Source organism: Lepidochelys kempii, chromosome 5, assembly GCF_965140265.1.
Source record: "Lepidochelys kempii isolate rLepKem1 chromosome 5, rLepKem1.hap2, whole genome shotgun sequence".
In the NCBI taxonomy this organism is placed as follows: Eukaryota; Metazoa; Chordata; order Testudines; family Cheloniidae; genus Lepidochelys; species Lepidochelys kempii.
Window position 1 is genome coordinate 95,171,200 of NC_133260.1, and position 72,089 is coordinate 95,243,288.

Genomic DNA, 72,089 nt, shown 5'->3' on the forward strand with positions numbered 1-72,089 from the left:
ACATAATAGTGAATTCAAAAGCCTCCACCCATCACTGCCTGGTCCTGTCCCCACCTGACACCACCTTGCACACTACCAGACAAGGAGCCACCAAGGAGCAGGCCTCTGTATCAAAAGGGTTTCATAAACCCTGACTTTCCTTTGAGCAACAGAACCACACTGGTTTCACCTTAGAAAATTCTCCAAAGCTGTGGAGGAACTCCTTCCTAAACATCAAGAACAGTGATTCTTGAGCAGTATGGGTGTTATATGTACTATAATAGTTATTGATTCATACACACATATAGAAATCCAGGCACTTAAAGTCACATTCACACAAGGCCAATTTTAAAAGAAAAATCTCCCCTAAAATTTAGAATTTTCACATGGCTCATATGCTACCTCCTTACCATCTTGTTGAGAATTCCAGTGGAAACTAATCACCAGTTTCTTTTATTTGCCATTTATAAACAACAAAATAAACCAAACCTCCCCAATCTGCAGGAGGGGCTGCAGACAGACAGTCACCACACACATTTTCTTTGGGCTTGTCTACACTTTGGAAGTGGATTAAGCTAAACCAGAAAAGGGCACTTTTATTCCAGAATAAGAGTATCCACTTTTCCAGAATAGCTATTCCAATTTAAAATCACACCCCTGTATTATTCCAGATTAATTTCCATGTGTAGATTTCCTCAGATCCAAAATGTATGGTCACATATGCACAAAAGTCAGCGTAATTTCCAACTACTCGTATAAAAATGGCCTGTTAATACCCTGCTGTTATTTCCTATTTAAATAGATTGTAAATTCCTCAGGGCAGAGACAGTCTGTTTATTCTCTGTATGTACAGTGCTTTGAACAAAAGGGTCTGGATCTACGATTGGGGTCCCTAGGTGCTTCCATAATCAAAATATATAATAATAATTTCCCTGTATATTCTGTGTACCTGTTTACATTCTGTGTCTTCCTGTGACTGGTTCTTTGAAAGACAAATAAACTGTCATTTAACATATACACAACACATAAATACTTCCTTGAAGTCAGGCCTGAGGTGCATTGATGTCACTGTGTCTCGGTGGGTGAAGGAGGTGGAAGAAACATGCACGGACTTTGCTTCTGCTGTGCTAATTCTCTTTCTGGAGATAAACCAAGGACTCCAGGACTGTCAAATCAGCCCCATGAACACTAAATCCACTTCAAAAATTCCAAAAAGAAAGGATAGAAAAGAGCTGGAGGTTAGACAAAAGAAAGGAAAAGGAAAGCTTAAAAGAGATGAAGGGGATGGGAAAGTAAGTGTGAGGGGGGGGAAAGGAGGAATACAGATCTGAGCACATGTGGAAGAAAAATGAAGAATTGGAGAGGATGGAAAGAAGAAAAATAGATGGATTTAGTGTAGCAAGGCTTAGCTATTAAATGTTATAGCTTGATAAATTCCCAAAAGTGCAAAAAGCTGTTTATGTGTATATAGCACTTTAAAAGTCACAAAAGGAAATAGGAAATGAATTCAATGCACTTGCTTTCTGTGTTGCACTTTTTTAAGAGCAGATAAATGCCGCTAACAGAGCTCTTTGCAGTGTTTCAAAATGAATAAATAAAACCATACCTCCCAACTTTTTTATTATGATGTCTGTCTCTGACTTTTTAAATGCTTTCCTTAAAAATGTTTTCACGCTTCTTTTTCCCTGAACATTTTACAGTTTTGCCTTCTTAAATTTCACTGGAGACCAGCAAATCAAGTTGAATCTTGCTGATTTGATAGCTGCTTTTACATGGCCCAGCAGAAGGCAATGTGTTAGTATCAGTCTTGCTGGGAGGAGAGTTTATTAGCAAACCCTCCCCTGCTTTATTGGCAAGGAGACGTGATCAGAAGGAATGCCGAGGAAGCTGTCTGTAGGTGGCTGGAGGAAGATGTAAGGTGCCACTTTGCCTTCTTCAATCATGACCTTCACTCACATGACAACAAAAAACAAAACCAGGTCTTTGACACAATATAATTAGGACCCTAGCATTTCACCAGGTCGGGGAGAGAGACAAAAGAATAATACTTGTTTTGCAGCCCCAGTAATTAGTCCTGGAGGATTTCTCCAACTGCTACTGTTGGCAAGCAAAGCTCAGGAAAAAAGCCACCACTCTTGCTATACATGCCGACTGTGGAGTCTGCTTCCTGCTTGAAATTCAAATGAGCACTGCTCTGACCTTTACTGTCACATTTTTTATTTCATAGACAGTTTACAAGGCCTCTCCACCATGCAGGTCATGTTTTAGTTTAAACAGAAATATTCTCGTAGGTGTTAGATGCTAGTTAATGATTACACTGAAATCATTCTAATTAGGTTCTGTTGTTACATGCTGCCCTTTGGGGGCTGCTTCTGTTGTCACATAAAGTATTTTGTAGAAAAATAATTGGTCTGAGGTCTTTTCCCTTTTTTTCATTTTTACATTATTGATCTTTTCTGTACTTGATGATCCAGAATACAGTGCATACCAGTTAGTTACAGCCCCTCCTCACCACCCCACAATTCCATGTGCAGAGAACAGCTAAGGGGATTTTAAATTTGCGTGATGTGCGTGGGATTTATTAACTGTGGTTTGGGGAGGGAAATGTTCATTGTGTCCTTTACTGAACACACTCTCCTGCCTTCTCCCTAAGGAAAGTGGCTCACTGCATGTGGAGACTAGCAGACAACGGAGGAGGCATTCTGTCTCCTCCAGTGGAGGAATGACTTGGAGGAAGGAAAGTAAGAGGGACTCTTTAGCCTACTGATGATTTGATAGACTAGCTTCACTTTGTGAGAGAGCATGAAGCAAGCAGATTATAAAGAAAGTGTTGGTTGGTGGAATAGGTTCCCATTTGACTTCTTAAATTTGGTGGAAGAGACTTTCTATCAAGTGTTTGAATTCTAGAACTGGATTCTAACTTCTTGTCATGTAGACTGTCTTCTACTGAAACATGAAAAATGACAGTAATTTTTTTCTGTGTTTAGAATATAGCTTGTATATTTTTAGAAATGACTGATCATGCCTCAAGTTTTTGGGTGCCCAACTTGAGACATCTAGAAGGGGCCTGATTTGCAGAAGTGCTGAGCACCTTTAGGGTGCCACAAGATTTGCACCCTAAACTGTGAGGCACCTGAAATCGAGAGTCAGTTTTGAAAATGTAGGTAATCTATTTTGAGAATGTAGATCCCAATGTCTATGTTTTAAGCTACACATGCTACATAAAATGCACACTACCATCCCATGCTATCTAGGTGAGTTTGTAGCAGAGTGTGTGGTTTCAGTGGTATGGGAAAAGCAGTGTTTATTTACTTATAGTAAGAGCAGATGCTTTTTCCCCCCCAGTAGTCCAAAATGCAGCATACCACATTTAACCCACAGAAATCAGCTCTAATATGAGAGGTCAGTGTTACACTAAAGAAAGTGGGAACAAAGTGCAGCAAATATCAGCTCAGTATGCATCCATAGAATCCTACCAAAGTTACAGTCCATTTTGGTCAATTTCACAGTCATAGGATTTTTTAAATCGTAACTTCCATTATTTCAGCTATTTAAATCTGAAATTTCACGCTGTTGTAATTGTAGGGGTCCTGACCCAAAAAGGAGTCATGGAGGAGAGACGGGGCAGGTTTCAAGGTTATTGTAGGGGGGTTGCTTTACTGCTACCCTTACTTCTGTGCTGCTGCTGGCAGCAGTACTGCCTTCAGAGCTGGGCAGCTGCAGAGCAGAGGCTGCTGGCTGGGAGCCAGCTCTGAAGGCAGAGCCCCAGCCAGCAGCAGCGCAGAAGTAAGGATGGCATGGTATGGTGTTACCACCCTCACTTCTGCACTGCTGCCTGCAGAACTGGGCCCTCAGGCAGCAGCCACCACTGTCTGGCCACCCAGCTGTGAAGGCAGCAGCGCAGAAGTAAGGATGGCATGATATGGTATTGCCACCCTTACTTCTGCGCTGCTGCCGGTAGAACGCTGCTTTCAAAGCTGGAGGTCCAGCCTACAGCTGCCGGCTCTCCGGCCACTCAGCTCTGAAGGCAGCACAGAAGTAAGAGTGGCAATACTGCAACTCCCCTAAAATAAACTTGCAACCTCACCCTCCCCCCCCCCCCACCGCAACTCTCTTTTCAGAGTGATAAACCAATTTGATAAACACTGGTCTCCCCCTGTGAAATCTAGTCTTTTTTGTACTTTTACCCTATTTTATACAGATTTCACAGGGGGAGACCAGATTTCATGGTCCATGATGCATTTTTCATAGCCATGAATTTGGTAGGGCCCATACAAATATAGAATAATATGGGATATTGGGACCAAAGTTTTGCATTCAGTTACAAAGATTAATGTATGGCTTCTTAAAATTTTCCAGCTGATATAGTTATTTTATGTGGACTTAAATATATAAAGCAATTGCATTAATATTTCTAACCATGGTTTATATAGTGGCATGGTGTTGTGCTCTTTTATACCAGCTGCAGCAGATCTGACCCATTTCTGTCAGTTGTTGAAGTTTGTCTTTATAAGTGTATTTATTAATATTCCTTGTTTTATATGCAATAACCATAAGAAACATATTGCCAGTTTTGAGAACAATCCACCACAGACACAGTTCCCAACAGTTGCTAACTCAAAATGGAACTTCAAACAGTTGAAATGTAAAACCATAAAGGCTGTTATTAGATTCTGTGTTGTCAATACAAAACTGGTACACCCTGCAAGTACTAAGTGTTCCCCCAGGAAATATGGATGCCACAGTGCCACCTCTATTGAATGTGTCTCATATATGAGGGGCAAGACCAGTACTTTACTGCTGCCATGGGCATAACTCACTTTTTAAATGCTGCTTCCTAAGGGAGAAAGGATTCAGCCTTGATGACAACTCATTTTTAGAAGTAATTATTGGTCAAGGCCCCATTGTGCTAGGTGCTGCACAGACATATAAATGGGAAATCCCTCTCCCAAAAGGCTTACTTTCATAACAGGAAGAGCAGGATACACACTTCAGGCTCATGACAGAATGACTCTCAAAATTTGAGGTGTGTCTTGCTCTCTTTGCTATCTGATTGGGTGTAACTTGGATACTTTGAGTTGGATTATCAGACCTGCACAAAGAGGGAAGCCTCCATGCATGGATCTCCTTGGCCTGAACAGAAGCAGGTTGAAATTCTATCTCTGCTGTCTCAGCACTCCAAGGGAGGCACTACATATGGAAGGCTCTCATATGGGAAAGGGTAGACTTAAAATGGTGCCGCTGAGCTGAAGCCAGGGGACAGGTGTGCTATGAAAACTGTCCCTCTAGAAATAATTGCAGCTGCCTAACCAGGGGGCTGGAACAATTTGCATAGTGGAGCTGCTGAGAGCCATTGACCCAAACTATAAACCCTGTATATAATGGAAAGCACTTCAAGCCGGGGGTGTGACAGCACCCACAGTTTCAGCACCAATTTCACTAACTGTCCATAATTTTCAGATTACTCCATTCATCATTCTTCATTTTAGTAACTCAGAAAGTTTGAAACATCTACTTAGAATCTTTTGTAGATAGGCAAAAAAAATACCCATCTGAAGGGACTTTTATTTCTCCAAGGGGTTAATTTTATTAGGTAGATCAGCCTATGTTCTATCTACAGCATATCCTGAAACAATAATAGAAAAGATTTATGTCAAAAGTGGTATTAAGTATTCAGAGGCTGGAAAGTGGGGGTAAAGTGAGGCTTCCATCTATTCACAGTGATTTTCTCTCTCTCTCCTTTTTTGCAATTTTTTTTCCCTTGGATGTGCAAAATATGATCTGTCTACACCAGGCTTTTGGTAGGTATTACTGCATCGCCCAGCGGTGTGGATTTTCCACACTCCTGGACGACGTAGTTATACTGACGTAAGTCTCTAGTGTAGACAAAGCATAACTCAATGAAGCCGGTGGAGTTATTTCCGATATACACCTCCGTAGGAGACAGTAGAATTGGCCCATCAACTACAACTCTCTGCCTGGCTGCCACTACAGCCCTACAGCCTCAGCACTACATTGCTAACACTTTTATCACTACCTAAATGAAGTATCAATAATTAAATTCCCACTTATAAAAACAGGAAATTATTCATGCCATCAGCACTCAACCTCAATAACAGAAGTAAACCTAACTATCTCATTAACCAATTTCATTGTGTGCAAACAGAACTGCCCATTGTTGACAATAAATATTTGATAAGTGAGGCAACAGGAAGGATAAACCAAGGATGTATAGTGTGGCTGCTTTATAGCTGCCACAAGAATTAACCCAGATGGCTACGGTTTACCCGGCTAATACCTCAACTTATTTTTTTTTCATTTTAACAGGAAACTGATTTCAGTCGGGTCAGATATAAACCATCTGTTCTCTCCCTCTTTGTTTATGGTATTAAGTCAAGTTTAAAACCCCAAGTCCTATCAAATCCTACTAGTTCCCGTGAGCTTTCTAAATTAGCAACCAAATGATAACTGGAGACCAATTAATAATTTAAAATAATATTTGCTAATTAATAATACTGGAATGTACTATAATTTTACCCAAGTTCAGGACAAGCAGTTGCTGATTTTATTATAACACTCAGTCTTCATGAAGTGAAGTTTTAATGTGTACCAGCGAAATCCAGCCCACCCATTCTAACAGAAAAGAAAAGAGTTTGGTTTAATATAGCACCTTTCATACTCCGTATCTGTCACAGCACTTCACAAAGCAATTAGCTATGTTAGAAACCACAGCAGCTGTTAGTGTGATTGGTCATCTTCAGGACTCAAGAGGACTCTGCCCTTCTTTGAAAAATGTCACAAGTTCTATAACTTCCACCTGGACATTCCCCAAGATTTCAGTTTAACATCTGACCCAAGTGACAGCAACTCTAACAATATACCACACCTTATTACTGGACTAGAATCGTCTGGGTCCGTCCACTAGTTTTAATGTTATATAAGAAATGATACCTGACAGGGTGGGCATCCATCAGTAAATGTATGTACTCTTTGAGCCCTACTCTTCCTCCGCAGAAGAAGAGTTGATGTCAATACAAGTTATTTGTTTTGTGTGCATGGAGAATCAGGCTACCTGGGGGAACTACAGCATTGCCATAGGTATAAAATGATGGTGCATGGGTCATTGCTGGTCTGTGGAACACTTGCTGGTGATGTGTAAGATAGCTAGCAGTTCACATGAAACTGGCTCCATCCCATGTTTTCAGCGGCTTCAAAAAGCATCCAGGTGCCGAAACCTGGACATCTGTAGAAGCAGCTGGAAATAAGGAGGAGAAGCTAGCCTAGTTGCAACTTCCAGTGTCCAATGGTACTTAACAAGAGGAGGAAAGGAAACATAAGCTGCCCTCAGGAACCAGAGACCAGTATTTTTTTCTATACAAGCAACTGCTGTGGTTGCCAATGGGATGGCACAATGAGGATGTTGGATATTACCACAGGTGGCCCACAGAATTGTGAGAGAGACAGGAAATGATCCACAAGACACACTTTCTGTTAAAGTGTGGTCCACTGTCTGAAATGTCTGAGAATCCCTATATTAATATACCCTGGGTGGGGGGGGTGTACTGGTTCACAAACACATGCTCTGGACTATGTTATTGTGCTGATTAAGTTGTTTACTGAAACAGCAAACCAAATATTTAAATGTAATTCATTTATGAAATATTCATGTGTCTAAAAAATTCCATTATAAAATAGTAAATAAAATAAAAACAAATTATTAAATTCAAATAAAGTAGCAAATGATAAAGAGAAAAAGGATGCATACACAGGACAAGTTCTGGTTGTCTCTACATAACTGTGTGAGGGAGGGAGAAAGAAGAGCACATGGGGTTCTTCCCTACCACACTTGTGTCTTGACACACAACTGCACAAAGAGTAAACCATAATCCAAGTGATTGTGCTTCTTGAGCATCACAATGCTTGATACTCACAAGAGACTGTTGCTCGGTAGGACACGGTATTTGTAGCCATTACTCTACTCTTGTGCAGTCTCAGCCCAGCACTGGGTAGGGAGCATTTTGAAAAAGGAGGCGTGGGAGCCACTCCTAGACATACTTCTTTTAGCACTACCCTGGAGGCCCTCCGTGTGCCTCAGCATTGTGCAGGAAGAATGCTTCCAGTCGTTGTGACTGGAGTGTGCACCTCTGAACCTAACCCCACTACAGCAATTGCTTTGATTGTCACAGCCTGTGTACGTATATATAGAAAAATATAGATGGCATGGACACTTGTGCCTGAGAGTGTTTAAATTCCCATTTTTAACACCCCTCTCTCCTTTCCTCTCTGCCTCTTTCTGGTCCCACTTCCCTCAGCTCATTAATGGGAGTTACTTCTTTGAAGTTCCTCTTGAAGCTTAACCAAAGGGAATAAGACCTGGTGAAGCCCATTTACGCCATTGCTTCTGAGAAACGAGGAAGAAGACAGAGTGCAAAAGAAAAGAGAGAGGAGGAATCTGACTGTTGTAAAAGCTGTATAGTCTTGCATATGCATTGGAAGACAATTACAAGGTCTGAAAGTAAAGGATGGGTGAACTCATTCTGTCTAATTTCAAACCCACTCAAATACCAAATGTTTGATATTTAGAATTATGTTTGTACATTACTGGGTTCACATTCCAGCTGTGAATAAATGATCAGAGAAAAAGAGACGGAACAAATCCTATGGAAAAGTTGGATGGAAACTGGAGCAGGAATCAGTGAGAAAAACACATGCAGAGAGATGGAGAAAAATGGGACAGAGATCAGGAGAGAGAAATTCTAATGAAAATAAACAAGTAAGGCTATATAATATATACAGACTCTCAGCTTGTGGCAACCTAGCTTTTGGGGGAGATTCTCCTATACTTAATACACACTGTAGCACTGGGTTCTCTTTAGCTAGAAAGATATTTTCAATTAAATGGGTTTAATTACTAGAGAACGATGATGAACAACGATCCTGATGCTTCGATACAAGCAGGTGTAATTATTACAGCATGAGGAGTCATGTTCAAGTCAGTGGACAATACTCAGGATAATACACAGGATGGCTGGTAGTAAATACTTGCATAGTCAGGCTCTAATGTTGCAAATCTTGTATACCCTGTGAATGGTGGGAAAGATTCCCAAAACTATTAGTTCCATGAGTTTCATCCAAACTTAGTGGAAAGCTTCTTAAGCCAATCAGGGTTCAGGTTTTATCTAGCCTATTTTAAAATGCTGTTTGGTACAGGTATTTGGCTCCTGCATGTTTTATGATGTAGTGTGCACTTTGAAAAAAGAAAATGGAATTGTGAGAGTGAAAAGTTGCTCTGTTACTCACAGCAAAGCCAACACCAGACAAGTCAGGATGCTCTTGTAAATGTCTAAAATAACATTTCTATTTAAGTTTCTGTGTGAATCTGAAGTGTTACTAAAGAACATGGATGACTTTAAAACCTTGTGTATGATTTGAACTCATGGCCTTCTGGTTCAGAAGCAAGAACAAGCCATGCCAGAATAATTATACAGTGTATAACTCACCTCATTCACTATGAGCCATATGCGTGACCTAGCAATTGAACTGTTAAAATCCCGAAGTCAAGTGTACACCTACTTAAATTCAGCTAATAAGTGGAACAGTGAACAAAGCTGGTACTTCAGTACCAATTCTGACAAATGTCACTACAAGCATCTGTTAGACCTGCATTTTTTTTTGGACCAATGTTGTTTTATAATTAGTAAAGCTGGGCAAATCATTCAAAATAAATATTTTTCATGAACGTGTGAGAAAGAGAAATAACTTTTCTAAAATGTGAAATTCTCTGTCTAAATATTTTACAGTCATGGAGATGCCCCAAAAGTCGACAAGCTCCACCAGAGCCTCCAATCAGCTACAGTGCACCTTCAGAACTTTGGCTTCTGATGAGAAATGGAGGGAAAGCTTACATTTATTACATTGGTCAATATGAAACAGAAGAAATAGCTAAAGTAAATAAGAGTAATTTCTGTTGAGATGTGGACATTAATGTGTAACAGACATTAATGTAGTTTGCAGTACAGTGGCAGCTGATCACTGACTGGATCATCAAGATTCTTTTCACTACCTCAGACAATCAGAGATAGGCATATTCATACAAGTGCAAAATTTTCTGTGCTTCTATTGGTTTACTGATAGTTTTTGGAAGAAAAACTTATTTACTTCTATGAATTCATTATGGGGGGGTGTATTCATTTTATAGATGATTTTTTATAAGAGAATAATAATCTGATTGGTTGGGTAGATTCCATTTGCTATAATATGAATTCATGACATTACAGGTGAAAAATTATCTCTACCATTGTCTCATCTACATCAGCCAGAGCACTTCCTTCAGCATGTTAAGCACCCACAGCTGGATTGGGGTGGATTTCAACTCCCCAACCATCCACCCACCCTTAGAATTTATACTAATTAAATTAATATTACCAAAAATGAATAGCAAAAAATGAATCAGTGATCTTGAGAATAGATCCCTGATACTTTCAGATATCTTGAACTCATATCAGTATCTACATGGGTAAATATGGATTAGTCCCATGAGAAAGGCTTTGCAGATGCAGCCATTTATAGGCCAAAAAATGCAATTTTTGGACATTTTGACAAAATGTAGAATAAATAGTACCTTATTCTCATAATGTAGAATCAGGTTTCCTGTGTGAATACTTGGGATTATAAATTCAAAATTAATTTTGAGGCTATCCTATCATATTTGTATAAAATACATTTTCTGTGAACATTCCTCCCAGCAAACGTGTTCACTAGAATATTTGTGAAAAGGGAATACAAATAAAGGTAGTGATCACAGTCTAACTGAATTTATTTAAAAAGTCAAAAAAAATTCACTGGCATTTTTTCAGTATTCACCCATCAGATAACGTTTAGTTTCATATTAAATGGAAATCTCAAAAGAAAGTCAAATCCCAACAATCAATTTAACAAATAACATTTTCCCGTTGCTTTATTTCTTCCAATTGTTTTCAGCTCTTACAATATGTGGACTATTGTTAGCAACTTCAATTTAGCACTAATTTTTTTATGCTGAAGTCTGTCCTTCCCACCACACAAATGTGCATCTCATCTTCTTCTTTCTTTGGTAAATTGAATGCAGTGGAATAGTGCATTCTGTCTCTGGTGAAATCAGATTTTCTGCCCTATGGGGATAGCACAGCCAGATTTAATTTCATATCCTGATATTTTTGCAATCATGCATAGACTTCTTTAGACAAGTGAGAATGAAATGCCTTTTTGACAAGTCTCAGCGTGTCCCAGGCAAGGACACATACAGTTTTATGAGAGAGTGTCCAAGCCTATTGTACATCTGGATGATGTGACTAAATCAGACATCAAAGTGATGAATCTCAAATGTAACTGGATATGCAACTGCTACACTTCATAGTGTTTCCCTTGGTTATTTTCCATTTTGACTAAATTCTGTGGCACAATTTAATTCAATACGTGTCTCTAGAAGTGAAGTCAATATTTCTTTATCTTTCTAAAATGCAAATGTATAATGAAGCTAAAGGGAATTCTATCACCTCAGGTGAAAAAGAATCTTTTGCATCTTAAGGACCACATTCCCATGTCAGTTAAGTGTCTTACAAGTCCACCTACACATCTGAGCCTCTAGTGCAGTGTAAATGAAAGAACTGCCTAAGTCTCATTCCAACAGTGTGAGAAAATTATATTCTTCCCTTTTCTCCTTCCATCTGAGAAACTAATTGCATTTTGTGCTTTGTGCAGGCTGGAGAGAAATACACATCCTACTAAAACAGTGAGACGATTTTAAAAGGGGTGTGAGTTGACCAAACAAGAAAGTTACATTACAATATTTTTTTTCCAAATATGTAAACATTTGGGGTTTTTTTTATCAGAATGCAAGCTTTTCTACTAAAATCAAACTGCAGTGCAATCATTTAGATTGACTAGTTAGAGCTATCCAAGTGTTGAGATTCTGAAGATAATTCTCAGTTCAAACACTCTTGGATTTGATCTGGCTCAGAAAATCTATGTGCCCTTTTCCCTGCACAGTTACTCCATGTGGATCTGCAGAACTTTTCTTCCCCAAGCATAATGTAACATTAGAATTAATAAAAGTATTAATAAAAATCAGAAATAAAAATAACAAAAAGCCAGCATTTTAAATAATCATTGTCATCTGATGAACTCATACAACAGGAAAACTGCTTCTAAGTTAGAGTACATGGAAAGAAATGACTGCTAAACAATCTGTGGACCTTTACCCTTTACATGAAAAGTCCCACTGAAGTCAATGGAAAATCTCCCAATGACTTCACTAGGCTTTGGATCAGACCGAATAAAGGTTGTGGGATCAAGCACACAGCTAGGAAGCAGAATAATAATAATAAATAATAATAATACCTAGCTCTCATATAGCGCTAAAGCTTCTAAATACCAGCACCAAGCAGAACAGAAAATGCCTACATATCTGCCATATTTTGTTTTAAGAAAAATCCAGAAATAACACACACTCAGAGAGGCAGACTGAAGAGTCACAGACATCCGCAGGATAGGCCAATGTACATCAGAGTACCATATCTAACCCTTCTGTGTTTTTCCTGCTAGGAATGTAGTGTATGCACAGCTCAGTACTTGGTAGCTGGGGTCATTTAACAAAATTATCTGCCATTAGGAAAACAGAAACAAAGATACGGTTCTGCTGGAATTTTTTTTCTGTGCTGAAAATTAAAACTGGCACTCTGTCACAAATAAAAGAAAGCATGGCATTATAACTGAAATACTTCCAGGTGTTCACGTGTGGCATGCAGAAAATCACACAAGACATTCTAAATACAACACTGCCTTCCTTTCGCACCCCATGCTACCAATGACTACAGTGGGAGCTTTGCATGTGTAGGGAATGTAGAATCAGACCCTTTGTGGTCTCTATTAAAATATGTGATCTCTCTGCCACTCATCAAAGAGGGCTCTTATCCATCAAGTCTCCTGCTTCTCCTTGTAATAGACTCTGTATTGGACTGTGAGGCATTTTGGGCTTGATGGGTCAGAATCTCTGTAATGTATGGCTCCCAGCTGAGGGTAATGGGGTAGGGGGAGAGCTGCTGTGAGGCATTAAAGTGTCCCTTGGCACAAAAAGTTGATGCCCAATTAGGTTTAGAAAAAGTGACAAAGAGTTGATGCCCAATTAGGTTTAGATAAAGCTCTTCTCTGTAAACCTCAATTACCTGTGATGCCTTATGACATTCAGCGTTTACAAAGTATAATTACACAATAGTGTCTGACATTTAATGTCTATAGATAATTTAAAAGACTTCTACTTCAAAAGGGCTGCTCATGAGCAACAGTAATCACTTCAATTAGCTTGGCACCATTACAATGTAACAAGACCATTTGACTGCCTATTAGAACAAGCCAAGCTCTTCAAGTGTGTTAATTTAGCAGTCATTGCTAATTTCTGGGCTTTGCTACATTTGCATAGGAAAACATAGCCCTGTTAGCCAGAAAGGGATTTTCATTCCTGTAGCAACTTCCTATTCTTAGTAAGTTTTTTATGATGTTATTGTTTTCAACCAGAAACATATTTCAAACAATGAACTATAGTGAGTAAAATGCTCTTGCTTCACCTCCATTTCATCTATGTATTTTAGTTCTCCAGGATCTGTGTCCAAGCTATTAATACAGCTTTTGAACTTAATGCACCTGACAAAATATATAATTGTTTAAAAGACGTTCTCCATTCTACCCAGTTTTCTGTGGTGCAAGACCAAAAAGCATGGCAAAAGTAGCTTTTAGCCACCTTTGAGCTTGCCCATGAGTTGCCTGACTTTCCCACAGAAATTAGAGCAGATTTAGGGTGGCCAAGGGGTCGCTGTGGGAGCTGAGAATGATGGAACAGAGCAGCGCCCCAGCCATTCCCTATCCTCCAGACCACACCAAATATGCAATGGGCTGCTCTGTAACACCCAGGAAACCCTCTTACACTAGGAGAGTTCCATATGGCCCAGTTACACTAGCCTAATAAGCTCTTTTATACTACTGGAGCAGCATAAAAGGGACAAAGTTGAAAGAAGAATCAGCTCCAAGGCTTTTTTTCCTCTTAGTCACTGAAGAGATCATTATTATGTGCTGGATATATTATATCCTATATTAAGTTGACGATCTTAGTCCAGTTCCTAGAGAGCAGGTATCCACAAAACAAAATAAAGCAAGTAAATAAACCTACTATTACATGTGGGCCCTTTGTCAGCAATCTCAGCAGAGAAGCTGTAAACTGCATGGGAATATAAACTGAACTGTCCTCTTATATCTTAAAACTATTAAAATGCTGAGACACATTGATGAGGTAGAATGTGGAATTCTGCCACTAACTCTGGTGTGGCTGAAAAGAAACTTTAGTTTGTAGTGTTATCAGTCTGGCAGTTTCTACCAGTACTAATTTTTTAACCATTAAAAAAATTACACAGTTTAGTTTGTTTTATAGTCTGCACATATGATGTCTCAAATGCCTGCTAATTCTACAAAACTGGTAAAGAATATATAATGAAATGTCATGAAGCAAACATCTATAAGAGAAAGGACTGACAAATATACAGAACCAGATCTGTTCTTTTTTTCAATAACTTGCTCCTATGGGTAACGGTAGCAGAAAATCACCGAGAACAATTTTATGTTGTATGATACCTTCCAAAACCATTTTTTCTGCTTCTTAGGTAGTCTAATAAATACACCCTTTTTCTGTGGAAATAGCACATCTCTTTCCCCTTTCACTCAGTTCTTTAAATCAGTGACTGGACAAAAGATATTCAAAGATAAGCAACTAAAATTACCTAAATTGGGCTAGAATTCTTGCATTCTTATGAGATTTCTGGAACTTCCTGCCTCCAGTCAATAAGCACCTTTAAAAATATGTATTTACCTTTCTAATACCAGGTGAGGTAATAGCAGAGGGGGAGATTTTCAAAGATGCAAATTGACGTTAGACCCCAACTTTTATAGACTTACAATGCAATGTTGATACCAAAGTGTCCTTTGTGCATTTGTATATTGCTCCCAGAATCTGGAGGTAATCTATAGTTAAAAAGGGAAATACCATCAGTAACTTTAATATTTACCTAATGGGAATTGCAGTTGCTCAGAATGTCTCAGGACCTGGACTTACATCATATCATTAATAGCTATTTAGCAACCCTGAGGCCTATTACAGCCCTTTGTTCTGCTTTAGATCTGTAAGGAGACCATGAAACTGCCTTTAAAGGTTATCTGGGGATTCTGTCAGCATGGAAGCAATCCTCTATTAGCATAAAGCTGGAGTAGTGGCACTTTGCCACTCCACATTTCACCATCTATAGTGGGATTCATGGCCAAGGGAAGAAGGACCACAGCCAGATCTCTGTGTTCTAATGATCTTTGAACAGCCCTGTGGAGCTACAAGCAGCCACACACAATTTAAAGCAGTTCTCACACTACTGTAAGTTTCATCGGATACCCAGCCAGCCCCAAAGAGCTACTTTACCCTCCCTCCTTCTCCAGTCCTGCACTGAATGTATCTTGCGTGAACTGGAGGACCTAGCCTGGAGAACCCAAGACAATCAAGGTCGCTGAGAAATTTTGTAGAAAATGTTTTCTCTCTCTCCCTCCCTCTCTGCCTTTTTTTCAAAAAAGTCATATAGCAAATATGAAAAAACACTGAAAAGATCATTAGTTCCATTTTACTTTTCCTGGCAACTGTCAAAGCAATATCTGTTTTTTAATTCATGAAAAATTGAGACAAAAAGGAAGGTTACATGGACAGGAAACAAGACCAGTAGGTGTCGAAGGAAAAAAAAAAACATCAGCATAAAACTGGTTCATCAGCAAAACTTTTATGAGAAAAAGGGCACTTGACGTATTTGTTCAATATTGGAAATCTTCTTTAATTTACTTACTACAAACTTGCATCTTTTATAAGAGACAAGTCTCATCAGGAATGCATTACGAATTCCTTTATTGCCCTTCTGGTGTCTATTTCCACTTATTGCCTTACAGTAAACTGAGAGGTCTATCATTGCTCTTTTCAACACAATTTTCACAGATTCATATGTTCATCTCAGGGTCATGCTCATTCCAGTGCCCTAAGATCATTTATTTGCTGTGGAGTTTTTTTGTTTTGTTTTTAATTTTGAACTCTGTATGTACATGGCCAGAATCTAACCTCATGTTTGGAAGCTGATAAGAATACTTCCTTCTTCTGTAGTACTTTCCAACCAAGCACTCCAAAACACTCTGCTAACTTTGATTAATTTAATGTGTGAGGTAGCTATTATTAGTCCTTCTTTATAACTGGGGAAACTGAGGTACAGAGGTTGAGTGGCTTGTCCGAGGCCACGCAGAAAGCCTGTGACAGGTCCACAACTGTGTAACCTTGTGCTTTCTTGAATAAAATGGAATATATCTTGTTAAATCTTTGTCCACATGAAGGTTTATTATCTTCCAGTTAACTCCTACAGTTTACCCAACAAGCTTTCAGGAACACTAAACTGAGAGCTGTGATAGGATCCCTGAGGTACAACCTGGCACTGGGGTACCACTGTGCCACCTTAACACTCCAGACTGGGCTCTCTCACACAATGCTTTGCTACTGACAAGCAGCAAACCTCTCCAGGCCCTGTTAGTACAACAGCATATGGAGTCCTACACCCAGCTAAATTGCATGAATGCTCTGAGCCACTCACAAATCACACAGAGAAAGGCACCAGCATATCTCCCAAGCCCCCAGCCTTGCATCCCAGAACTGTACCATCTTGCCCTGGTCAGAAGCCTAATCAGTGTAAGCATGGGCGACGGGTGAACCACTGGCTGGGGGAAGCTAGCCACTGGTCAGCTCTGCCCCGCCCCCCACACCCAAGGACCCGCTCCCATTCCCCCACCATTGCCCCCTCTCCCCGCGGCTGCCAGCCCCCACACATCCAGCTCCAGAGTGTCAGGTGGGCAGTGCTCAGCCCCTCTCCCCAGCCCCCGAGCACAGGGCGGGCAGGCAGTGTATGCCCCCCTGCAGCCCACAATATAGGATGGGTAGCTCCAGTGCCTCCAGCTCCCACCCCCAGTGCCGGGCGGCGCAACCCTAGCGTCCGGAGCCTCCCACTACTGGGTAGCCTCAACCACCCCAAGTCCCAGCAGTTCTAGCCCCAGCACCAACATGCTGCTTCCCTGAAGAGGAGCAGGCAGCAGCCTGACTGGGCTGGGACCAAGCAGGGAAGGGCACGCAGAGCTTCAGGGATGAGCAAGGGCGGGGCCACACCAGGCTGTTTGGGTAGGCACAGCCTCCCCCAGCCTGTGCGACATGCCACCCATAAGTATAAGTTCATTACCCAGTCCACAAACACCCCTCAGAAATAAAAGGTAGGCATGCAGTCTAAATCTTAAACCTTATTAGACTATGCAGTATTTGGATCAAGCAGTTTTTATTACCTCACTGGTTGTTGCAGTTAAATTACAGTCCTTAATACATGGACTTTCCCTTTAAGCCTGGGACCAGTCTCCTCAGTTCAGGTCTTTGGCTTCCCAGCATCTTGCTGCTTTCAATATAGGTGGGGGAGAAGAAAGGTGGCCTCTTGATGCCACTGTCCCTTATTTTATACTGTTGTCCATGTCACTGGAAAGAAACTACCCAAGGCATGCCTGGTGGGCCTTGCTGAGTCACAGGTTTGAGCAATAATTGTAAATCCCTGGTTTACAACTCCCCTGCTGCTTAATGGTCGTTTAATGATCCAGGGTGTGGATCACCTCGTTTGTTGTCACTGGAGAACAAGCAGTGAACAACTCCCAGACTTACAACATATTTCAATAACAACCATACTGCAAAATCTCATAATTTCATACACACTAACGACATACATATTTTGATAGAACCATAGGTTTAAGCAGATAATGACCTTTCATATTATATCTTATATGGCCTGCTTTGTACGAAATATCACAACCATATATGAATGATGAATATAGGGGTTACGGGGTGCTACTTTGGGGTACAGTGAGTCACAAGTACCATATTCTGTCCTTTTGTACACTCAGGCTGGTCTACACTACGAGTTTATTTGATTTAGCAGCGTTACATTGAATTAACCCTGCATCCATCCACACAATGAAGCCATATTTTTTTACATAAAGGGCTCTGAAAACAGATTTCTGTACTCCTCTACAATCAGGGGATTAACACTGAAATTGACATCACCGTTTTGAATTAGGGTTATTGTGGACGCAATTCGAAGGTATTGGCCTCCGGGAGCTATCCCACTGTGCACCATTGTGACCACTCTGAACAGCACTCTGAACTTGGATGCACTGGCCAGGTATACAGGAAAAGCCCCGGGAACTTTTGAATCTCATTTCCTGTTTGGCCAGGCGAGCTCATCAGCACAGGTAACCATGCAGTCCCAGAATTGAAAAAGAGCTCCAGCATGGACCGAACGGGAGGTACTGGATCTGATTGCTGTATGGGGAGAGGAATCCGTGCTATCAGAACTACGTTCCAAAAGACAAAATGCCAAAACATTTCAAAAAATCTCAGAGGCCATGAGGGACAGAGGCTACATCAGGGACGCAACACAGTGTCGCGTGAAACTTAAGGAGCTCAGACAAGCGTACCAGAAAACCAAAGAATCAAACGGATGCTCCGGGACAGAGCCCCAGACATGCCGCTTTTACGCTTAGCTGCATGCAATTCTAGGGGTGGCCGCCACCACTACCCCACCCCTGTCTGTGGACTCTGATGATGGAGTACTCTCTGCCATGGCTGAGGATTTTGCAGATGGGGAAGATGAGGAGGAGGAGGAGGACGAGCTTGAGGAGAGCACACAGCACACCATTCTCCCCGACAGCCAGGATCTTTTTATCACCCTAAATGAAATACCCTCCCAACCCAACCAAGCCTGAGAAGGGATCTCTGGTGAGTGTACCTTTTTAAATATAATACAAGTTATAAAAGCAAGCATTTTTTAATGATTAAGTAGCCCTGAGGACTTGGGATACATTCGTGGCCAGTACTGCTACTGGAAAAGTCTGTTAATGTGTCTGGAGATGGAGCGGAAATCCTCCAGGGACATCTCCATGAAGCTGTTCTGGACGTACTCCCAAAGCCTTTTCAAAAGGTTTCTGGGGAGGGCAGCCTTATTCTGTCCTCCATGGTAGGACACTTTACCACGGCAGGCAAGCAGCACGTAGTCTGGAATCATTGCATAACAAAGCATGGCAGCATATGGTCCCGGTGTTTGTTGGCATTCAAGTAACATCCATTCTTTATCTCTCTGTGTTATCCTCAGGAGAGTGATATCATTCATGGTAACCTGGTTGAGATAGGGGAATTTAATTAAGGGGACATCCAGAGGTGGCCGTTCCTACTTGGCTGTTTGCCTGTGCCTGAAAAGAAATCCTCCCCGCAGTTAGCCACACGGTGGGGAAGGAGAGGGAGGGCATTGGCACTGAGCTGTTCGCATTTGGCTAGCAGGGATCTTCCCTGATACCAGCCACGCGATGGGGGCAGGGGTAAAGCAATCATCCCAGAGAATTGGATTGGGGGGCTGGGTTAGTTTGGTTTCTGCTGCTGCACGTTAACAGGAAAACTGCAGCATTAAATGGCCAACTCAACATGCTTTGCTTGGTATGGGAGAGAAGGGCGCTGCTGTTATGAAGGTTGCAGAAGCCGAAAGACTACGGCTTACCATGGCCGCCTGCAAGCCAAATTCTGTTCTGTTCATGCGCGATGAAATGTTCTCTGAGCTCATGCAGTCGTCCGGCACTGACAGAGCTCAGCAGAATGTGTGGAGGGCACAACAGCAGAGTACAGTGAAGTGGCTGAGGAACGTGAGGAGAGGTGGTGGCCAGAAGATCAGAGGAGGCATGAGAAAATGCTGGGGCTACTGCGGGATCAACAGGACATGCTCTGGCGTCTAGTGGAGGTTCATTAACAGCAGCAGGAGCACAGACTGCTGCTGCAGCCCCTGTTTAAGCATCCTCCCTCCTCCCCAAGTTCCATAGCCTCCTCACCCAGATGCCCAAGAACGTGGTGGGGGGAGACTCCGGGCACCCAACCACTCCACCCCAGTGGACAGCCCAAGCAACAGAAGGCTGTCATTCAAGAAGTTTTAAAGTAGCCTTTTCCTTCCCTCCTACCCTCCTCCCACACCCCACCCAGGCTACCTTGTGAATTATCTCCCTATTTTTATAATCAGTTAATAAAGAATACATGTTTTTTAAATGATAGTGACTTTATTTCCTTTGCAAGCAAGCTGTGATCGAAGAGGGGCGAGCAGGTGGCTTACAGGGAATTTAGAGACAACCAAGGGGACAGGTTTTCATCAAGGAGAAACAAACAGAAGTGTCACACAGTACCCTGGCCAGTCATGAAACTGGTTTTCAAAGCTTCTCTGATGCGTTGTGCTCTTCTAATCGCCCTGGTGTCTGTCTGCGCGTATTCAGTGGCCAGGCGATTTCCATCAACCTCCCACCCGCCCTCTTACTCTCACAGAGATTGTGGAGCACACAGCAAGCACCAATAACAATGGGAATATTGGTTTCGCTGAGGTCAGACCGAGTCAGTAAACTGCACCAGCGACCCTTTAAACGTCCAAATGCACCCACTACCATCATTCTGCACTTGCTCAGCCTATAGTTGAACAGCTGCTGACTACTGTCCAGGCTGCCTGTGTACGGCTTCATGAGCCATGGCATGAAGGGGTAGGCTGGGTCCCCAAGGATAACTATAGGCATTTCAACATCCTCAACATGGCCTGGAAAGTAAATCCCTTCCTGCAGCCGTTTAAACAGACCAGAGTTCCTGAAGACACGAACGTCATGGCCTTTCCCGGCCATCCCAAGTTGATGTTGGTGAAACGTTCCTTGTGATCTACCAGTGCTTGCAGCACCATTGAAAAGTACCTCTTTCGGTTTATGTACTGGCTGCCTTGGTGGTCCGGTCCCAAGATAGGGATATGCATTCCATCTATAGTGCCACCACAGTTAGGGAATCCCATTGCAGCAAAGCCATCTAGTATGACCTGTAAATTTCCTAGAGTCACTACCTTTGATAGCAGCAGCTCAATGATTGCGTTGGCTACTTGCATCACAGCAACCCCCACAGTAGATTTGCCCACTCCAAATTGATTACTGACTGACCAGTAGCTGTCTGGCATTGCAAGCTTCCACAGGGCTATTGCCACTCGCTTGTGAACTGTGAGGGCTGCTCTCATCTTGGTATTCTTGCACTTCAGGGCAGGGGAAAGCAAGTCACAAAGTTCCATAAACGTGCCCTTACGCATGCAAAAGTTTCGGAGCCACTGGGAATCGTCTCAACACTATGCAGTCCCACCACTCTGTGCTTGTTTCCCAGGGCAAAAATCGGCGTTCCACGGCATGAGTCTGCCCCAGTAACACCATGATCTCCAAATTGCTGGGGACTGCGGAATTAGAGAATTCTGTGTCCATGTCCTCATCACCATGCTGCCGTCACCTCCTCGCCTGGTTTCTCAGGTGCTGGTTCTGCATAAACTGCACGATAATGCACAAGGTGTTTACAATAGTCATAACTGCTGAGGCAAGCTGAACGGGCTCCATGCTTGCTGTGCTACAGCGTCTGCTCGGGCAATCCAGGGAAAAGGGCGCGAAACGATTGTCTGCCGTTGCTCTGACAGAGAGAGGGGCGACTGACAACATGGCTTACAGGGTTGGTTTACAGGGAATTAAAATCAACAAAGGGGGTGGCTTTGCATCAATGAGAAACAGAATGGCCCCCTCAAGGATAGAACTCAAAACCCTGGGTTTACAGGCCGTTGATTTTATGGAGGGAGGGGGGAGAAAATGAATACAAAACAAATCTAGTCTATTTCTTGTTTTGAGCCACTTCATCTATCTTTATACATCTTGCTGGCAGCAGACTGTGCAGTATGACTGCTGGCCATCATCATGTCCTGGGTGCTCGGCAGAAGACGATGCAGTATGACTGCTGGCCATTGTCGTCTCCTGGCTGCTCATTAAAAGACAGTGCAGCGGGACAGCTGGCAGGACTGAATTGCCATGAGACGAAACTTAAAAGGGTAATGACCTGGCTGAGTCACTCCCATGTTTGCCCAGGCGCCCATGACCTCACTGAGGTGGGTTAAAAGAGCACCCTGGACTACGTCGACGATGGCTACCAGTCATACTGCACTGTCTGCTGCCAAAAGGCAATGAGCGGCTGCTGTGTAGCAAGGCAGTACCACATCTGCCAACACCCAGGAGACATACGGTGACAGTGAGCTGAGCAGGCTCCATGCTTGCCGTGGTATGGCGTCTGCTCGGGTAACCCAGGAAAAAAGGCGTGAAACAATTGTCTGCCGTTACTTTCACGGAGGGAGGGAGGGAAAGGGAGCCTGACGATATGTACCCAGAACCACCCGCGACAATGTTTTTGCCCCATCACACATTGGGATTTCTACCCAGAATTCAAATGGGTGGGGGAGACTGCGGGAACTGTGGCACTGTGTTGCCACCCACAGTGCAACGCTCCGGAAGTTGACGGTTGCCTCGGTACTGTGGACACACTCTGCCGACTACATGCACTTAGAGCATTTGTGTGGGGATACACACAATCAACTGTATAAAAACACTTTCTACAAAACCGAATTCTAGAAATTCAACCTAATTTCGTAGTATAGACATGGCCTCAGACAACTCCCACTGAGATTAGTGGGAGTTACACATTCATAGATTGTTTAAGGACTGTTTAAGGACAAGGAGTAATGGTCTCAAGTTGCAGTGGTGGAGGTTTAGGTTGGATATTAGGAAAAACTTTTTCACTAGGAGGGTGGTGAAACACTGGAATGCGTTACCTAGGGAGGTGGTAGAATCTCCTTCCTTAGAGATTTTTAAGGTCAGGCTTGACAAAGCCCTGGCTGGGATGATTTAAGTAGGGATTGGTCCTGCTTTGAGCAGGGGGTTGGACTAGATGACCTCCTGAGGTCCCTTCCAACCCTGATATTCTCTGATTCTATGACTCTATACAAAATTGGCTGTTAGTGTGTAGACACCTCCAGTTGCTGACATAACCTCCATTCACTTTAGTGGAGAGTATCCCAGTCTCTCTAGGCACAATGGGGTATTTGCCAATTGCCTCAAATACTTTCAAAAACGTACAGCAAACTGGAAAAGGTGCTTTGTACACAGACTATTTTTACTATATCTTCCCTTTATAAAGGTATTTCCCTTTAACCGTCAGTGTGCCTAAGCCCCCTCATTCCTCTTGTGTGTGCATGTACACTAAAACCTCACACATTCCCGCAAAGGATGAAAGGCATAATGCCCTGAGAATGGGGTTTTCTCTACATTCATGTTTGCCCCTTCAATCCTCAGCCACTGCTGTATTTCCCACAGTGAGCCTCCAAATTTTCTCAACAAAAAACGGTAACCACTGACAGTGGTTGTGTATGAGAAACTGCTGAGCACACTGCTGAGCTCCATTTGCTATGTAATTGCTAAACTAGTGGGATCTAAACCACCACTTGGCTAAGCATTTTGGGACAACTGGATTTGGTCACACAGATTTCCAGAGGAAACAAATTTAGGTGTGCCAGTTTCTTTGCTGGGATAAAGCCAGCTATCCCACTAGGCTCCCCAGCCGGCAACATAGCCTCCTTTTCTCCTGAATCCTCTCCTGTGAGGCTTCCTCCCACCATCCCAGTATATATTACTTTAAATCTGCTCATACTTTGACATCCAATAGTATTCCCTCCCTCTCCGTAACTCTTCAGGATCTGCCCTCCTCGATCTCTACCAAAATCTCCTCTTCTCCACTCATTCTGTCTTCCAGAAACCCTCTTTTGTCCTCACTATTCCCCCAGAGAAATTCCTTTCTGCTCACTTTCCCTCAGAACCCCTCCCACCTCACCAAGCCCTTCAGCTGCCCGAACCTATCACAAATAAGAGGGCTAGGCCCAGGGCCATCGTGGACAAGAGTCTATTTTCTTCCATAATCTGCCTGTGCATGTGGGAGTGGAGGTGATGCGACACATTTTTAATTCTCCCTCCCCACGAAGAGAGGCAGTCAGTGACTCTCATTTTTCTTTCTCTCTTTCTTTCCTCCCACCTCCAGCCTTTGTTGGATCTGGGTAGGTAATTAGAACTTCAGTGATGCCAATTCCCGTCTTTCCCCACCACAACAGTATGGAGGAGGAAGCAATCTTAAGATGACTTAGGAGCTACATACATGCCACCTAGCACTCCCTGTCTGTACAGCATGAGCAGATGTTACATCCGCTTCTTTTGCACAACTGATCAGCCGCTGGCAAACATCGTAACAGTGGTGGGGGCCCTGAGTCACAAAGGAAATGTTGATGTGAAGTACAGAGCAGCACTCCTCGTGTTCAGTACCCATTTCATCACCCTCTCAGTACAAAAAGTCCAAACTAAATGACTGCAAAAATTGCTAATTGTTACGCAACCCGCCCCCACACACATATACCCTGGTAATAGTCAGTGCTAATTTACTGGCTCCCAGTCTGTTACAGTCTTTCAGCATCAGGGTGAAGTGAAGAGCTATCTCAATCTCGCCTGCAGGGTTGTTTTGATCAGCCAGAACTTGATCTACACTGACAAGGCAGTAGTGAGCAAATGTCAGAGCATTTTTTATCAGAACTCCACCACACCTTAGGAGTGCTTCCTACATGTCTAGGGGTGAAAGGGGGAAAAAACAACACATAATATAAAATGCATTACTCTGATTTCTCACCCAGCTTCATACCAAACACCTGGATATACTGTTATATTACTCAAAATTATGTGTTCTCTCCCCACCAAAAAAGAAAAGAAAAAAAAAAGGCTAAAAGCCACTGTTTGTATGCGTCAGACTACACTAATTGCTGCCACTCCTCTTAAGAAAAAAGAAAGAGTCGAGCAATGAATAAAATATAGATGACGGGAATCAATTTAATTTAATCACCATAAGTATGTTGTAAAATCACTTCATCACTTCATGTTGGATGAAATATTCAATGGTTTTCCCAGCCCTCTCCTGTTCTTTCATCTAAGGAGACATAGAGTATCTTTGTCAGCAGAGGCAGCTGCTCTGGGGGTGAGATGAGACCTGCCATCTGTCCAGATTTGATCAGCTCATCTCTGATTCGGGTGAACATGTCCTGATCAAACAGCAGGGGAAATGAAAAATAAATGCTCTGATTTTATACCAAACAACCCAGGAACCACATTTTAGGAGGAAGGCCTTGATGAAACAGAGGTGGGAACAAAACTGAGTGGAAATATTTTACAGTCAGGAAGAGTACCATAAAACTAAACCATCCACTACAAGTTCATGCAATTTCAGTGGCAAAATTGATATTATTTGAAAAAATGAGCTGTTTACTTACATGGCTGGTGGAAAGGATTTGATAGCTGAGGAAACCTAACTGTCTCATTAGTGTTCCCATCCAGGTTTCCCTCCAAAACTGAGCATTCTGTTGCAAGAGGGAAAGTCTGTCCTGAGCAGCCTTCATTATGCCAAAGAGTTCCAGTCTGTCCTCACTTTCCTGTTCCTACCCATGTACTCTAACATAACAGCCTCTCTGGATACGGAAATGGTATATCTATGTAGGCATCTAAAACACAAACACAGCAGGAGAGGATTCACACAGTTGTGTCATGTTGAAAGAAGCTAGGTATCACAGTGGGTTAATGCACTTGCCTTTTGCTATGGGAGAATAGTTAGGAATCACAGAATGCTACTTTCTTCTAACAGTGAACAAGAAATAGAATAAAGTATATTTATAAAACAATATTATCCCTAATGCTGCTTTCACTCAGGATCAGCTTGTCTGTTAAGCCTTTGCATAAAAACTCACTCAGCCTCATTCCTGCTTCAGATTTTAAGAACCAATTCACATATCCTCACACCATTCAACTCCAAAGCCTTGGATTCAAATTTTGGCTTGGGTCACAAGTAAAAATGAGCTTAATAGATTCCTCTTAGTCCTCGATGGGCATTTGTCCATATCAGACAGTTGGTGGTCCCTGTTTGAGAAAGCTGCAGACAGTTGTTTAATATACGAGGGAAAGGCGCTCAGATATGAAGGAGATGGTACAGTACACCAGGATTAAATCCAATGAAATAGAAATAACTGTATTTTTCAGGTCAAGAATGAGGTACGCTGGCAGAACTGTGTGAAGAAGCTTAGACTCATAGACCTTAAGACCAGAATGGACCATTCTGACCTCTGTCACATCACAGGCCACAGAACTTCACCCTCTAATAGGTCAAAAATCTCTGGCTGGGTTACTGAAGTCCTCCAGTCTTGATGTAAAGATATCAAGCTACAGAGAACCCATAATTTACTCTGGTTCAAACCAGCAAGAGGCCCATGTCCCATGCTGCAGAGGAAGGTGAAATCAGAAATAATTATTATTATTACTATTACGAATAAATAATAGCTCTGCTTGAGCCGTACACTTTTTATGCCTTCCAATTAGAGTATACGAACATATTTGGGACCTTACAGGTACTGTCCAACATTGGCACCAGTGTGCCGTACCACCATGACCAGGGCTCCAGTAAGGGTGACCAGACAGCAAGTGTGAAAAATCAGGGCAGGAAATGGAGCTAATAGGCACCTATATAAGACAAAGCCCCAAATCAGGATGTCTGGTCACCCTAACTGTGCCTGCTACCATCATGCCTTATGGAACTCCCTGGTACACAGAGGGCATGTAGCTGCTGTGTGTGCAGTGTCTACCTAGGATGTTACACCAGTATAAGCCAAGGTGTAAATTTAAATTGATATAATGATAATGGTATAACCCTCTGTGTAGACACATAGCGAAACTGACCAGCATAGAATATTCCATATTCTGGAATAGCTCGCCAGATGAACACTCTATTCCTGAATAAAAGTGACTTTATTCTCAGATAATTACTCTGCTCACAAAGTGGCGTAATTATTCTGCAATGAAAGTGACTTTTATTCTGGAATAGTGTCCACATAGCAAACTATCGCAGAATAGCTATCAGAGAATAACTTATTCTGCAATAGCTATACTAGTCAATTTCCCTGTGTAGATAAAGCTTAATTCTCCTATATAAGGGTCTTTTTTTTTAATTAATAGCTATTTTTCTTCGGAAGAGGTTTAAGCTAAACTGAAAAAGGCCCTCTGATACTGGAGTAAGTTTGTTCACAGCGGGAGCTATACAGCATAACTATCAGTTTACCAGTATAATTGTTAAAACTTTCCCATGTAGATAAGCCCTCAAGGATCTGTATCCAGCAGCTGGATGCAGCGGAGAATTTGAACGAAAAGGGTAAATGCGTAAATTTTGTTAAACAAAATATCCTGTTCATGAACTATGTTTTGAATTTTAAAGAAGAGCTCTAGTAATTATAATCACTGTTTTCTATATATAGAAAACTGGCCTATATGGAAATAACACATAGAATTTTCATATTCTAGTTTCCTAAAGATATAGGCCCAAATCCTAAGTTTTGCTATTTTGTTTAATCATACCTGAATGGTTGCACCCATAAAGCCCTTGACTGTTCAGGTCTGAAACTACCCATTCTTTACTCATGGCCTTCTGTCTTTGAATCCAGAGTTTAAAAGACTTCATATCTGCCTGAAACTGATAATTTGTTTTCTGTTTATTATGGGGAAACCACACACATACAGAGAGAGAGAGAGAGAGAGAACAGCCATTCCCTACCTTCTAGAATAGGAAACCCTCTGTCTCCAAGAAATTGGTTTCCTGGCATCAGAGAAGCAAAATTTTCAAAGGTCAATACTCTTAAAATGTTCTTTAATGGCACCTGTAGCTTAGAGGAAATTACCTCCTGTAGAAGAAAAAAACACTTATACAAGAAGTAGTAATCTTCATTAGTGATGAACAGCACTGTCAGAAAATTAAAACCAGAACAGCTCAATACCAGCAGCAGCAGAGTAGTATGAGGCCAATGACCTGTTACAATCCTTTGAACATTGACCCATTCTGACAAACACATTCTGGGTTGCCAGATAATTTACTAAGGTGAAAGGCAAAAAGTGTCTTTACCAAACGTTATAGCAAGCAACATTACCAGCTCTGTTGAACGGTCAGGAAATTAACATGCACACTTGCCAACCTTATGTGAAGAAATCTGCTGCCTGTCAGCTTGCATTCTTGTACATGGGAGGGAGCAGCTGGGGCAGCTGCTGGTACACACTGTATGACAGCACCCTCTCTAGAGGCCTGATATTATTACAACCTGCACCTCTCCTCATGTTGAATTAACTTGTTCTGACTGTGTGACAGTTCTGATGACTACACACTCTGATGCAAGTAGCCTGGGTCACATGCTGCTGCATGCATGGATTGTCACTAACTGTGCCACTAAAACCAGACAAAACCTTGTCAAGGGAGATAAACTCCTCTAGAGAGAAAGGTAAGTGACTCAACTCATAGCACAGCTTGTGAGGATTTTGTTCAGTTCAAGGACAGTATCCACTGACAGGAGAACTGGATGTAGTCAGGAAGACACACACACACAGACAGAGAGAGAGAGAGAGAGGTGCCAGAGCAAAAGCAGAAAGGCTGTCAGGGGCTCACTGTCAACATTTTCACAATAAAGAGACCAAGAAAATAAACCTTCCAATACCCCTCTGCAACTATCTGACAAAAAATATGCCCTCACTGTAAAAAGACAGCTGCATTCTGGTTCAGAAATTAAGCTGATTCACATAGGTTTCTACAGACAGATGTTCTATTGCCATTCCCACTTGCTGGAGTTCAACCAGCCCCAGTCCTACCAGACACCACCATTCCTGGCAGTGGCTGGATTCCTGTCAAACCCAAGTAAGACAAATGTTGAATGTAACTGTTTTTGTTCTCCAGACAGAGGGATGAATCTATTTTCCTATTTAAACAGAAATATCTGTCATAGCTAAGGATGGAGGCAATATAACATGGCAATCAAGGTTATAGTAAGTGCCCTTGTTGGAAAAGTTTTATATTTTGTTCCTAGAAAACATACTTGGCCCAGATTCCTCAGTATGCTCTGGCTGCTTTGCACTGCTCCAGTGATGCTGAACAGCTCTTAACCCAGTTTAAATAGCTTGGCCATACCCTATTTAACATTTTTATTAAAGACCTGAAAATACATAAAATCATCACTCATAACGTTTTCAGATGAGACAAAAATTGGGGGAGTGGTAAATAATGAAGAGGACAGGTCACTGCTACAGAGTGATCTGAATGACTTGGTAATCTGGGCACAAGCAAACAATATGCATTATAATGTGGCTAAATGTAAAGGTACACATCTAGGACAAAGAAGGTAGGCTGTAATTACAGGATGGGAAACTCTATCCTGGCAAACAGTGACTCTGAAAAAAATTGGGTATTGTGGAAAATGAGCTCCCATTGTGACACTATGGCCAAAGGGCTAATGCAATCCTGGGATTCATAAGAACAGGGTAATCTGGAGTAAAATAGAGTGGTTTTTTACAGCTGTATTTGGCACTGGTGAGACTGCAGCTGAAATACTGTGTCCAGTTGTGGTGTCCACAATTCAAGAAGGATGTTGATAAACTGGGGAGAGTTCAAAGAACAGCCATGAGAATTATTAAAGGATCAGAAAACACCTTGTAGTGATAAACTCAAGGAGCAAAGGAACAAAAAGAAGGTTAAGGGTTGACTTGATTACAGCCTATAAGTACCTACATAGGGAAAAAATATTTAATAATGGGCTCTTCAGTCTAGCAGAGAAAGGCATAACACAATCCAATGGCTGGAAATTGAAGCTACACAAATTCAGACACAAAATAAGGCATAAATTTTTAATAGTGAAAGTAATTAACCGTTGGAACAATTTACCAAGTTTCGGGTGGATTCGCCATCACTGACAATTTTTACATTTAGATTGGATGTTTTTCTAAAAGATCTGCTGCAGGAATTATTTTGGGGAAGTCGTGTGGCCTGTGCTATGCAGAGGGTCATGATGGTCTTGGCCTTGGAATCTATGAATCTTAACTGTCCAGGTAAACTGAGCTTAGTGCTGTTCTGTGTTATTGGAGCAGTGCAAAGCAGTCGCACTGTACCTGTGAATCTGGCCCACTGAATATATTGATAGTATAGTGGGGGTGGGTAGAAGGTGAAGATCTTTGAGAATGTTGGGCAAAATCTTTTGCTTTTCTGAAATATTTTGATGAACTGCAGGAATAAAAGTCATAGGACTGGAAGGGAACTTCTGGGTCATCAGGTCCAGTCCCTTGCTACCCCATCATATACACCCATAAATTTATCAAGCTCCATCTTAAAACTACTTATGTTGTTTGCCCCTACAGTGGGAGGCTACTCCAAAACCTCACCTGTCTCGTGTGGTTAGAAACCTTCTTCTAATTTCTAGACTACATTTATTTATGTCCAATTTATACCTACTTGTTCTTGTGCCAACAGTGTCCCTTAGCTTAAACAGCTCTTCACACTCTCTGGTGTTTACACCATTATATACACCGTGGGACACCTGGCATTGGCCACTGTTGTAAGACAGGATATTGGGCTAAATGGACCTTTGGTCTGACTCAGTATGGCCGTTCTTATGTTCTTATATTTATAGAGAGTAGTCATGAACCCTCTCAGCTTTCCTTTTGCTCGGCTAACCACACCACACTCTTTAAGGTCAGATCTACACCATAAACTTACATCGGTATAACTACATCACTCAGCATAGTGAAAAAGCTACACCCCTGAGCAACGCAATTATACCAACCTAAGCCCTAGTGTAAACAGCACTATGTTGATGGGAGGGTTTCTCACGTTGACATAGCAGCTGCCTCTTGTGGAGATGGATTAACTACGCCAGCGGGAGAAGTCCTCCCGTCAGTGCAGTAATATCTTCATAAAGAGTTACAGCAACACAGCTGCACCACTGCTGCGTTTTAAGCGTAGACCAGCCCTTAGTCTCATCTTGTAAGATGGGCTTTTCATTCCCATGATCATTGATGTAACCCTTGGCAGGGGTGGTTCAAGAGTATCCCAAGAGGAGGTGAAGTCTATTAGGCCTTGCTTTCATTACAAAAAAAGATGTGTTTTAACACCTGCTAGCTGACATGTTAAAATCCTACTATAAACAAGGCAAGTTGCAATTTTAACACATGTTGGCTGATCAAGATAAACCTTGGGCTCTCCCTTGTGGTTCTGTGAATGTTTTAACTATAGAAATGTTAGGGACTACATAGCACAGAGAACTGGTTATGGGACATTAATCCTTTTATATCTAGGTTTCCAGCTCAAATCCCTCCTAGGTGAGTAGTGATCAAAAGCCACTGTAATCCAATGGCCTTTTGTGTTTTTTTCCTCATGTGAAATCAGTCTTAGTCCAAAAACAGCATAGTACAATTGGCACTTATTAGCACACCTTTTGGCAATCCCAAGTAATAAGTCAAGGGCCGAATGAGTCAAAAGTAGTGTCTTCAAGTCACTTTTGGCAGACTAGTATGGGGAGGTTGCTTTGCTTCTGTCCATGCTGTACCTTTTATGTGGACTTTAGAAACAGAAGGCTTCAGTTTCCATTAGGTCATGTTTCAAACGCTTTACCTTTTCAATAAGAGAAAAGCAAGCTGTGGCTGAACAAACAAAAAACCTCTTTCTGTCTAGGGTTGAGACTTGGAAGATAACAGATTTGGTATCTGAAACTTTGTATTCCTGTCACATCACTGTGTGACATATCTTTTTCTTAGCTGGTACCCTTTTTAAACTTTAAAGATAAGCAACCCAAACGTTCATTTTTTTCCTACACTGTCATCTAACAAAGCTAAAGCATTGCCAAGATAATAATCTGCTTTTTAGTAGAAATGGCCCTAAACCAACTCTCTACATCCACACATCCCTAAACTTCAAAGAAGTTTCCCCAATCACTTCCCCATTCCGGAGCAGGGACTTGAACCTAGGTGTTCTATACTAGCGACTTAACTGCTGGGCTATAGGGTATTGGAGGGAGGCGGGCTTTCTCACGATCTGTTGTTGAAGTTATGCCAATTTGTATTCACTAATTAAATATTCAATGGGCCAGAGAGGGAGAATGACTCTAGTAACTGGTGGTTAGGGCTCTCACCTGTGAGGAGTGCGGGGACACCTGGACTCTAGTCCCTGCTTCAATGAAGATTTAATTATTTATACAAAGTGGAACAGCTTCAACAGGAGAGAATGAGAGACCCACCCGAGAACAGACAATAGTGTGGTGGTTAGATGTGTACCTGGGATATATACAAGAGCTGCATTGGAGTCCTTGCTCCAAAGAGGGGGTTTAAACCTCAGTTTCCCACATCCCAGCTTAGTACACTACCTATTAGATAAAAAAGTACACAACACCACTCCCACCCCGACTCAGAACCTTCTCTCGGTTCTGTGAATGGCGCCTCAGTCCCATTGTGAATCCAGCTCAAAAAGCAAAACATTTCATTTTAAAAAGTCAACATTTCTTTTTCCTTTTTAAAAAAACTTTTTTTTTCCAAAATCAATATGCATTTGTGAAATGTTTCCATCAAAATGAATCTGCATTGGGGAATGCAGGGGGAATGTCTCAGACAAAAAAGTTTGCCCAGCTCTATTTGTGGCCGACCCTGTTTGTGGACCTATTAGAGATTTGTATGTTCCCAAGGGAATATATACAAATTTTAATTCCCAGCAAACTATCTGACTTAGTGATGTGATCATCATGCTGTTTTTCCCATCAGGTCTGTCACATAAGGAAAGCAGAACCTGCCAGTAGCACACTCCATTTTGGTCAGCTATCATCATCCTTTTATACTAAAATTTCCACTATCATTTTGGAAAAACAGGGCTATATCTGCTCTCAGATACAAGTAAAGCTGATGGGATGTGTGCATATCTAACTTGGAGCAAAATTTGGCCTACAGTATGGTTGATGTATGGTTGAAACAGTTATCACTACTTTTGGTGTCAATAATTTATTGCTTTAAAGACAATTACAAGTAAACTCGGTACCTCTGATCTTTTCTAGCACTAAGTTAATACGTGAGTGGTCTGTGGGAGGGCTTTTAAATGTAGTCTAGTCTCTCTAGCAGGAAGACTAGCTCACAGATCCATCCATCTTTTACATTTTTGCTGACTGGGATTTGAGAAATTGCTCCCTGCTGCCCTTCAGATTCAGAAATGACTTCTGATTTTAACTTCTCAGTGGAACAGCATCCCTGCCAGTGAGCAATGATCAATCCTATTATAATCATGATAATTTAGCTTCCAGCAGTCAATACAAGATTTAATTATTGTACAGCCATCATGTATAATGCTGATATTATGATATAGCTCCATAATATGTTCTCTGAACCATGATTATCCCCCTACATTGATTTTCAGACAAAATTATACTGCTTGCTTTTTTGCATTTGCAACTTTGGACACTATTGTTGAATGAAGCAGTTGAAAATTGTAGTGGTTATAGTGAATGAGCTGAGATCTCAAGTATTATTTGTTAGCCTTATAACAGAGAGAGTTCTGAGGGACTGATCATCAAGGTGCAATGTATTTTGACTCAAGAAAAGCTTTACAAATCCATTTCAAGAAGGAGGTAGTAACCTAAATAAAGAGAAACAAAGAAAGGAAGAGTCATAGGGGTTATTGTCAATGGGCATTCCTACAACTAATAGTAATAATCCAGGAACAAATCAAATATTATTTTTATTGTCAGTATATATCTTTTTCACTTTACCAGTGCTTATTTGTGCCAGAGTTTATCAGGACTGAGCCCCAGCACCTCTAGGCTTGGCAGTTCATAGCCCCAGCACCTCTGGGCTTGCTGCATCAGTTATGAATGGAAAAATGTAAAAAATGTAAAAAAATTGCTTGAGCCCTGGCACCTAATTGCTTGAGCCCAGCACCTCTTTCATTACAAATTAAGCAGTGCACATTTTCCTATACTTCCCTGCCATTTTTCTTCCATCCTGTTCTGGAAGGGATCACTTCTGGGACTGAGAAAGTGGACCACTCTCCGTGTCTGTATAATCCTTAGCCTTTCAGCTGACCCTGCTACATGGTTGCCAAATAATGTCACTTGTGATCACAGCCTTGTGATCTGGACACTTGTCCATTAGGACCTAAACGGAGATCATCAATTCATTTCAGATAGGACAGTTAATGACTATTGAATACTATACACCAGAGCTATCTCTGAACTGGCAACCCAGAGCTGAAACAATCTATATCCTATTGTCACTTCCTTAAAATCCCACCTCCCTCTTAGCTCCTCACTTTTACTCTGCATGCCAAATAAGATATCTAGGACCCGAGTTGTTTTTTAAAGTCAGATATACAGATGCATGTGCATTTGTGAGCCTTATCTGTACACAATAACTGTAACTGCACAAAGAAGAAAGGTAAATGTACATGGAAATAGGCATAATTTTCCATTGAACCTGGATTTGCACATCCAGCCACAGTAATTACATATACAAATTTGCCACATAATGCTTGCCAAATTTCTGTAAAATCTGGCCCTTGCTGAACTGATCCCGGATCGCTGTTAATACCATGTTATGGGTCTTTACTGTAAAATGATAGAATGCGAATACACTAAATAACAGGAACCTAGATCTTACCATCCGCTCACATAGAAGGAAGTCTACAAGAGTAGATGCTCTCCAGAAGGAGGAGGAGTTGGGGTTTGTTAGTTGTCCTCCACTTAGTTCAGGGATCTTTATATGGAAATTCCAAATGGAGTTAATGCTGCTTGAAGAATAAGCTCCTAAAGAATCCCTTCCACAGCTACTGCTGAACAGCAGCCTAAAGATACACCCAATAGAAGTACAGTTCCTGAAGGGGGAAACTGGGGCTAGTTGAACAGTCATCTCTGCAAGGTAAAGAGTTGTCCCTGCCTCTGCTGATGGAACATTTCTACCTAGTGAGGCCCTGATTCCTTTGTCCCTGCAACTCTTCAGCTGATCCTGAACAAGGCATCATTTGCTATAGGGGAGAGAGGCAGCTTCCACCCCTCCCCGACTTTGGTTTTTCTCCTTCAATCTTTTCATGATTCTATATTATATTAGGTCTATTATGTCTTCCACTTTTTGCCCTCTGCTCCCCCTACTTTTCAGGATATAATATAATCACAGATAGTGTTCTATATGCTGACACAACTTTCCCCCCGCCACACACACTCCAGAATTATTCTGAAATTATGCCCTGCCCCCAAACCTTCCAACATGAAGGGATGATTCCCTGGCACACTCTAAGAGGATACAGAGTAACAGCCGTGTTAGTCTGTATTCGCAAAAAGAAAAGGAGGACTTGTGGCACCTTAGAGACTAACCAATTTATTTGAGCATAAGCTTTCGTGAGCTACAGCTCACAGTGAAAGCTTATGCTCAAATAAATTGGTTAGTCTCTAAGGTGCCACAAGTACTCCTTTTCTTTCTAAGAGGATCCTCACTGAGGTTTCTGGCTACTCTGCTTCCACTAGCTGTTTTATTTCATTAGAGGGCGATGTAGCCCAGGGTTGTTTTTTCTTGTTATCTCACTGTTCGTCCAACAAGGCCCTCTGTTAACCTGCAAACTGCTGGCAGGGGGCCCACAGCTGAGGTACTTTCATGGTCATCCATTTTAAATATATTTACTGTACATAATGTGCATACTGTAATTTACAGCATCTGTGCTAAAATCCACATTAACCTAATCAATGCTGCTTGTAATTCACATTCAAGTGCATTTTGTAATTATGTTTTGCAGCATGTGGTTTTATGATCATACACTATAAAACAATTAGCAACCCTATAAAAATAATACTTTTGACATTTTTACTCACAGCTAAAGACTCCTACAACATCCGCGTTTTACTGGATTACATTACATACTTAAATATTTCAGGGTTCCCAGCAGTACATCTGAATCCAAAAAACTGCTGTAATTTAATTATGCTTATTAATGAATTCTGTAGACTTTTATCAATCCAAAGCTTTATAATGACCTTTTGAATGTGAAAGCTTCCTTTGTACAGATTAATCTGGTTCAGAATCTGGACTCAATAAGTCTCAGTAAATCAGTCTGAAAAAAATTATGCAAATTTAAAATCAATAAAGGAGGGTCTTTTTTTTAAAATAAGTATTTGCTAGATTGTTAAATGTTAGTGTAAAGAATTCCTGGCAGGAATTATGTAAATCAACTTTACAAAAAAGTCAAACTGCTCTATAAAAAGACTATAATGCTAGACTGAACTGAATTTCTGTTTTCCTGTTGGATTCCCAGAGCTTTGACTTCTCTACAAGTAATGGTGCAATCTCAGTGAAATAAATGCATGAACAACTCCAGTTTGTCATTTTAGTTTGTGTTTGTGAAATCGGACTTTTGCTATCTCTCACCAAAATGAGGAAGGAAAAAAATCTAACAACAAAACACATACGCACATACTCCCCCAAAACAAGGATCTATGTCACTATTTCCTGTACACTGATATTATAGGGTATTCAATTCACTGCCACTTTGAGATATGGGGTAGGAAAAGGTTTGCTAACAAATGTCAGTATATCTTGTACACATAGTAGATAGAATAGGTATCAAGATTTCTGCTCTTTTTCATAGTAATGGATCACATATTTTCAGAACCTTACATTGTCTTTGCTTTTTAGGAGCTATATATCATCGAAGGAAGCAGACAAAGTCCCATCCTCCTGGGTTTTCACCCACACTCAGGCAATGCATAAAGTATCCATGTTTCTTTCCAGTCTGTTCTTTACTTTGAAGATGAAGAGAACAAAATGCAAAATGAATATGTCAGTATTTTTCTTTCTTTTAAGGTGAGAGGTGTATGCATGTGAGTGTATGTGGAAATTTAAGTAATTTAAGTTGCATGTATTTCATATTGTCGGTTGGCAAGAAGAATGTTTCATGCTTACATTAGCAACTAGCTGATTCCCAACATTATTTCTATGACATTCTCTCTCTTTTTTTTTTCAAATAGCTTATCTGATAATGTTATAACCATTTCCTGTTGCATACAGGCTGAGAAAGCTTTCTCAAGCCCCAAAGTGCCAATCAATAATAGTAAGTCTTAGTGATTCATAAAAATAAGACTGTCATCATGATTGTTCAATTATTGCTGTGTCTGTAGAAAGATTCTTCAAGAACTGGAGGTTTCTTCACTAATATTTATAATCTACATTGAATGGTGCTAATGAATGAGTGGGTGTGCATTAGACTGAAATGCAGTGGTATTTGATTTATACTGAGTCCAGGTCTGATTGCTAACATTACGTCCATTAAAGTATCTCTTAGATCTGTATACAATAGAGCTTAAACATAACCGTTTACTTAGCTTTTCATTATTGGTTGAATATTTGTCTTTATTACATCATCCTGTGAATAATTTGACTTACGATAGTTTAAAAACAAATCTTCAGTAAAATTACACTTTTAAAAAGCCAGTAACTTCCATTTTCTCAATATATGCACAGACAAAAGATCAGTTCATTCTAAAAATGAAAAAAAGTTCGAACTGTTCGACTCTAGTTTACAAAACTAAGACACTCGCAGACAAAATACATATTTCAACTTGGAAAAAAACAGTCTGCATGCACAAAAACAAGACACTATATTTGTCTAAACTGTCACGTTTTGAATGTGTCCAAGGGGAAAATTAGTTTCTAGAGCTCAAAAATGCTTTTCCTTGAAGAAGCCCATAAGGTAAAAGTGTAAACAGGAACAACAGAAGTTGAGAAGACTTAGGGGGAAACCATCAAGACCCATCTAAGATCAAGCATTTCACAGCAATTCTGCAAAGGCCATGGAGCATTAATGAGCTGACTACACCATTAAGCTGACTACACCATGCTCCTTTAATCTACAAGAGTTTTCCATTCACAATACATGCAATGCCAGCCAAGAGCTGCCATGTCAATTTGCAGTATATTTCTGATGCTTCCCCCTACACGATACCAATTTTATTTGAAGACTTCAGCCCTGAATTGGCCTTTGTTCTGGTCCATATTTGGATTGTACTTTATTTCTGATGGTGATATTTCAATCAATCTTTTGTGTCTGACTGTAATATAGAATCCATATTACCATAGGAATCCAGAACGTGCCATTTGGTTTATGTGTAACCATTACCCCATAGGCACATAACAGAAAAAGCTGTTCCTCTTGATTCTCATAGCCTGTCATATATCTTTATGTGGACTACATTGGGGTCAGATTCTCAGCCCTGCTATGACCCCTTTGCACCATTCCAGTGGTGTAAAGTGGCCATAAAGCCACCTTAACCAGCCTCCTGAGGATTCCCTCTGGTAGGTGAAATCCCAAGGCAGTGCAGGGCCATCATAGTTACAGTGTGGGGAAGCTCCCATGCACTTCAGCACCTGCCTGCTGAAATAGTCAATAGGCAGCCAGAGCCACTTAAAGCAGTTATTCTCCAGTTGCGCTCATGGGCAGGATCTGAGTCACAATGTTTCCCAGGCTACTCCAGAAGATTATCTTATTCACCACCCTTGCACAGAGTGTGCCTAAATACACAATATAGCCCCTAATGTATATGCTGCTATATATAATAGTTAAGCAACGTATAATGCAATAATATAATTCCTTTCTGAGGTACGGGAAATATCACAGTACATGAGATTGGAGGTCATATGACCAGAACATTAGTATGGAGGGTTTTTTCATCTTATTAAATCCACATACCCAACAGGTTCAAAGCACATGAACAAAATTTTCAACACAATAAACAACTCCTTAAAAATATCAGAATAAATGGACTTCCTTCTTCTAAATAACTGATGTTTCCTTATGATATTGCTGAGTATTTATTAATTTTTTAGTAACAGGACTGTTATAATAACTGTGTAATAAACACAGTTCAATCTATTCCTATACAACTCTGCCAGCACCCTTGCAATCTGGACCTCCAAACTCCACCACCTCCTCCCCGGCTCCATCTAACAGAAGTTGGGCCAAAGAACATGGTCATTTGGTGATGGGTACATTATAGACTACAATAAGAACCTAAATATGTTTTCTCTTCATAAACTTATGCCAAGATTTGAACCCAGTTCTCCAGAGGTGGTAGTCTAGTTTATTGACCTGAAACACTTCTCCGATGCTTAAGAAATTTCTCTTTAAATGATCTGACTGACCCTGATTTGGCATCATATAAAAGGGCTGTGATAAGACTTTCTATGTTAACTGCTACGTTATGGGAATTTTTGTAATCTATTGTTATTATTTATTAGTTATTAATTAAATTATTAATTTATTATTATTATTCATTTGGGCAAAGTGCTGTTTTCTTTGGGGGTGCGAGGGAAGGGGTTGAATCTCCTTCCCTGGCTGGAATGGGCTGTAGTGGCTCCCAGAACTGGAAGGCATATAAAATTCACAAGCAACACAGAATCTTTACTTCAAGCAGAAGAGACTACTTTCAGATGAATGCTGCTTCCAGACAGAACGACTGCAATCTGTCTCTTTGATAAGAGTCCAAATTGTACAAAATGCTGTGGCCTCTGCTTAGTGGCAATTTAGCAACTAGACAGCATGATAAGAACTGAATGTAGATCACCAAAGATCAGCTTTGGTCACACAAACTGTATGCCTTAAATTCCAAATATGTCCTGAAATCCCATTAAAGTTATAGACACTGAAAAAATGCTGAGGCCTACCTGTATGTTCATTTGTTTCCTATGTACCCATCACACCGAAGTTACACAAACACTTAATAATCTTAAAATCAATATAACTTAGGTGTAGCGAGTGCAAAATCATTCTGTTTTTCTGCATGTTCTGGTTTTGATGCAAAACCTAACAGTAAAATCTGAAAAATTCAGATTGTTAATATGTTCCAGGGCCGATAGTAATTGAAAATTCTTGTCAAATGAGCTAAATCCAGTTTGCAGTGGACACATGTCCACATCACACAAATAGCATGATAGATGGCAATAGGTGGCACCCTAGTTGGCCATCTAAAAAGAGAAGCCAAGGCACAATGGACATTTGAGAATAATGGATGAGATTATATGCTTTTAGAAGCTCAGCACAGAACTGGCCGGGTTTTTAAAGCCATCTTTATGCCCTTCTGGTCCTGGGCTGCTCAACGGGCTGGACCAGCCTCTGAAGTCATTTAAATGACCCTGGTAGCCTCTCTAACTTATGGCAGCCTCCTAGGACTGCCCTATGGGCGATAACACTGCCTGAAATCTGAGGCACAGTGCCTATGCCCAAGGAATCTGACCTGAGCCACCACCAGGGGTTTTCAAACATGTTTACCCACTCCAGCCTTTTGACACAACGTAAAGGGGCGAGAGTGGGAATGAGGATGTCATCCAGTGTGAGTCACGTTGGTAGAGCTGTACTGAGAAGTTTGTACGGCTGGTGTCTTTGCTGTACCTGTTCTGTAATTAAAGAAATTCAGCACTGAGGAATCTGACACTTTTCACAAACACTAAAAAAAATCCAAAACACGGCAAATGTGAGTAAGGAAAAGAATTTGGAATAAATCCACCCCAAACATCTCCCATTACCCTCAGCTGAGGCTCTATAAAATGTTAATTCTCTCTCTTTCATTTGCAGATTTGACTGTTATAAGAACACAACATTTTGGCAAACAACATGTTGATAACAATACCACTTTTAAATCTTTGGTTTGATGATGTAAGGAATTTAATTGCTTAATTTGATGTTTCTGCCACAAGTTACATAAAGCTTTTCAGTACTTTTGCCTATAGAATTGATAAATTCTCGTATATTTTTTGTTTCAAGCAAGGAGGCAATCATTGCATGGCATGAAAAAATAGTGTGTATTGCTGCAAAATGATTGGGGAAAGCACATCCTAGCCAAATCTTTACACACTAAGAAGATTCATTTAATCTCATTACTAGCAATAATTAGCACCCCTGCACATGGAACCTGAATTATCCTCTCACCCTCACAGGTAGTTCCTTGGAAGAAGGCTCAGGCAGTGTGGGCAACTTGCTCCATCACGGTCTTTTTTTTATGTTTTTAAAGAAATCAATTATTTCAGTCTCCAAGGCTTTAAACAGACTAACATCTTCCATGTGAAAATTCACTGAGAATAAAACATTGTTAAAAAAAAAAGTTTATACCTTCAGTAGAAGGCTTGTGTCCCTCCAACCAATAATTACATCTTCCTATATCATGACTGTCCCCATTGACACGGTATCTGATTACTAGAGACATTTTGCTACAAGTTTCACTATTGACCTGCTTAGGGAAATGTACTTGGCCTGACTGTGCTAATCAGCAGTTGTAAATGTACCACTCACTCGATGTAGTAGTGTTTCTAGAAAAGATAGTTTAGTGGCATAGGTGAGAAATCAGGGGGCCTGCTATATTTTAGAGGTTTTACTTGCAAGCAAACAAACAAACAAAAAGAATTTCAGCACAAGTAAAGAAATAGATATATAGCATACTGTAACCCTTTATTAAATGTATATGCTCTAGCCAAGCACATATTGATCTGCTTAAGCCTTGACCCAATTTTCAATGAAGACAATAAGAGTTTGACTTCAGTGGTAGTTGGAGCAGGACTTTAATTTTTTTTCAATTGCAAAAGAAAATATTTGGGGCCTGCAGTGAATAAAGATAAATTTCTGGTTTTATATTAACTGGAATTCATGTCACAACAAATTATCATGGGCCAGATCCTCAGCTGGTACAACTTCATATACTACCATTGACTTCAATGGAGCTATGCCAATATATGCCTCCTGAAGATCTGGACACTCATCTTTAACTAGGATTTCTTACCTCAAAATTGAGGACATTATTAGAATGACTGAAGAAAAGAAACAACAGATAAGCAAACATTAAGAAAACTAAGATACACGCTAGAAGGTCAGTCTTCAGTGATTAAGATGGTTATTTTAGCTTAATAACCATTAATAAATCTTCATTTTTGTAAAAAGAGGGAATGTTTAATTTGTACAGTAGTTACACCTCTACGTCTGAACAGGACAAAATTGGTGATTCATTTATTAAGTTCTAATCAAACTTAGAGGACAAACCAGAGTTACAGAAATAAATGAGCTGACAATACACGTTTATCATGTTAAAAAGAAGCCTGACTTCCAGAACAATTTCAGTAATATACTTTTCCTATTCATTTATTGTTATTCTACAGAATGCTTTAAAACAAATAGAAGTACCCATCTTTGCCTAGAGATACCGCTATGTGCTTAAAACAGGAGATAATTGTAATATCCCAAATACCATTTAAGGTAATCATTGAAAACATTAACTTTTTAATGATTAATTTATATTGCACTGTGCTGAAGTTATATTGCCACTATATAGCTTGCTGGGAAAAGAAAGGTATTTAATTATTTGTGTTCCCTCCGTACTTGGGATTTACTTCAATATTATTATTTCCAAAATACAAATGTCTAAAAGTGCTGTTTCTGGGAATGATATTGTAGAATGGGTAAAATATTGGGAATGACATACTAGTTACATATTAATAGATTGCAAGGTCATTTATTAACTGTACATCATCTGGGTGAAGTAACACATGACGGTGGCTCTGGAGCTATTATGGCATATAAGGAGATTAATATATTAGTTGTTCATGCCCAAAGGAAGTCCTCTTTACTCCATTTTAAGAATTGTTATATTACTCCCCAATATATGATTTGGGTTTTATGCTTGGTTTGGGGAATGACTTCAAAACAGGAATGTTTACATTTCATGATGTTTCAAAATTAGGCATTGTGTGCCTTGAGATGTATGGATGTTGGGCATGTAATTTTACAAGAAATAGGCAAAAGATATCTCAAAAATCTTAGGTCGTCATATTCACTGTCATTTTGTTTTCAGCAATATGTTTTATCAGTGTTTTATAACTTATTCTTTAATAATTTCTTTCCCTGTATAGTAATTCTTCCTTTTGTAAGTGCTGTCCTTACTTATTCCTTTAATAATTTAGTAAGCTGCCCACTAGATCTGGATAAATATTGATGAAAGTTGTCCATGAGTATTCTCTCAGAGTTATAAACAAATTAGATCTGAGTCCACACTCCTTTTGTGTTTGCTTTCTATGTACCGTCAAACAAAAAGGCCTTGTCCTCATCGCAGTTACACCAATTTTACATGGGGATAATTTTATTGGCAATGGATTTAATGTACGTTAACATATAATGACAGGTTTAAGAGTAGCAGCCGTGTTAGTCTGTATTCGCAAAAAGAAAAGGAGTACTAGTGGCACCTTAGAGACCAACTAATTTATTTGAGCATAAGCTTTCGAGAGCTACAGCTCACTTCATCCGATGCATTCAGTGGAAAATACAGTGAGGAGATTTATATACACACAGAACATGAAAAAATGGGTGTTATCATACACATTGTAACCAGAGTGATCACTTAAGATGAGCTATTACCAGCAGGAGAGTGGGGGGGGGGGGAGAAAACCTTTTGTAGTGATAATCAAGGTGGGCCATTTCCAGCAGTTAACAGGAACGTCTGAGGAACGGTGGGGGGTGGGCAGGGGAATAAACATGGGGAAATAGTTTTACTTTGTGTAATGACTCATCCACTCCCAGTCTCTATTCAAGCCTAAGTTAATTGTATCCAGTCTGATAGTGTGGCTGATGTGATTAGTCCCTATGATGGTGTCCCCTGAATAGATATGTGGACACAGTTGGCAACGGGCTTTGTTGCAAGGATAGGTTCCTGGGTTAGCGATTCTGTTGTGTGGTATGTGTTTGCTGGTGAGTATTTGCTTCAGGTTGGGGAGCTGTCTGTAGGCAAGGACTGGCCTGTCTCCCAAGATTTGTGAGAGTGATGGGTGGTCCTTCAGGATAGGTTCTAGATCCTTGATGATGCGCTGGAGAGGTTTTAGTTGGGGGCTGAAGGTGATGGCTAGTGGCGTTCTGTTATTTTCTTTGTTGGGCCCATCCTGTAGTAGGTGACTTCTGGGAACTCTTCTGGCTCTGTCAATCTGTTTCTTCACTTCAGCAGGTTGCTATTGTAGTTGTAGCTGTAGTTGCAACAAAGCCCATTGCCAACTGTGTCCACATATCTATTCAGGGGACACCATCATAGGGCCTAATCACATCAGCCACACTATCAGAGGCTCATTCACCTGCACATCCACCAATGTGATATATGCCATCATGTGCCAGCAATGCCCCTCTGCCATGTACATTGGTCAAACTGGACAGTCTCTACGTAAAAGAATAAATGGACACAAATCAGATGTCAAGAATTATAACATTCATAAACCAGCCAGAGAACACTTCAATCTCTCTGGTCACTCGATTACAGACCAAAAGGTTGCAATATTACAACAAAAAGACTTCAAAAACAGATTCCAATGAGAGATTGCTGAATTGGAATTAATTTGCAAACTGGATACAATTAACGTAGGCTTGAAGAGAGACTGGGAGTGGATGGGTCATTACACAAAGTAAAACTATTTCCCCATGTTTATTTCCCCCACCCCCCACCATTCCTCAGACGTTCCTGTTAACTGCTGGAAATGGCCCACCTTATCACTACAAAAGGTTTTCTTCCCCATTTCCCCCCACCCCCCGGCTCTCCTGCTGGTAATAGCTTATCTTAAGTGATCACTCTCCTTACAGTGTGAACGATAACACCCATTTTTTCATGTTCTGTGTGTATATAAATCTCCTCACTGTATTTTCCACTGAATGCATCTGATGAAGTGAGCTGTAGCTCTCGAAAGCTTATGCTCAAATAAATTGGTTAGTCTCTAAGGTGCCACTAGTACTCCTTTTCTTTTTGTTAACATATAATGTTCATATTTATATCTGCATGAGAGGAGAAAGAGGCACAAGATCAAAATTATCATACTTGGCGCACAAAGTTAGGAAGCTAAATAAAAGTCGCCTGATACTGACTGATGGTAGGGATTGAACCATGTGATCATCAGAGCAAAGGTATCTACAGCTTGAGCTAAGGAGACAGGGACCTCACCCAAGAACTGTAAGAGACTCAGCTCCTCTATAAATCAGGGATATAGAGGGACATCCACTGAACACCCAAAATTTCCATTGAAGTCAATTGGAGATGCATTGACTCAGCACTACTGGAAACCAGACCATTTTTTTTGTATATAGGTTCCTAAATATAGATTTATGTGCCTAACTTTAGGCTCCTATTTTTCAAAATCTTAAACTAAGATTTATGGCACACAGGGAGATACAAGGCTGAAATGAACAGATAAAGTTAAAGTTTAATATTCAATGGGTTCCACGCAGGATTAACATTGCATCTAAAATTATGAATATTTGAAAGAGTCATCAAGTGAGGTTATTGAACGGAATATTCACAAAAACAGCAAATTGAAAGCAAAGAATGCAGAATATTTGTGGCAAGCAGATTTCAGACTTGTAATGGTACTGGAAACCTTGTGAAGACGTGTATCATTTTCCCAGTTGTATCATTCTTTTATACCACCTGCCATGCAGATGCTTTGAATAATCCCCTGTGAACACAAAAAGAGATGCTATTAACTTAAAGTTGATCACAGATTTGGAAGCAAAACATTGACTGAATGTGAAACTTTAAGATGCTTCCAGAGCTTTGTAATATATGATAGAAGAAGTTTGACAGGCAACTTAACCCTACAACTGTCAGGCCCCCAAACCAATGAAGTGGAAAACAAAAGTGCTCCCAAAAATATGTTTAGAATGATTCATTTCACTATTTCACTTTGAAATGAGGAACAAAAAATGGAAGCATTCCTATTTCCTATTGAAAGTAATCAGAGCTCCATATCCCTCTGTGTTTACATAAAGAGAGCTGTTTATTTAGAATCCTTGGTGATAAGGACACCACAAGCTCATAACTTATTATATATTCTCTTTTCATTTTGTCTTTTTTGGGGCGAGAATTATGTATATTTTATGATAACCCAAAATGACTTATACATAAAAAATACAGACTTTAAAGATAAAAAGGATTAGTAGCAGGTAATGCATTTTCCATGAGTGGCTATAGGGCTCTCAGTTCCAGAAAGTACAGGCTGCATACAAATGAATTGATAAAAGTCTGAAGCTGCGGATGGGTAGGAAGGCTCATGCTTTGCTGGAGATGATTCTTAAAGTTACAATAAATCAGACAGACAGTGTCGGCCTTTGAGGATAAACCTGTGATGGCTTGTTGTGCCTCTCTGAATCGCCTCAGAGGCCCAGGGACTAAAAAGTGCCTAGATGTCACATTAAATCTACCGGGAGGATGGAGCACTTCAAAGAGGAACGCAATCAGATCTGATGGAAAATACATTTTCTGAAAGCTACTGACAAAAAAGTAATCTTTGATGTGGATGTTGAATAACAATTGATATTGTCTTTCCTGACATTTTTCATTATTGCCGTCTTATACAGCCTACTTCATGTATTAAAGCAATATTAACTGTTTGACAGGGACAAATCCTCAAACTATCACATAAGCAATTGTTTCTGAATTGTCTTAGCCCACTGCCTGTAAAACCTGTCCCAATAACTGCTTTTAAATATGATGGTATACTTTTTTCCCTGACTAGCTAGACAGTGTCTGAGCCTTGGCATAATACAATGGAGTCTAGGGGATATTAAAAATGGTTAGGTGGTTATGAGGTGTCATTTGATTATAAGCAGAGGAGAGTAGTGTTTTTGAAGGTGACTTTTAATGCGAGAGGTCTATAAAAAGTTAGTCCTTATTATTCCCAATGTACAATACACATTTATATCAAGTATACATACTCAAATTTCAGATCTGCTGCAATTCTTGTAGCTTAGAGGAAGAAACGAGAAATGTACAGGAGGAAGGAAATGCAAGGATATAAAGCAATGTGTGGCTATACAAAATGTTAGAAAAGATACTGTAGTTAAATCCCTCAGTTGTTACTGGAAAGAAATTCAAGCTGTTCTCGGAGCCACATGTCATTCTAAAGGACTGAATCCCTTCTGGGGTTTGATGTCTTAACCTTCTATTGTAAACATGTGCAGTTTCATCAGAGATATTTATAAATCCCAAATCCCTAATTTTCAGATGACCTTGAGCTACTGAGTGAATCTGAGAAAATACATCTGGAGTTCTAATCAGTTTTAGTATAAAGGGGTTAACTGCATTAGCACCAGTAAAAGGCACATGTACAGAAAACCCAACTATGAGAGAAAATTACAAAACTGACATAATCAACTGCTCTCAAGCTCTCAAAAGTTATCATCATTTATGTTTTGCTATATAACAGAGTGATGTTGTGAATGTCCCAGTTTGCTTCTGATTCCCTTGACAGTATTTTCCTGGTCTTGACATTTTCACACTCCTCTAAGTTTGGTTTAATTATCTTTTATTTTTTCCCCCACTACATATTTTTCTATGATTCCCTTTTTTGTTCCTAACGCATTTCTCGTTTTTATGAAAGAGTCCCCCAGTGTGGTGTTCTATAGGTCCATTCTTGAGGGGAAAAATGTTTAACTCAGTGTATTTAACCTATGGTAATAAACTCCATATAGTTTATTTTGTAGAATTCATACCATAATTGTGAGATTCTCTCACACTGGAATCAATAAGCCGCATAGTTGTCGAGCATCACAATACTGTAATACTATATTAAATATTTGTAATAACAAGCATGAGAATTAGACACTGAGCACTCTAACATATATTTCTCCGGTATATGAAAACAGACCTGTCTTGCCCTGCAAAAGGTAACAATGAGAGAGCCGACATTTTGCCTCTCTTTGCATCATCCTTTGTCATGCTTGTGCTTTCAGACACACATGTAGTATAGGTAGTAATAGCTGTCCCCACAAGGCGGAGGATTAGCTGCACTGCTCACTAGTGTGCGCGACAAGCCAGGCTGACTCCCATCCCGTGCTGAACTGTCAAATTCTTTCAAGGACCTGAGGTTCAAACACGATTCCTTTCCACCCAGAAGGGAGCTGCTGTCCTTCTCATCAAGTAGAGACAATGAAAACCTCTTCTCTTAGCTGATTTGTAAGTGATAAATGAATCTACCAAAAGAAAAGAAAAAGAAAAAAGAAGAAAAAGCCATCAGCAACATCCTCAGCAGTTTGTTCCTTATCATCTCTCAACCCCAACTGTTGCTTTAATATTTCAGAGTTGGCTCAGTCTAAAGTTCACACTGTCCCTTCTAGCACTCCAAATCCATGACACTTCAAACCCAGGGCTACCAGAAGGGATTGCTCCTCTTTCATGCTCTCCACTGTTTTGTCCCTGATGGGAACTCATTCACTCCCTGGTTTCCTAACACCTTCTTTCTGAGTTATTGAAATGAAGCTGCCTGACCAGCTGAATCTTCTTTGAAGCCTGGGAACATTTCAGATGTCAAGTTGTGAGATTTCCTCTCTTTATTTTAGCCACTGCCAGGGCCTGTAAAAAAAAAAAAAATCTATGAACTACTAAGCATTAAAACCCTATACACAGCAAACTCCTGGCACTGATTTTACTATCCTACAGTAAATGGGAGATGGGAAAACCACAGAAATTATCATAATGTGCCCTTTGTGGAAATATTAGAAAGATGATTGGTGTTGGGGGAGAGGAAAATGAAGGTCCATTAGCCAGCGAAAGATGTGTGAAAAGCTTTCAGTTCTGGTTTTATATTCACTGAGGTCAAATTAACAATCCTCTCCCCTGCACTCACACACATACGCTTTGGGCTCGATCCTGCACAGCACAGATGCACAGTGCTAAGCACAGAAGTGCAAAATAAAAAGTGCTGAGCAGGTCAGTGAGTACAAAGGAACATGATCCTGCGCTAATGAGAGCACTGTAGTTGTGGTGACCAAATTACTCCTGCCTAGTAGCAGAATAAGGCCAAAGACAGCAGTGCATAGCTCAATACCTCATTAGGGCGGCAGTGATAGGGATTAAATCTATGTCTCCTTAGACACCCCTGTTCTCCACCAGCCTGATCCTTTTTGCTCTGCTTTTCTTGCGTTTCAGAGAGTAGGCACAATATGAGTTTGACTTACTTGGGCTCAGAAAGAAGGGGCCAAGCCTAGTGCTTGATTTTATTTGTGCTTCCTCATCGCCTTTGCTCACACATAACCTTTCACTCCCTATGCACATTGCACAAGGGCTTACAGAATCACAGATTTTATGAACATGCCCAGGAGGGGATGGATTGAGACTATTGCATTGCATCTATGCACAATTCCTGGTAAAAGCAACAGTCAAGAAATTGTTATCACAAGTGCCTTCAGCTGAAATGGAAGATTTAGCAGATGAAGTGTGGTATACAGAGTTTTTGTACCTTTGCTAAACATGGCCCTTTTCTCCCAGCTGCTGCCAAAAAGGATACTTGACTGGAAATTCTCTGCATAAAAAACCTCTCTGATTTGCAACAAACCTATATTTACTACTTCTTAGATGTGTCCAATAACCGATATATTCCCATTCAGATTACTCCTGTAATATAACCTTACATTTAGACAGCAATACATATCTGGACTTTGTCTGGGGTGGACATTTCAGATCTTACATTATAGGAAACTCTGCATTTCCCTTTTATTTTTGAAACAAGGTATTACTTGCTATACTATTCTATGGGATTTAGAGGAGTTTTTGAGCACAGTGAATTTTCTTTCTAGTGGTTAGACCACAAACTTGTAAATCAGGACTCATGAGTTTTGTTGCCAGTTCAATCACTCACCTGTTCTGTGACCATGAGCAAGTCATATTCTGCCTTATTCACTTCCTTACAACATTTATATAATAATAGTTGCCTGGCTGTTTCGTGAGGCCCAGTTCATGTTTTCCAAGCTTCTCCGATGTATAGAGCATAACTGCAAAGTTCATTAGCACTTTCTTAATGCAACTAGTATAAATCAAAATTGAACGAGCAATTGATCTGAGGAAAAGTCAAATTTGAATAACATGTTACTGTAGAAGGGCTAAAGTCTCATCCCATAGAAATCAATGTGAATTTTGTAATTCAATGGGCCTAGAATTTGGCTTTGAATGCATAAATTACTATTCCTCATTCTTACATCCCTCCCGTCCTTATAAACATTCATCATTTACCTATATTGTCGTTGTTCACATTTTCCCAAGGTTTGTGATGTGCTACCTGCTGCCTCATGGGTGTAAAAGTGTAAAACCCAATAAATAACACAAAGAGATATTTAGACTGTAAGGGGCCATCTCTGTTATAGGTTTGTCCAGGGCCTAGCACAATGGGCTGGGCCTCTAGAGACTACCATAATACAAATAAATAAATAGCAAAAAGTGACATATCCTTTAATGTATCCTATGGGAGTTAGGAAGACAAGAAAACTCGACATTAACGATACATTCTAAGGTGTGGTTTTTTTTTCTCCCCCAGGGGTTTTCTACAGGAGATCATTTCCCCCACATGCCCTTACCTCCTAACTGATATCCCAGAACAACTTCCCTGCTGGCTAAGAAAGTCTCCATGGGACTCCCTTTGTAGTTCTTCAGTACCATCCTTGAATCAGCCATAGAAATTGCTACACAGTGATACAGGATGCGCTTCACTGTCCCTTTCTGCCGGGAAAGCTGAGGCTTTTGCATTCACAGCACCTCCCAGCCTGAGGAACATAAGACCCAGTTTCAATTTTTCAATTCAGTTTCATGTAAATGGCTGTGTTACCCTGTAATTAATTCACTACTAATTACACAATTACTCTCATTTATAGTATCAGTTTAAAAAATGAATTGATGTTAGCCCATTCTAATTTGCAAAATAAATTAAGCAAATTGTTACTTGATTTTAAATCAAGTAAATCAGCTGCTTGGTTCATTTTCCCTGAGTAATTTTGTAATAGTTTATAATGTTACTGAATGTTGCTTACATATGCACAACCAGTATAATTCTCTGTAGTATCATTCTAATGACATGAGGGAAGTTTTAGGCTTGGGATGTCCGTGCCTAAGGTTATGTGCCCTTTTGCTTCTCCTGGACTCCTGTTTAAACTGCCCATTTTGGGCTTGCTCATTATGAAGATTTATACCATCATCTAGTGGAACTCTCGTAAAACTACAACCCGTTAATTCTCTCAACTAGTATGCTCTTTGCATGCAGCCAGAGATGGAAAGAATAGGCAATGAGGTCCTTGCATTCAGGTTACTAAAAATAGGAGGATTTTTGACATCTACCAGAGCAGAAGAATTTGCCATAACCTCTGTAATTAAAATCTTGTTCAATATTTGCCTAATGTCACATTAAATCTATGTAATGCTGCTGCTTGTCTCCCCGCTCCCACCTCCTAATACTATTTTTCAGGATCTAGAAACATGACTACAGCATCAGCAGCTAACCGGTGTTATAAGCAGAGGAAATTATTGGTTAGCAAAGCAAAGGGTGGACAAGGGAATAGAAATGTATCCTAGGTACTCTACCCTGGACAACAAACAAAGCCTGAATAAAAAGGATTTCATCCTTATTTTTCATCACAGTATGAGGGGCACCTTGCATTCTCTCCCCAGCTGCCTACAGTTACAGCACCTGCATGCCTTTACCACGCATGGAAATATTATTGTGTCGCACTGCCAGTTTCAGGCTATTACTTCCACGATGATTAACTATGCTGCCAAACTGTCTGAAAGATCCTCCCTTTAGTTGTTCCAACCCCTCCATTCACACCTCTCTTAATAAACTTTCTCTTCTTAATCCAAATGGGCTGGGGGAACCAGCTGCAGTATCACAACATATTGGGTCACCCAATGGAGCTTCAGAAATCTGACTAATGAATCAGCAGAATGACCATACAATACTTTGATCACCCAGATGCAGTTGATCAAGGGACTGGATCAGAGATAGCATGACGTTGCTTGAACAAATCAATCAAGAGAGGTATTTTCAGGTCAGAGTCCACCCATTACTCACATAGCTATTCCTCTCAACATTTCTGCATCTACTTCTGATGTTGAAATTTGATGCACACCAGTGTCCCAACCAGTGCAAGCTGGGAAAAGTGTAAACCATGCACCATCCATTAAAAATGCTCATAAATTGCACAGAATAATGCCCACAGCAATATTTCCCATAATGCCATGCACATGCAACTTTCAGCTGCATGTCAGACTGCCAGGACCAAGAGGAGCATGAGCAACAACAAGAAGGAAGAAGTGTAATGTCATCTAACGTATCTATCCCAATGCCCATGTCAAGTGTGTTCTTGCTATCTCCAGTTCATGAAAAATAAATAGTGCATGGATAACAGATCCACCCAGACTCATCTACCCAGGGGTCCCAATATGTTATTGCCACTACCTAAAGGTCAGAACCTCATGTGTTGGTTCTCTGGTATATGGCCGCCTAGCAACTGATGGCTTCTTTATAAACCTCTTTTCCCTTTCTGCCATGTTTTGCACAGCTTTTATAGCAGCACTTGGACCTTCTCCCTGAGACTGTTTGGTCCTGCTGAGTCCATCCTAACATTAACTAACGCATGCTGTTTTGAGCACTTTTCTGGGGAGTACCAATCATGTACCTGCCTTTGTGGGCTACTTTGTGAACCATGTTTACACTTACATGCTTGTCTGTGCCCAAATGGATGATGGCCCCACTAATTTTAAGTGTGTAACTATGCCCCTTCCCCAATGCCCAGAATATAAATTTGGCAACATATAAAAGGCAATGTAAAAAAAAGGTAATGTCTTATAATAATCATCCTAAAATAACATGAACTGCAGAGATGTACTGTTGCTGCTTCATCTATCTGAAGCATGCACAGTCCATATTCATAGTTAATTTAGTCTGTTTTTAAATCATAGCAACCTTAACAACAACGAAAAGGCGTGACCTGTCTTTCCTGGAAGAGCCTAGTCACATTCCTCTCTCAAGTTCTCCATGTGACAGAGCAGCGCTACAATTAAAGCACAATAATTTGCTTGTTATTCAAGTCAGGCATTAGTCCTAGTAATGGGGTGCTTGGTGGAGAGATGGATTTCATTGTTAGGAGCTAAGCACAGGATTAACTGAATTCTCCATGGAGAAATCTTGATTTGTTCAAGGTCTTTCATGTTTTCTACAGAGAAGGGATTATGTCTACTTAAAGAGGGGGCTTGCTTAAAAAGCTACAAAGTATAAGAAAAGGATTTAGGGCAGTCGGGCTGCGGTTAAGTAGCTGAGGGGTAGAGGGAGTTTTAGAGCAGAAGATTATTTAAAGCCATAAAGTTCAAAAAATAATTGGTTTAGCACTACTGGGTCAATGCAGGGTAACATGCTGGAAAGGCAGTTAAGCATAAGCTAATATTCATTTTACTTTGGCTAATTATTGCAAGGCTTCAGAGTAAAGGGTGAAAGAAGAAATGTTCTAGCTCTTTCCTTTGGGGTTCAATCACATAGTATATTTTCTATGCTCTTTTGTTTTTTTTTTATATATACTTGTTGTGACATATATTATCAGACAAATGCAAGCATCGCAAAGGGCTTTTTTTTAAAGCTCTGACATTGTTCATTTAATGAGGCCAGGAAGTAGACCGTTAAATGTCTCTCTAAGAGTTATGGAATATATGGTCCCTGTGTAGCCACACTTCTCACCCCCAACCCTTTTTTCTTTCCCTTTTTCAAAAAAATTCTGGTGATATAATTAGCTGAATTTGACTCGGAGCAGGTTCCTGTGATCATCGTGTCTATGATAGATCTAAGTCGAGGCACTCTTCAATCCTGATGTAAACAAGAGACTTTCATTCTGTGATACAGAGCTCCCTCCATTCACTCCATAATTAACTAGATGACAATGTTGAATATTGGCTGAAACTTCATGGTGTTTTTTCCCCCTGCCACACGATGCAGTTTCACAGTACAGAAAATAGAATGGTCTCGAGGGAAAACTGTACAGTGTATTTGAAAGAACCACCAGGGACTCCCACCTTACACACACACACACTGGATTCATAGCCAAAGTCCTAGGAAAATGGGAGCAAATCTTCTCACAACATATGGAATGACATGTAGATTGCGAGTGGATTTCTCCAAGAAAAATAGTTTGCTCCTAATGGAGATTGTGATTTAGTGGACATAAATGTAACCTGGTGAGATACTTCCTATAATTGGAATGTCAGTACAGATGATTACAATCTATATAGGACAGACAGAAAGAAAGAAATGGCGGAGGGATGGCGTGATATATATAAAATAGTTCTGAAACAGTCAAATTGTACTGCAGTGCAACAGTGAAAGACTGGTGGGAGAGAGCATTTGTTAATGAAATGTGCTGATGGCAGTAAATTAGGCACTGTGAACACTAGCACAGAGAAAGAAACAATAGAAAAGCACCAAGAGAGATTGGAAACACGGACAGAAAAAGTAAAATATTATTCAACTTGGAATAATATATTTGGGGGGAAATGTTCAGAAATACATTCAGTCAGAGGGAGAAAGCACGGCGAGTAGCAATGCTGAAGGAAACCTAGAGGTGATGATGGACATACTAGATATGAGTTTGCAGTGTGATAGAGCAGCTAAATAAGGAAAATTAGGGCTAAAGTATCATGTAAAAGAGCTAGGATATAATAGTCTTTCCTTTGTGCAACTCTGCTGTGACCATACCTGGCATATTGTGTTCAGGTCTGGGTCCATCAATACCAGAAAGATATTAAGAAATTGGAGGGAGTTTAGAGAAGAGCAACAACAACAACAAAAAGTTTAGGGGTCCAGAGGTGAATAATGAGGCAAGATTAAAAGAGCTAAATACTCCATGAGTAGCTTTGGCTGTGACGATTAAGTGTGCGGTAGGGAGACATAATAACAGACTGCAAATATCTGAAGGATGTAAAAAAAGAGGGAGAAGAAATTAGCAGAGTCATGCACGAGGTATAACTAGGAGTACCGAGATAGAACCGAGAACAAATTTAGATTGAATACTAGGAAAAACATTCTGAACATGAAATTGATTAGGCTGTGAAATAGTCTCCCAAAGGAAGCAATGCAAACTTTATCACTTGGGACAACTAAAGTCAGATAGGACAAAGCATTAGTAAATATATATTAGCAAAACACTGTGCATAGGTGGAAGGATGGACTAAATCACCATTTCTAATATCTACAATATAAACCTATGTACTGTATTTAGCAATTCCTTACTCCACCAGCTTAATTTAATTTAAAATACCTGTGGAAACCCCTACCTGCCCTGTACATGTTCTGCATAGTCATCTGAAAGTTGTCCCGCAGCTTGGAGATGAGTAGGATTCTTCCAAATGAAAGATGTTGATTCTGGTTCTCAGCTGGATCCAATTCCAGTTGCAGCCAATAGGAGTCTTTTCATTTACTGCAATTGGATCAGGCCCTCTGTGGATTTTCCCATACACTATTTCAATTCTGCTTTACCTGGCTTAGAGGAAATGGGTCTTGTGGTTAGAGTGAGTACCTGGTAGACTAGAACCTGTGACAGTGGAAGTAATGGGATCCTGATGCTTCCACATCACCACTAGGAGCCCAGGCCAGGTTTCTACTGGAGACCCTGTGAAGCTAGACACTGCAGAAAGTATCACCAGGCAGGCCCTGAGTGGCAACCCCCTGCAACTCACTGATTGGTCCATGCCAGTACATAAACCAGAAGCCATTAAGGGAGCTGTCTGAGCAATGATGTAGACTACGTGCTTGCTTCTGATCCAGATCTTGCCTTCCTGTGAACCTTGCACTCCATCTCCTGACCCCAGTATGTCCCCAACTCTGCTACTTGCCTCCATTACTTGCCTCCGCTCTGTAACCTGGTGCCTGATCCTGACTTCCTGGTATTCTATCCCGGCTCATTCCCAACTCTGCTACTGTCTTCTGCCTGTAACTCAGTGCCAGACCCTGACTTCCTAGTACACTGACTCAGCTCAGCCTTGACGTCGCTAAATATCTCCTGACCTCATCTTGATAACTGACCAGTTCACACCAGCTGCCTATGTCCCGGCCCCGACAGCTGGGTTCTATTCCTCTGTGCCACGTACTTCCTCTATGACTTTGGGGAAGTCACTTGTCCTCTTTTTTGCTTCAATCTACTCTTCTATGATAAATTAAATGTCAAATATTCATGGGGGAATGTGAAGCTTAATTTATTAACCTTTGTAAACATGCTTTATCATCTTTGGGTAAAAGGTGCTATGTAAATTCAAAGTATTGTTTTTGTCTTACAAGATTCATGCTACTGGGGGGGGGGTGGAAGAGTTTATTTGCATAAAAGATGATTTATCTACTTTGTGGCTTCTCAGGTTCCCTGGAGCTTTGCAAGACATTACATGTAAATGTTTCTGCCTTTGAAGAATTTCCTTCAGATCCAGAAGAAGAGGGACATTCTTTAAAACTCAATTGCTTCCCCCACCCCCACACACACCAAAATCCTGGAATGAGCTGAGAACAAACAGGTTTCATTACACCCATCAGCTTTGTCCATCTCAAGGGTTCTCTGGAATTAGGGTTTATGCTGATAACAAGTTCACTGAGACTACTCACTCACTATAATCAAAGATGACAGAATCTGACCCAATGTTTCTGATGTAAACAAATGATTCTTTCCAACCAGATTAGGATCACCTGTGAACATTTGATGATGCTTTCTAATTTCCCACCTTGACAGCCTTTCACAATGATTCTCCATTACTGCCTTATCCCCACCTCCTCACCAGCATGCACCTGCTTCACATCTATACCCACAGCAATATTAGAAGTGCCAGTGAATTGTCACTACAGGCACAGGGATGTAGAAACACTGGGCTGAGCCAAAATTCACAGTTCTCAAACCAGGCATCAAGTTTTCATAGCCTGATTCTTGTTCGTGCAGAGATGATATAGCATGATGGACTGTGATCAAGCAAAACCATCCACAAAAGTGATGACTTACAACTGCGCACTGTCAGAAGACAGGATACCGGGCTAAACGGATCATTGGTCTGATCCAATATGGCCATTCTTATGTTCTTAGCCACTTCGATGGTTCAGTAGTTTTATGATAAACTTAAAGCTTGAAAATGTTCATATTATTATTGCTCATTTTGTTCCTTCATTTTCTATTTCATTATCAAGCATAAGCTTTGATGTATTCAGCGATTTATTATAAGGAGGAAACTTGTATAGTACTTGATTACAGACCTGGATACATTACTGCCAGCCAGTCTCACTACCAAGACAGGCCTGCCTCACAAAAACCTTACAACCCTTCAATTCTTCTCACTGGTAAAACAGCTTTACGGGACAGCCAGAATTAATCATTTGTAGTCATGGTGATTAAATCCATCTGGAATCCATCTGAAGAGTCATCCTCACACCTCCGCACATATAAATACACAACCCATGTAATATATGTTTCACCCCTTTCCTTTCTTTGTGATTTTACCCTTCTTGTTCTAAATTGCCCCAGCCTCAGTGTAGCCATTTTGTTATTAAATTAACATTTTAGTCTTCCAAAGGGAGTGTTTCTGCCATCACCTGTCAATGGAGATTGATGTCAAAGGAACAGACCTCTATGTGGGTGCTCCTAGAAAAAACACTGTAAATTTTAAAATCATTACAGTCAATTCATTTTTGCTATTTGTTTTTTTTTAATAAGTAATATTTAGTTACAAATAGCTGTGCGGAACAGCCCATGAAAATCAGTAAATGCAAATAAAGTTTAAATTTAAAAAGCATACATTGGCTTATACTATATATGTGACTTTTGTACATTTAAAGTATATCCAGTAGGAATCTCTCATTAGAGAGCTGTCCCATACATAGCAGTATTCAAATTGTCTTCTGTAGGAGGTGAGCTTTTGCTGACAGATATATGTACTTTTAGTTGGATTTATTCAGCACAATGGAGACATTAGAGGTTTGTCACCAAAGATATACCACAGAGCTATTTCCTTTAGAAACAATGGTAATTTTAATTTGACATCAAGTACAAATTTAAGATTTGATATTAAGCAGCACTAATTCCGATGCTTACAGTAATTTGATACCAGCTATTTAATTTGCCATACATCTACTTACCTTCTTACAATATATGTGAATCACAGTCTCCATCTGTACTATGGCCAGTTTGTATTTGCCAGTTTGTATCAGCTGAGCATCTGGCACTAGCTATTCTGGAGAATTGGAAGACACTCTGTTATGAGTTTCAGATGTCTCAGAGGAAAGTGCTCAGATTTGGGTTGCATTTATCGTGCTATCTATTTAAGGATGATTGGGAGACAGTGCGTGAGTGCACGCATCCTGCATATATAATTAAATAGCAGTGTGGCTACTATGGTGCTTGAGGAGAGAAAGGAGATTGCCTGGAGCAGAGAAAGACCTGGCAGCTCAGAGGGAAAAGGCAGCCCAGAACAGAGAGAGAAAGAGATTTAGCAGCTGAGCAATAGAGACACGGACAGTCCTCTGGACATAGGGAAATAAAAGAGGGAGGACACTGGAAGAAGAGGAGGGAAAAAAAACAAAAGGCAAGCCAGCATGAGAGTGAACCTAAGATCAAAAAGAAAAGGAGTACTTGTGGCACCTTAGAGACTAACCAATTTATTTGAGCATAAGCTTTCGTGAGCTACATCTCACTTCATCGGATGCATTCAGTGGAAAATACAGTGGGGAGATTTATATACATAGAGAACATGAAAAAATGTGTGTTACCATACACACTGTAACCAGAGTGATCACTTAAGGTGAGCTGTTACCAGCAGGAGAGCCGTGGACAGGTCGGGGGGGGGGGAGAGCACCTTTTGTAGTGATAATCAAGGTGGGCCATTTCCAGCAGTTAACAGGAACGTCTGAAGAACAGTGGGGAGTGGGGGTGGGGATAAACATGGGCAATACTTCAACAAAAAAACTTCAAAAACAGACTCCAAGGAGAGACTGCTGAATTGGAATTAATTTGCAAACTGGATACAATTAACTTAGGCTTGAAGAGAGACTGGGAGTGGATGGGTCATTATACAAAGTAAAACTATTTCCCCATGTTTATTTCCCCACTCCCCACCATTCCTCAGACGTTCCTGTTAACTGCTGGAAATGGCCCACCTTGATTATCACTACAAAAGGTTTTCTCCCCACCCCCACCCCCACTCTCCTGCTGGTAATAGCTCATCTTAAGTGATCATTCTCCTTACAGTGGGTATGATAACACCCATTTTTTCATGTTCTGTGTGTATATAAATCTCCTCACTGTATTTTCCACTGAATGCATCCAATGAAGTGAGCTGTAGCTCACAAAAGCTTATGCTCAAATAAATTTGTTAGTCTCTAAGGTGCCACAAGTTCTCCTTTTCTTTTTGCGAATACAGACTAACACGGCTGCTACTCTGAAACCTAAGATCAGAAAAGGAGAGAGAGAGACTAGCATCAGAAGGTTAGATTCAGCATTGATTCATAACCTGTGAAATGCCATTGTATTCATGCACATATGTCAGGGTAGCTTCTGTTCAAGTCTTAAAAATCAAGACAACGGAATCCCTAAAGTAAGCAAGCCAAAGATAATCACCAAGGGATCCAGCCTGAGAAGGAGGCTGCAAGCCTGAGATCTACTGAAGTGTTGCTCTGACTAAAAACCTGATTTAAAGCCCATTGAAGTCCATGCGTGTTTTCCATTGATTTTAATGGATTTGGATCAGTCCCTAAAATATAAACATTTGACCATTTTAGAAGATAAACAACATAAATAAAAGCATTTACATTTCTTTTCACAAGAGTGAGATGGAGAGTTTTCATTTATTTTGGGGCACAAACCGAGTGACTTTTTCCTTCCTTAAAAAAACCACATACACTAGGGGGACAGAGGTGGCAGGCACACCACAGCTTGTTGGAAACAGGCTGACAGAGCATTTGTCTGCAGTGTTAACTGCCAGGAATATCCCCACTGAAACATTGTGCAGGCCCAGCACACGTGCACGCGCACACACATACACACACACAAACACACACCCTATTCTCATATTGCTCAGCTATAGTTCCCTATCTTCAGAGGGATGGACATAAGAAAAAAGTCAGAGAACAGGAACAGGATCCCAGGCATCTGGCTGCTACATCCTCCTTTTTTCTTCCACCCACTTACTGAGTTCTGATCTGCCTCTTTCATGGAGCTTTATGAAACGAGTGGAACTTATAATGACCTCTTCCATTCTACCAACCATGCCAGCCTCCATCACATGTTTGTCTGCTACTCCCACAGTCATCTTTGTGCTTTCTTCCATGTCACCCTTTGCATGTGGTGTCCCTCCTAGAACTAATCAGTAAAAAAATACTGCCTGGTCCTCTTTCATATCCCTTCTCAAGAGACACTCAAGTTGTGATGCCTATGATAAATTGCAAGCTAATAATAGCCAGGTCTGTGACCACCAAGGACTACGGATATCATTACTATTACTGTTTACTTATATATTAGAAGAAAAATATTGACTTAAAACCTGCTAACTAGGCACACATTTTTCTGTAGTGTGAACTGCCAGGAATATCTCCATTGAACAACTGTGGGATCAAGTACTCCTACCACTCCGACCGTTTTCCACCACTCTTCTCCCTTCTTTGTACTCTCACTTCTTGCATCTTGTCTTAAATTAGTCCGTAAGCTCTTTGGAGAAGAGACCATCTCCTAGCCTGTATTTTTCTCATTTCATCTCCTAGCACAACAGAGCCCCAATATTGACTACAGCCGAATTAGTTAAAGTGATGCACTCTGTCTTCCTGTGGGTATTTTCAGGGAGATGACACCAGGTGTACTCTTTTTTGAAATATTAGCTACATTTACAATGCTCACAACTCCTTTTTTCTGCAGACAGAAGCAGGGGTGCAGTGCTCCTTAATCCCATGTGCTTGGGTTGTGTGTCTGTGAAGGGGTGCTGGAGAGGGTCATACCAGTTCAAGATTTTGCTCTTTATTTGGTAACATGCAATTATTTAGTAATCCTTCACTGCTGCACCAGGCTGGACAATTGAGTACCAGAACTTTTCAAACAATTCTATTTGGTTCACATAAACCAAACATTTTTCCACCTTTTACAGAATGTGCTTTCACAGTCCTAATTTCAATGGCAGGTAAATGGAGGGACGTTTTGCTTCACTCAACAAGGAGAGGTCTGCTTCCTCCAGTAATACTTCTTTGAGTCTTTAGAGGCAGAACTTGAATAGATGACAGAGTGCTCTATTGCTAGAGGTGACAGAGTGACTATTTCATTCTTAATTGTGCTATGTCTCTAAAATTCAGTAAAGGCACAAACGAGAAACAAACATCCACAACTGAAAAACAAATTCCCCAGGTTTCCAGAATAATTAACATGTAACACGTTCTTCTTAAGAGACAAATGAAATATCACAGAAGCCATTTAGTACTGGCTTCTCTTTAACTTCCAGTTCCTTCTGAATTTAGTGCTTGTGAAAGGTGCTGGCTTGACATCACCCAAGACACTGTTCTCTTTATTCATTGAACAGGCACTATACAGATAGCGAAAGTACAACCTTTCTTACACTTCATCAGTGTGCCAGCTACACCAACTGGACACAGAAGGAGTAACTCTAGGAACAAAAGGAAACTTCACTGTCTATATTCATTCAAACCTTGGCTGCTCTGATCACACTACCAAGAATATTGCTGATTTTTCCCAGCTCTGATAGTGCTACTTTTGTGATATGAATGTATATCTGATTGCAACTGCTCTGAGACCATCAGCTCATTTCACACAGACCATTAAATGAAATAGTGTTCAAGCCTATTTAGATACTCATAAGGAAATAATTTGCACCTTTTTAAAAGCCATCCGAACCTTGGCAGAGCAACACTGTGGGACTTGCTGGTTAGTAACATAGCTATTTGGATCCCACTGTACCTATGTGGTTCTTTCAAATTGCATATGCTGCACAGAGAGCAAAAGACTAAACAGTTTCATTCCTGGTAACCCTTTAACCAGACTATTGTTGATTGACACATAGATGTCAGATCCCTTCACAGATCTGCCCCTGATTTTGAACACTGATTTTCCTGGGCTCCAGTTTTATTTTTCCTAGGTTCCCTGCAAATGTCCCTTGAAGGAAGACTTTTAAGGTCAATAGACCCAAAATCATATTTGCATTAAAAGAAGAACATTTTCAGTTATTCTGTCCTCCTGAGCACTGAAAAGCTATCACTCGCAATGGTTGCCACAATATTTAAGGTATAATTACATTCCTGTCTGGCCTTTACTCACAAATCTGAACATGGAGAAACTGTGACTTACACACAGGTACCTGCAGTTCAGATCAAGCTTGAGTAGTAGCTTTCATTTTAGTCTAATAGCCTTGACAGTGTCCCTTTAATTTATCATTTCTAAGAGAAAGACTCTAGACAGAACATCTTAGAAAATGTCCATAGACAGGTTTTCCTTATTTTGATGGCTGAGAAAGGAGACATGCTCCATCATAACACTAATGCTGGGGTGTGCGGAGCAGAGTGTAAAACAGAGTCAGATATTACAGTCCTCACGCTCATCCATTTAAAAGCTGAAACTTCACAGAGCAAACAGCTGAAATTCATCATATTCAATGTGTTTCTCATGGACACTATAGAAGAGGAACCTTGCACTTTTAAATGGATGCCCCTTTCACATACAACTACCTAATCATGACCACAGAAGGACTGAAACAATTTTCTGACATATACTTGATAATACCCATGTCTTTTCACTCAAATTACCGAGCATTCAAGGACATGGCTAAGCAGTACCTGGAGGGTGCTATACCATCCTCCCCTCCAAACTCATGGGTAGCTTTCAAATTTCTAGAGCTTTGAAAGTGGTTATGCATATTTCTTGCAGATTATCCTTAACCACATCGGGATATGGATGTGAAGTGGATGTCTACCGTGAAATGTACCTGTATGGCTCTTTGGGCATGTGTTTAAACATTCCATTGAAGTTATATGCAAGAGGGTAGATACTATAGGAAAATATTATCCCCTATACATGCCAACCTCAAGAAGCTAAGAAGGTGATAATAGACTACCACACTATCTAGCTAGGTATTTATTTGACTTTCAACACACCGTAGTATCCGAGCACCAAGCTATCATTAATGGATTTTATCTGCACAAAGCTCATGTGAGGTCCACAAGTATTTCCCTGTTTACCAATAGGGAATTTAGGCACAGGAAAGATTCAGTGGGTTGCCCAAGGTCACACAGGAAGTCTGTGACTTAGCCAATGACTAAACCCAGCACTCCTCAGTCCCAGTCCAGTGCTCTTTCTGCTAGACTTCCTTACCCTACTAGTATATCTCTGTAAACATCTATTTTTTGAAGGTAGTATGTCTGTATTTATTCACATGTGGCTAGTTAAGGAAAAAGTAAGGATACTAAAGGACTTTTCAGTAACATAAGGACTTTTCAATAACATAAGGCTGTAACATACCCAGCACTTTTTAAAATCCTGCTTTGAATGAACTGGACAGCTACATTAGAAGTGCTGTGATATGATGAATGGAAATATGCAGGGCTATGATGAAGTCTTGATTAACTTGTCATCCTAATCGCCTCTAGAAACAGAGGGAAGAAGATATTTTATTCTTCATTTCCAATGAGGTGACATCTAGTGCAGCAAAAGAGCATTTATACTGTTTCTCACCAAGTGTCTGAGTGGGAGAGAGTGTGTGAATCGAGACTGAATAACTTATCTATATTTTCTGTGTATGTGAAAGAGACAGAAACAGAGAAGTGTTTCTGAATATATGAGTATGTATTGTGACAGACTCAGACCAGAAGGATATAAGAGAGTAGTCCTTATTGGGATCCAGGAAGTGGGCGGGCAAAGCTCGCCCACTGCTAAAGGATCCCCCGCCCCAGCCTAAGGGGGGGGGGGTCCACAGGACCTGGAAAACCAAACAATTACGGGGGACAACTAATGAATAACAGGGACAGGAGTGCGGTCAAAGGGTCAAACGAAGGGAACTGGACGGGGACACTGAGCAGAGGACCCCGGACAGCACCCACTGCTCCTCAAAGGCATCACGGGAGTCAGTGGACGCCGCCCAGAGGAACTCTGCCCGGAGGCGTGAATGGACAGAGGATCGGAAATAGGCCCCACAGTCGCAGGAGACTCCATCGGCCAACCTCCTCACCCTGGTTTTATAGATGGCCACTTTAGCCAGGGCCAGGAGGAGGTTGACCAGGAGGTCCCGCGACTTAGTGGATATAAGAGAGTAGTGGAAGGCAGGTCTATCAGCCTCAGAATGAGCAGGTCCCTGTTCCCTGGATAGTCAAACAAAGGCTACTCCAGGCCAGTCAAGAAACCTGATGCCAATTAACCAGTTTAGGTCATGAGGCTAATGCCAGCACCTGACCTCAGTTAACTGGCAAAGGATCAGTTAAAGCCGTTAGGCTAGTAGAGACAGCTGGAACCAATTAAAATCCTGCTCATACTGCTTAAAAGCTCTCCTTTCCAGCCTCTCTTGAGAGAAGCCCAGGTGAAGGGAGCTGGAGAAGAGGAAGCATTGCTGAATCCTAAGGTAAGGATGAAGCTTGGGAAAAGGGGACCACGGGGAAGTGGCCCAGAGAATAGAAGCAGCATCATTGGTGAAGGGAAAAACCGACAACAGCTGCTATCATTAGGGTCCCTGGGCTGGAACCCAGAGTAGAGCGCGGGCCCAGGTTCCTCCCTTCCCCCATGCTCTACAGAGATCCCCTTGAGAGGGGAAAGCAGACTTTGGTCCAGGCAGGAGGCCAAACTGAGCCTACTGGGCTCTAAGGAGCAACAGCGACTGGGCATTTCACCTTTCATACTGGCCTGTGATGAAAGTAGCTCAATAAGCTGTGACCTTTGCTGCTATACTGGGAAAGGGGGGTTCTGAGGGTCTTAGCAAGCTTCTGAGACCACTGAATCTGCCTGGAAGCACGGGACAAACCAATACAGGCTCGGAGCTTTGTCACAGTATATATGAGGTCAGTTTTTTATAGGAATTGGGGATGAACAAACTTATTTGGAAGAACAAAAACTGACTAGACTTTCCCCAAAACCAAACCAAAACACTGCTGAGATTTGAAAAGCTTCAGATTTTATTTTTATATATATATATATATATATACGGGGTGGGGGAATCATTTTCCTGCATCCTTCCATTTTCTCGTTCTGTCAGTGTTGGCAGAAGTGTCAACGTACACATGTTCTCTTAGAAGAAGCCCTGCCTAAAGTAGGAAATACTAAGCATTTTGCAAGAAAGCCAGTTCTCCCAGAATTTCTGCCCAGATTTTTCAGAACCAAGAACTTCAAATAGCTTCAGTGTTTATCTGAACTGAATCAAACCTTAAAATCCAAATATGAAAATACATCTTTGTGTTTGGTTAAACTGAGAGAGGTGACATGTAATTGGAGGCAGTGGTTCTAGTCGGAAGAAAGAGCATGAAATTCTTGTGAATAGTGAAGTTTTGGGGTCATCAAGAGAATGTAGCAAAAATACCCCTTCCTACTCTTTTCTCACTTAAAAAATAATTGAGACCTCACTTGCTTCCTACTGTATTATTAAACAATAGTACCAAATAATACAAGACACCTCATATTCATGCAACATGATAATCCCCCACTCATAATAAATTACTGATAGCACAAATAGATTATTAAAACATATTGTTATGTAATACTGTGTTTAATGAATTAGACTAGACTGCTAAACTTGTGCAAGTGTTCTGTTCACTAGGACTGAAAAGAATAAGATCATACTATGACTATGGTTTTCAATCTGTAGTACTTGGACCCCAGGGGAGTCTATGGACTATGCCTAAGATTTCAAAGGGGTCCACACCTCCATTCAAAAATTTTTAGGGGTCCGCAAATAAAAAAAAGCTTAAAACCAGTGTAGTAAGAGTCTGGCATCCTACCACAATTCTTTGTGCAATGGAAGTTGAAAAATAAAGTTCAGTGTTTCTGCTTCACGGCAATCATTTATGTGAAGTTTGGCAATATCGAACGACATCTGTCATTCCTACTGTATGCTGTCTTTAAGATCCATATAAACTACCAGACTTTCCATTCTTCTGGCTACATCCATTGCCATGTGAGACTGCAGTCCCCTGGGTACCCTCTCAAACCACTGTAATATGCAAATAGAGATGGGCCCAACCACCATCTGAGTTCTGACGTGCTAGCACCTGGGGAGCCTGGAGCTCTGTTTCCCACTCACCAGCCTGAGAACATGTGCTCTCACCTTCCCCACACACACTCATGCCAGCTCGGGAAGACGTCCAGTAGTCAGAGGAAACTTCAAGAAGATTCCCCAATGGACCATCCAGCACACCACTACAGCAGAGGTGGCCAAACTGCGGCCTGCAGGACCGTCCTGCCCAGCCCCTGAGATCCCCAGTGGGGAGGCTCGCCCCCAGCCCCTCCTCCGCTGGGCAGAGACCATCTTTTTGTTCTGTGTTTGTGGAATGCCGAGCACCGTGGTGCCTTGATCCCTGACTGATCCCTTAGGCACAATAATAATAGGATTTGCTCCCCACTCAACTAAATACTGCACAGTCATTAACCATAGGTCACGTGCAGTGCTGACTAACACAATCAGAGACTGAGGAATGTGAGATAATGGAAAATATGGTAAATTAGTAGATTTTTTTTTTAGGAGAAGGGGGGGGGAAAGAATATTCTCTCCAGGGAGAGTTGCATTAGTTGTTAAAATATTGACCGCGCAAGGGAGTGCTTAGATCTAGAGAGTTTCTTTGAGCTAATCTAAGTACAAGGCACTTCCACTATGCCAGCAGTGGTCATACCTCTATTTCTATTACCAAAAATAATAATCCAGTGTCCCAGTTATATTAACACTTTGCAATACAAGCATTTAAAGACACTTTTTAAAATATGTAGAATGCATAGTCCATTTCATAAAAAGAACCCAGTTCTATGGGTACAGAGGGCCTCCTGCGAGGTACGCACGGTAACTCCAGTTGGATCTGTGGGTACTCAGTATTCTCAAAATGGGGCCTTAATTTCTGTGATTCCCTAATAACTGCTATGATTCAAAAACATGTCAAAGAAAGAAAATGTTCTCTCTTTACAAACTTACTCTGACCTGGTGACACAGTTAATAATGCACTCTTACCATTTTCTGGCACCTTGAAATGTCTAAAATGTATGCAAGACAATAGCATAAAATGCAAAAAGCTCAGGCAAATGCTTTTAATTATCTGTGTACAAGAAACTCCCACTAATACAAAGAAATGAAAGACAAAACACCATGTTGGAAGAAATAATATTGACACAGACACACAAACCAATAAAAGCAAGGAAGTTCTAAAACAAAGGCCGCTGTGGAGTCCTAAACACAGGCCCACTGTGTTTTGATATTGCAGTAGCACATATGGTCTTCCATTAGAGGGTCTCAAAGCAGTGGGCAACATTACTGTACCATATGTGCGGATTGGAACAATTGGACTGATTTATGTTAGACTGCATAAAGTTTGGGGGTTTTTCCTTCCTTTTTCGTTTCCTATCTTTGTTGTGTTAGCGGAAACATAAAGATAGAAAATCCTGTCTTTATGGGTTTCCTGTTTTTAACTTAAAGTAATAGTCACTAGTAAGCACCTGGCAAAATGAAAGGGAGGTCTACAACTTGGAAATACTTGTTTACTGCCAAATTACAGAGTCCATTTTCTACTTTGGCTTCACATGAGCTCCACACCATGCGTAATCAATTTCACACCAGGAAGCAGCAAAAGGCTGATGGCCAAGAACAGACATGTAAATCTAGCTCTCAGAACTGGGCTTTACCAAAGCACATTTGTCTGTCTCTTTTCTCCTTTTCTAAAAAAATAAATAAATCCCCAAACACACACTAAAGTTCTTTCAGAAACTGAAAACTAGAAATCTATAACTATGAAATATCTATGAAGCCTGACAACAGAAAAGCCCACTGTTAATGGTGTCACCTTTCCATTCCTTGAAAATATGAGCTAGTGTTATCCAAGAATTTGTTAGCATGGGTTGGTTCTGAATGTAATGTTCCATCTAATCCAGCATCCTATCCTGGTAAAAATTTGCTTCGGAGGAAGGTGATAAAAGGGATACAAGTAGAAATGGACGAAAAGAGCTACAGATATTTTCCTTTTAAAAATTTACAAAATTATTAAAATATTTTTGCAGAATCTATCCTTGCAGTCCTTGTACAGGCCAAACTCCCACTGACTGCAAGTTTGGCCAGTGTAAGAATTGCAAGATCAAGGCTCCTTGCTATTATTTACACACTGTCATTTGAATGATTGGTTCTAGTGACAATTACCACATTTCTGTGGTATAAAATTTGAAGCAAGACCTGATATAGAGGGAGATTTTCAAAGGTCCAAAAGCAATAAGGCACCTCCCATTGAGAAATCAGTAAGACATGGACACTAACACCCATGTGTGACTTTCCCATAGTTTGTAGACATAAGTTTGTGGACCAAATCTGGGCTTTTCAGAAGAGTGTACACAAATACACATGTATATTTACGTTGTCTAAATTGGGGGTTGGCACACACCTTTCTGAGAATTTGGCCCTATGTTAGTAATGCATACTATTTTTTTTTTAATGATTTTTTTCTATTATGATCATCAAGACTAGCTTCTTTCTATGCCATATGCAGTGGTCAGTGAGGTAGTCAGAATAATTCTCTACATGGGTTCTCCGTCCAAAACTGAAGGCATTATTAATTTGGTCTGTCTTTTTGTTTATATATCTAATATAATAGCTACTGAAAACTCGTGAAAATATCTAGAGTGAAATCCTGATCCCACTGAAGTAAGCGCAAAATTCTCATTGACTTCAATGGGGCAGGCTTTCAACCCTATTATTTAAACTTTAATGCTACACCCATAGTGCCTGTTCCTGTTCTTCTTCAGGAAAAATTGACTATACTGCATAGTACACAATACCAAAAAAAATGAAAAACAAGAAATATCTTATCAGTTTGAATTGTGCATTATTTTGCATATGTGCATGTGTTCCAAATTCAGTAATTATCACAGATGCACAAGTTAGGAAAAAAACATGATCTTGCCCAAACCACAGCCTTCCTATCTATTGGAAACACTTTGTAAAGGCTTATGTCCATCTAGATAAGAAATTAAATATATTGTAAATGGTTTTCTCAACCTACCCATGCCTTGGTATTCATGCATGGAAAACATCCTCTGTATCCTCCAACTAATCCCTCTCCTGTCTTTTCCATGTTGCTACCATTCCTCACTATTTAGACCAGATCCTTTTTGAAATTACAGCTTACTGTCCTTTAGCCTGATCCTCTTTTCTCCCTCCCTAACCTACTACTCTAGTCTGATCCGTGGAGTCTCCCCACACTTTTACCTTTGATGAAACCTTGATGCCCTAGTGCCAGATGCTGTTTCAATCTGCAGGTGCATCCAGAAAAAAAATCAGTTTCAACCTTTAGAGACACACACACAAGTACATAGATATTTACTTATATACATGAGCAAAGAACCAACTCAGAGAGACTAAGAGAGTTTTCTCTGGCAACTGATTGGATTACGGCTGTGTGTGTCAGAAGAGGAAAGCAGTCAGAAAAGCCAGGAGAAAACCAGAGAAGGACAAGTAATCGGGCCCTGAGAAGAAGCCATGAGAGCGAGCATCGTTAGAGCAAAGTGCTGACTGGAAAGGCAGGCTTGGAAACTACAAGCAAGGAAACTGCCTACTCCTGTTTGTTTCTGTTGTGTTCAAGGAGGGAGGACATGGTGTAAATCCTTTGTAAATAAACAGGATTGCACCAAATAAATACCTAACCCATAGCATCAATTTCTTCCCCTTATGGAAACAATCTGCAAGGCCCAACTGCTCGGGCCAAGATGGACACGTGCGCGTACACACATGAGACATCTGCGTTAACAGCATTCTCACTGTGCATGCCAAACATCAGCCAGGGGCATTTTTGAAACTGCTGAAATAGTAACCACTCTGTCCCCAAAATCCCAGATTTCAGGAAGCATATCAGTCCTGCTTTAATGATTATGTTGCATCCAAGGCTGGTGGGCTCCAATAAGTGCAATGAAGATAATGGATCATGGTATTGTGACTCTTTCATGATCTTAAGAAAAACAGCATGAGACCGTACTTTGGATATAAAATTAACCAGGGTCAGCACTGTACATGAGAGCACCTTTCATCCAAAGAGCCACTGCATTTTACACACATTAAAGCCACCCTGTGAGGAGGTATTTTTATGCCCAATTTATAGCCAAATGTAATTCCAAAGTTGGTGCTACTAGAAAATGTTAACCAACCTGAAAGAAAATATCTATTGAGAGAATATTTTTACCCCTTTCCAACTCACCCTAATCACTCCCTGCCATAGTCACTCAGTAAACACAGGATTGATAAATAAATGCACCTTGGCAGTTGTCTGAGCTGCCACTGTGGTGCCTTGTGACTCATAATTAGAAAACAAATGGCAGATTATCTTAATAATATTCATTAGTATCTAATGAAACTGAGATTGTTTCCTGTTCAAAGCATGTTGGGCTGTTTGTTGAATTTAAGTAAATTCTGCCATTGCCCCCTTCAGCTATGTGAAGGGGAGGGGGAAGAGAAGAAAAAGAATGATTAACGCTTTCCCTCTTGGCCTGTTACATATGTTTATATACTGTCCCAAAGCCTCTCGATAGTCCTCAGGGAAGGAATGGTTAACAGAAAAGCAATGGTTCCTTTCAGCACTGTTCTTTTTCTTTTTTTTTTAAATATCCTAAGTAAGAATTTTAATGATATGCAGAAATCATAGCTGTCTTGCTGAATCGCTGTAGGACTGACCTCCCTTGACAGTTCTTAAATTATTCAGCTATCAAGGGCCTGCTAAACATTAAATTAAGCATCCTCTCTCCCCTGTCCTAAACCATTAAGTTATGCAAATGTACAGATAATGGGGCATATGACAGCTGGAGGCATTAATCAAGCAGCTCTGTCTCTGGGCTGTTGTTATGTAGAAACCGCATCTGCCAACAGACAGAACAGACACAATTAGATCTCACTTAATGGAATGAGAAGAAACTACCTAGTTCTCTACACTCTTGTTAGGTTGTAGACCTGGGAGTGAATAAGGCACTGGGGAAATCTCTCTTTCTCTCCCTCTCTCTCTCTCTTTTTTTTTTTTTTAAATACCTGCTCTTCCAACTGAAATGAAAAATTACCTGTAATTGTTATCATTTGCAAACAAAGCCTGTCAGAAGACCCACCCGCTGTTTACAATGGATATTTTTCTTGTTTCCTGGTAAGGTTCTTTGGGGAATTTTCTTCATTTGTTTTTTTTAGCTAAAGCTCTGTCTTTGAGGGGGGAAAGCAAACAAACAGATCTCCCATTACAGCATTTGAATTACTGCTTTAAAATGAACTTGCATGCTAAGTCATACTGAAGGAGCATATTGCTGAGGGACTAGTCAGTTTACCATTCATATATTTGTGCCTACTTTCCCCCCATTAATGGCTAATTATTAAAGATAAACGTTTGCAAACAGACCCCTTCTCTGTCATCATATAATATTACCGCTCCCCAATGGTGCATACCAAGAGCCTGATAAATTATAGGGGTGTCCCATAAATTTCCTAAAGAAATGTAGAAGGCAGGCTGTATAATTTAAACCATTTTATTTAAAGGGCTGTTTTAAAAATCCTTGTTAAGCATTTGTGCAGTAACAGAAGATTGAGGAGAACATTAAGGTGATGGGCCTACACAAACAAGAAATGCAGGATTGAAGAGAAAAAACATTTTTTCCATAAAACTTCATGTCCACTATTGAAATTTGTGGAGGTATTAGTTGACTAATAAAATATGCAAGAGAACTGGCATATCACACAGTATGGATATTTCTTGTACCCTATGCAACTGCTCTCCCTTATCCTGTAAGAAATATTTGTTAAAAGGAGTTTGTCAAATCCTTTAATCAAAATCTTTAACACAAACTGTACATTCCTGTTGGGAATTGGGCGTTTAATTCGATTTAGTATATTTAATTTAAAAAAAAATAAAATCAACCTTTTCTGATGCCCAACTACTTTTTCAAAAAGTGGTATTTATTCTAAGTCCTATCATAAACAAGTGTCTGTGAACTATCACAGCAGATAGTGTGTATACTTATTTGTATACAACTACTACAGTACTGTATGTTTAGACTGTTTATTTGATTATTTTATTCATTTATATAGACTTTTCCCAGTTGCAGCTATCCAGAACATGATATGCACTATAAAGTCTTCAAAATACAACCTTGTAACATATATATCAAACAAGCCTTTAAACCTCTTTAAAAACTGACCTGCAATAAATCATTCCAACCA

At 40.5% G+C, this 72,089-nt stretch overlaps 2 long non-coding RNA genes across 5 annotated transcripts; both read right to left on the reverse strand.

Annotated features, from left to right (window-relative positions):
* Nucleotides 1-20,212: 20,212 nt before the first annotated feature.
* LOC140912089 (uncharacterized) lies at nt 20,213-27,711 on the reverse strand. 3 transcript variants are annotated; one of them, XR_012159221.1, is made up of 4 exons: nt 27,647-27,711; nt 25,326-25,553; nt 24,902-24,985; nt 20,213-21,477 (listed from the first exon to the last, which is right to left on the reverse strand). It is a non-coding gene; the product is annotated as an uncharacterized lncRNA (long non-coding RNA). The 3 variants fall into 3 exon arrangements; XR_012159223.1 differs by lacking the exon at nt 27,647-27,711 and adding an exon at nt 27,451-27,516; XR_012159222.1 differs by lacking the exon at nt 24,902-24,985.
* Nucleotides 27,712-44,698: 16,987 nt separating this feature from the next.
* On the reverse strand, nt 44,699-54,824 carry LOC140911642 (uncharacterized). 2 transcript variants are annotated; one of them, XR_012159064.1, is made up of 4 exons: nt 50,270-54,824; nt 49,558-49,755; nt 47,569-48,272; nt 44,699-45,378 (listed from the first exon to the last, which is right to left on the reverse strand). It is a non-coding gene; the product is annotated as an uncharacterized lncRNA (long non-coding RNA). The 2 variants fall into 2 exon arrangements; XR_012159063.1 differs by having other exon boundaries at nt 47,569-49,755.
* Between the last annotated feature and the right edge of the window lie 17,265 nt (nt 54,825-72,089).